Source organism: Monodon monoceros, unplaced genomic scaffold (assembly GCF_005190385.1).
Source record: "Monodon monoceros isolate NGI ecotype Baffin Bay Population unplaced genomic scaffold, NGI_Narwhal_1 Super_Scaffold_9, whole genome shotgun sequence".
In the NCBI taxonomy this organism is placed as follows: Eukaryota; Metazoa; Chordata; class Mammalia; order Artiodactyla; family Monodontidae; genus Monodon; species Monodon monoceros.
This window is the reverse complement of record NW_021703786.1, coordinates 9,296,105-9,367,085: the sequence shown is the minus strand read 5'-3', so window position 1 is coordinate 9,367,085 and position 70,981 is coordinate 9,296,105. Positions and strand designations below refer to the sequence as shown.

Genomic DNA, 70,981 nt, shown 5'->3' with positions numbered 1-70,981 from the left:
AGGAGCTAGATGAAAATAACACGCCAAGGGCGAAGTATAGGAATTTGCCTCCTCTGTGTTGCCCAGCTTGCCTGAGGTGTTTGTTATAGGCACTAAAAACATCTGGGCTCAGTCCCTGACCTACTGAGTCAGAATTGCTGAAAGGGCCTAGGAATCTTTATTTTTAACAAGGGCCCCAGGTAAATCTTCAGATCAGGTAAGTTTAGAGAAAGTGCTTGACTGGATCTCCATTTCAGGCATAGGTGGGAATACCTTACAAAGCTGAATGAGATGACTTTGAACTGGAAGGGAGGGTCACCTGCCCACCCTGTCTCTGGCCAATGAGTCCAAGTTCACCAGCGCCTCCTCTCCCTCCAGTCCCAGACCTCGGCCCGTCTGCCAGAAGTGACCCTCTCTAGCTGACTCAGTCCATCCTGGGAAAAACAAAAAACAGACGCCCCCGCCCTCCCTCAATCCCACCATCTTTCAGAAGGTCAAAGGTTTTATTGAAAGGGTCTGCAACGTGGGCCAAACATATTGGTCCTTTGATGAGACAGTGTTTCTTCTCCTGTGGCCTGAGAACTCAGTGCTAACCTAGGAAGCACATTACCCACGCTGCTGGTGGTAGGAAGATGGATGTGAGGGTGGGGTAAATTCCGTCCTGTGCTCACTCAGGCCACAGGGAGATGAGGTCACCATTGCTGTGAGGTCTGACTATTCTGCAGACAGCCATCCTGCTTTCATGGGCAAAGCCCGCTCACCAGGAGGCTGTGTGGTGGCAGTGTGGACACAACATTCAGAAAGGGTTTGTGTCACAGCCAGAGATGACCCAGGACCTTGGGTCAGCAGCTCCACCCCCTCCCAAATCTGGCCGGGTTCCTCCCCAGGATCTGGACCTTTGGCCAAGGACCAGAGTTCAGGTCTGTCCTCTCTTTGAGAACATGCTACGGAGACCATATTTTAAACCCCCCAAATCAGAACACCATGCTTGATAAAAATTTGTTATTTAACTATGCAAAAAGTTCTTTAAATGTATACAAATCAAGTCACAGTTGGTTACATATTGAAAAAATTATACTTCTGGAAAAAATGCAATCAAGGCCGACACTGTCCTGAAAACCCAGTGGTTGTCTGTTTAGGCCAGTGTTTCTAAACGGGGGTGATTTTTGACCCCCCCCAAGGGATATCTGGCAACGTTTGGAGACGTTTTGGGTCTTCATAACGTGGAGTAGGGATGTGGGTAGAGGCCAGGATGCTGCTGAATGTCCCACAATCACAGGGCAGCCCCTGAAACAAACAATTATTTGGCCCCAAATGTCAATAGTGCCAAGGCTGAGAAACCCTGGTCTAGGTTCTCCGGGGCTGCACCTGGGTGCACCCCAGGATGTCAGCCCTGGCACTTGTGTTTCCTCCTACCTACTTTGATCCTGGCCTTGATGCTGTTGTCAGAGGGGAGAGGCTGGGGACCCCTCCGCTCTCCATTGCATCCTCTTCTGTTGGCAGAAGCAAGGAGACAACTGCCCTTGAAGACACCACACCAAGCACAGGGAGAGACAGGCAGGGTCTCGGGCCAGTATCTCCCATCACAGAAGAGTTTCCAGAGCAGAGACCCCCTGCAGCAAGGGAGTAGGAAGGAGCCCTGGATTTTGAGGGAGACGCTTGGGTTCTAGCTCTGCCTGACTCTGCTTCTGACTGGCTCACTTAACCTCTGTGCCTCGGTTTCCTCAGGCCCTCCTGTGGGCACAGGTTCCTGTGCTTGTCTCCTTCACAGGGTTGTTATGGGAGGGTGTGTGCAGATATAGGGGTGACCCAGGTGGCAGCAGGTGCAGGGAGGGTAACTCTGGGCGGAGAGGATGGAGGGTGTAACCTACGAGGGTGCAAACCACCCACCTGGCCGAGATCACAGGGCCTCCGGGAGGAAGGAGGGGGAGTGGCTGGCATCACGGTGCTGGGCCAGTGGCGCCTTCCTCCGAGGAAGCCCTTCCCTGCAGCTCTCAGACCGAGGGGGCAGGAACCGTACAGGAGTCTGGAAGTGCGTCCAGGCCACATGTGCTGTAGGAGGTTATCCGGGAAAGAGGGGCTGGTAGATGGGCTCCTTGCAGTTGGCCCAAAACAGGCCGATCAGCAGGATGGCCTTGGAAACGAACATATCCAAAGCCAGTGTTTCAAAAGTCGTTGAATTTTCAGTTGCTTGCAAAGTGGTTTTGCAACCTTTAGATGTCTTTAAGCATTTCTGCCCATCTTTTGAAGGCGTTTTAAATCTACTTTTTAATTTCTAATTTTTTATAGCTAAGTATTTCTTCTCTGTGTTGTATATATTAGCAAAAATTTGGAATAACTGAAATGCCCAACAATAAAGTATTTATTTATTGAAACAGAATTAATATATAACCACAAGTATCTGTGGGAACAAACTAGATGTTCACACACACACACACACACACACACACACACACACACAGAGGCATGATAAGGAAACCATAGCAAAGATTATGGATTAAGAGAAATTAGAAAAGTTTTGCAAGCAGGGCAAAATTGGTCCAAACTCCAAAATTTCTTAAAACGTGTGTGCATGTGTGTGTGTGTGTGTGTGTGTGTGTGTGTGTGTGTGTGTTTAGAGGAGACAATGGTGTCTAATGGTCATACGTGGTGTGACTCAACGCTGTAATTCATCTTCTCTCAATTTTATTTTTTCATCTGTGAAAGGTGGATGTTAATGATAGGATATCAAAGGGACACAGGAGCCAGCTGAAAGAGCTCTCAATAGCCAAAACTGCAACAATGTGACAAAATAAATAACACAGTATTGGATTATAACCCAGAGTACAAAATGAATATCCATGACGTTATACTGATATAAATAAATGATTGAAAAAATCAATAAGTTTGAGGAGAATAGATAAATCTACTGTGAAGAACGTCAAATAATTTACGTAAATACTCCTCCCTCCAGGAGGAGAGCAGAACTCCCCATTCCTGAAGTGAGGGCCGCGCTCAGCGACTTCTTCCCGACAACTGCAGTGTGAAAAGAGAGTGGAGAACGTTTAGTCTAGTCGAAACCTGGCAAACACTGTCTCGGCTAAGTGATCAAGGTCAATATCATTAGTGATAAGTCATCTTGATAACACGTCCCTTTGATAGGATGTGATGAGAAGGGCGCTTCACAGCTGCGGCTTTCCTCCCCCAAAGGAAGGAATCCTGAGATTCCTTCAATCCTGAGAAACACATGAAACAAACCCTGATCAAGGGACAGTCTACAAATACCTGACCAGCACTCCTTAAAGCCGTCAAAGTCTTCAAAAACAAGGAAAGTTGGAGAAACCGTCACAGCCAAGAGGAGCCTAGGGAGAGATGATGACTAAATGTAATGTGATATCCTGGATGGGATTCTGGAGCAGAAAAAGGACATTAGGTAAAAACTAAGGAAATCTGAATAAAGTATGGACGGACTTTATTTAGTTAATATTATCGATCAATATTCGTTCATTAGTTGTGACAACTACACGATATTCACGTGACGTGAGATGTTAACAGTAGGCGAGACTGGGTGTGAGCTATCTGGGGAGTTGATGCACATCTTTGCAACTTTTCTATAAATCTATTCTGAAATAAAAAGTTTACTTTAGAAAGTGGATAATAGTGTCTACATTATGTTGTTGCACCCATGAAGGGAATTCATATCAAGCATTTAATGCACTGGCATACGGTAAGGGTTTAAGGTTAGCTATTGTTTATCATTATTGCTCTTATTTCTAGTTTTCTTATGAAAACAGCAATACATACCCATTACAGAAAAATTTACAGATGAGCCAAAGGAAGACATAAGCCACAGAAGAGCAAAACAGAACACCCACAACCCTACCCTCCCTGAGACAACTACTGGTCACACCTTGCCATGGACCCTTGCAGAGATATAACTAATTGTTTTTTGAGAGAAAAATATCTGCTGTAGTAATTTATGTTAAAATTTAGAACATGTGATCATCGGAAGATCCATTCATAGAGGGAAAAAACAACCCCCAGGTTGAAAGAAGCTACTTGCAACACAGATATCTGGTATATACAATACAACAGACTGGTATAAATAATATACAGAAAACTCTTACAGATCAGCAAGAGAAGAGCGGAGAAATAAATAGAAAAATGGACAGAAGAAAATGGATAAAAAGGTAATAAATCTCACCAAAGAGGATAACCGAACGGCAATTAAACATACGAAAAAAGTGTTTAACTTCTCTAGTCTAATTTTTTATAAAACTTGGATCACACCACACATACAGTTTGGTAAGTGGCCATCATTTAAGTAAGTAACATTTCTGTTGTTCGACCTCTTTGCTCTTACAAGTAGTCAAGAGCACAAGTAATGGACTAAATATTAGTTGGGAAGGGAATAAAACCCTGAAAAATTATAAAAACTGGGCAACAGCGCTTAAATATGCACAAAAGGTGCTCAATGGCTCATCAGAATGACTCTCATCTGAAAAGTTAATGACTGACTTTTCTAGGTCTGTTTTATTAAAATTTAATAGATTAAAAAAATTTTTTTAAGTTAAGAAAAAGAGAAGAGAAGGGAATACGGCAAGATGCTGACAGCGGTTATCTGTTTTGCTTCCTCTGCAGCCTGCTGTGACTGCCAGATTCCCTACCAGGAGGACATTACTGTAAAGCTGTGGACAACAAGTGATTGGGTCTAGTCCTTTGCAACCAGCTGCCATCTTGCCTAAATCACTGGGTTCACTGATTTCTTTCAAGTAAATCTATTTACTATGTAGTGTTCTAAATGCTTCCCAAATAGTTAATGACCTGATGATGTAAATGGGTTTTGTTCATTTTATAGATGAGGAAACTGAGGCCCAGAGAGGCTAAGTTGCCCAAGTCTTATGGACCCAGAGGCCAGCTCTTGACCACTGCACCCATGATGCTCCCCAAACACCTCTAGCCAAATTGCATGGAGCCAACAGCCTGCCCGGTGCTGGCAAGGAGGCGACAATTGCACTAACCTTCACGATTCCAGGGCCTGGCTTCTAGAAGCCACTGGACTCCAGAGGTCTGCACAGGCCACTTCCTAGTTGTGTGACCTCGGGAAAGTCCCTTTACTTCCCCCAGCCTCAGTTTCCTTATTTGTAAAAGGGGCGTAACTATACCACTTCCTCCTTTCCTACTCCTCAGCGCTGTTGTGAACACAGGTACGTGAAGATGCTTCGGAAACTGTGAAGTGTGCGTGTAGGCAGGAGATCAAAGGAGAGAAGGGGTGTCGTGTGAACAAAGGTGCAGAAACAGGACTGTGTAGGCCATTTGGAGAGAGCTGTGTTCAGGGAACTTTGGTTTCTGAGAAGCGGGACGGGGGTTGAAGGGGGTTTGGAGTTGGTCTTGGAGGGCTTTAATGTCAGACGATGAGTTGCATGAGTTTGGATGCTAGTGACAGCGGGGTGGAAGGGTGGGCTGTGAAGGAGAGTCCACTGCAGGAACCCAGGGCCACGGCAGGGTTGTCTCCAGCCTCTCAGCTGGGCCCTGGGCTCCTAGGTGACTGAGACAGAGCTCCCCGGGACAGGCCCTCTGGGTGGGTGAGGGCTCCAGTGGGGTGTAGGGATTTGCCAGCATATTTTTGTCAATGCCCGTGAGAGGGGAGGATGGTACAGGAGGCAAGCACTACTGCTCTTTCCAGAAGCCCCGGGAAATCAGAGTGCAAGCTTCTTATTTGGTGGCCCCCTCCCAGTTCACCAAAGCCAGCTCATCTGAGCCTCCAACAGTCTGGGAGGGAGGTAGTCTCTTCTCTCCCCCGTCCTCAGTCTGCTCTTTCTAACGTCCCTAGTGCTCCCCTTGCCAATCATTTACATTCTCCTCCTTGACACTCTTGCCGGTATTTTACACTATACTGACCTCTCCCTTGCTCTGAAAAAGTTCTTTTTCTGCCAGGACTGCACCCCTTCTTGGCCAGCCCTTTAACTGATTCTTCTTGGGTCACTTTGCTGGTTTCCTATCTTCTTTTCCACACCCTCCAGATTCTCTTCTTGGACTCCTTCTTTTCTTTTTTTTTAAATAACTTCTCCCTTAGTGGCCTCATGAGCAACAGTGTGAACCCCACTGTGTACTGATGTGTCCCAAATCTTCAGCCCCTGCATTTCCAACTAAAGTCCTGTCACGACTAAAACTAAACTTATTTCTGCCCACACCCACTGCCTCTTCTCTCACTTAATGTCCTCAGGACCAGATAGGGTTCTGTTGTCAAAGCTGTTGAAATGCACCTGGCTGGCTTAAGCAGAGAGGGGTTTACTGGAAGGATAAAGCAACTCACCAACTTGAAGCGAAGCCTCAAAATCCAGGCTCAGAAATGACGGAGGCCGGAGCAGCTCTGGGGAGCTGAGTGGTGGGTGCAGGTGAATGGCTCCTTCAGGGCATGAAGACTGGAGAATCTAGAATAAGGATGTTACCTACCATATTGCCAAGGGTGAAGGGGTATGGGTGAGGGATGGACTGGGAGTTTGGGATGAACAGATACAAACTATTACATATAGAATGGATAAACAACAAGGTCCTACTGTATAGTACAGGGAACTATATTCAATATCCTGTGATAAGCCATAACGGAAAAGAATTTGAAAAAGAATATATATATGTGTAACTGAATCACTTTGCTGCACAGTGGAAACTAACACAACATTGTAAAACAACTGTACTTCAATAAAATAAATTTTTTAAAAAAGGAATGTTGCTTACCACGCAGTGTTTGTTGAAGCTTAAATCAACTGTATGCGTAAGGAAGCTGAGACCCAAAAAGGATGATTCAACTCCTCTGCCTCCATTCTTTCCGCCCTTACGCTCAAGATTAGAATTCTAGGGAGAAAGCATCTAACATGTTCTTGGCTGGGGATGGGCAGAGCGCCTTCACTGAAACTCTTCCCACCAAACTTAACCAATGGCAATGATTCTTTCCCCTAAAACTAAATTGGGGTTCTGAACCTGAAAACGAGGAGTGGACCCAGGACGTGCAAAATCACAAATGTCTACCATATTCCTGCCCAGAGACATCCTAAACTCCAGCCTCTTTCCTACTCCACTTCTCCCAAATATCCTTTGAATAATTTCCCTGCCTTCACAACTGGTCTCCTTGCTACTCTCCCTCACTCCCAAATCTTCCCACCCTACCAGCAATCATTGTCTAAAACACAAATCTGATCAGTCCAGAACCATTTCCTGCTAAAAACCATTTATGGCTTCCCATTGCCCTTAGATAAAGTTTTTGCTGTTGTTTTTGTTTTGGTTTGGTTTTGGGGGGGGTCTGTGGAGTTTTTTGGGTCTCATTTCAACTTCTATTACCCTCATCATATGCAGGGTGTGTAGACAAAAGCTTTTTATCAGCTAACTATGTTGAAAAGATAAACACTGTAATAGTTCATGTGATCCAAAATGGGCAAAGGCAAAATACAAGCTTCCTCTCAATAAGAAAAGTTTCAGACCTAGGAAAAGGACAATACTGATTTTAAAAAACTGTATTTACTTAGAGGCATTCAGATTGTCAACAAAATTGCTGCAACTTTTTTTTTTTTTTTTTGCAATTACAGAGTGGTATTCGGTTAACAGAATCACAATTACTTCGTATATAAGCTGCATCAGAGACAACTGAAGATGAAGAAACTATCCCTATACATAACTCATTTGTATTGTGTACCAGCAAGAACCTGCTTTAAATTTCCATGCCGTGGGCTTCCCTGGTGGCGCAGTGGTTGAGAGTCCGCCTGCCGATGCAGGGGACACGGGTTCGTGCCCCGGTCCGGGAGGATTCCGCATGCCGCGGAGCGGCTGGGCCCGTGAGCCATGGCCGCTGAGCCTGCGCGTCCGGAGCCTGTGCTCCGCAACGGGAGAGGCCACAACAGTGCGAGGCCCGCGTACCGAAAAAAAAAAAAAATTTTCCGTGCCAATTTACATCCCCACGCTGTATCACGCAAGGTTAGTAGCCATTGAAAATACCACCAGGACGGGGTTATCTAGAGACACATTCAGCAGCGTAACTATACAGAAGAAGACACTGTATGGTTTTAAAACAAATGTTACACAGCCTTACATTTCAATTTTTTTCTTAAAAAGGAGTGAGTTGTGTACAGGGGTGTTAAATGGTTTATAGACAAGACAAGAAAAAAAATTCAGAAAGAACCGACTTATTCATCATCGTCATCTTTCTCCTCCTCCCCCTTTTCATCTTCCTCATCTTCCTTCTTTTTCTTGCTTTTTCAGCCTTGATGACTCTCTTTTTCGCTACTTCAGCTTTCCTTAGCTCAGTAGACAGCAATATCCTTTCTATATTTTCCCTTCAGCCTTCTTTTATAAGGCTGCTCGCTTGGCATCTGCTGCAGTGTTATTCCACATGTCTCCCAGGTTCTTTGCAACACCACCAATGGATAGACCCAGGTGTTCTCCTTTGATTTTTTGAGTGAAACTCAGAACAAAATAAGAAAAAGGCCAAAGGAAGCCTCTTGGGTACATTGGGATCCTGAAACTTCTTTTTTGTTTCCCCTTTATAAGAGATACAGGTTTTCATGTCTCTTACAATGGGCCTTGTCCACCTTCGCCATGTCTTCAAATTTTCCTTTCTCCTTGTAGACATGGTCCATAGAAAACTCCAAGAAGCTGACTGAAGCATTTGGGTGCTTCTTCTTGTGCTTCTCCCAGCAAGTTTGCACGAAGGATGCATATGACGACATTTTGCCTCTCAGTTTCTTAGGCTCTCCTTGCCCGTGTTTAATTACTTTTCCTCAGCGAGGCTCAGAGTTACCTAGTACCTGTTTGGCTCTCACTTGCCCTGGTGCTGTCTCTGTGGAGCTCAGTGTCCTGCAATGGCTGTCTAGATAAAGTTATTAACAGGGTTTACAGGACCCTTTCCAAACTTTACCTTTCTACAAAGCTTCATTTCCACCACTGCAGCCCCGCTGCTCCTCAGATATGCCCTTTGTGCCTTTGTACTTGTGCTTCCCCTCTCCTGGGAGTCCCTTTTCACATCCTCTATCTCTCAGGATCCCATACATATTCATGTAGTCTCATCACACTCAATATGGAAATAGATTATAGCCCTGGGCCTGTTTTATTACTGCATTTGTTTACAAGTCTGTCTATCCCATGAGACTGGGAGGTTAAGTCACACACCTAGAACAAGTAACCAACCTGATGGAAAGGAATTTGGAGGGAGATGTGATAAATCAGATTGTGTTTTTCATAGTCTAGGCAGTGGCTAAAGACTGCCCACCCGCACCAAAGGCAGGTAACCACCTACTTATTCCCTTTGCTCTTTGGGAAAACAGGGCTTGGAGAGATTTAAGTTATAGACGAGGAAGGTCTTCTTGTTCCTGGGTTCTTGTAGACAAAAGAGTGAGGTGACTCAGAATGCATGGATTTGGCCTTTGGAGGCTTTTTAAAACAAGAGAGACTTTATCAGGAGCAAGCTGGAAGTCCTGTTAGAAGTGGACAAATGGCTGAGCAGACACCTGAAGAGGCTGCCTCTTGAGGAGGCCTACAAGGAGCAGAGAAACCAGCCAGAGGTCTCCAGTGTCTCCAACCACGTACCCATGGAGCTCAAGGATGTTTGGGGGAGGAGAGACAGATGAGGGAGCCCTCGCTAATCAAGCCTCTACCCTCCAGCGAATGTGAGGCTGATAAGGCGGCCCCATTCAAGGGCACCTCCACACCAAGCCAGCCGGTCTGCCTGTTTATTGCCCGTATGGAGATCATTAATACCTCCTGACACTGGGGTCACTCCTGGGGTCAATCCCTGAGCCCGTTCTGCAAAACAAGGGGAAATGAACTTCCCAGCACATGTGGCTCAGGCCTGGTGGGGAAGGGGACTCCCGTCACCCCACTCAGCCCTGGGAGAGACAGCACCCCAGGCTGTTGGACCCCCCAACACAATCCCTTCTGCCCAAGCTGGACTCTTGAGAGAGTGGTCCTGGGGAGTGGCGAAGGGGAGGCCCTGGTCTGGGACAACCCCCACTAAGGCTGTCCCAAACGACAGACGGACACTAATCCCTTGGCGACGTGCAGGGGTGGTGTCTGGGAGCTGCAGCCGCAACTTGTGATGGGCCAGACTCGGGCTGCAGATGGCGAGAAGGCACAAGCCTGTGGCCACTTGGGTGCCAGCTGCAGATTCGGCCCCACCCTCCCCGCTTCCCCCGCAGTGATTGGGCCCTCCGGAATCCAAGATGGCGGACAGAGGCGGGGTTCCTGGCCAAGCGAAACTGCGACTGGTGAAGCGCAGGTCTTTTGTGCTGAAAGACGGCCTCAGTAGCCAGTCAGGGAACTCCTTGTGGTGTAGGTGAGCGCTCGGCCGCCTTACCTCACGCTTAAGCAACCAGGGCCTCATCAATCTTGTCCCTCGCAGCCTCGAAGGGCCAAGGTGGGAACGAGGAACCCCCAGATGGTCCTCCAGGCAGGTCCTTACCCGTCTGGGGCCTCTTTCTCGGTAATGACCGGAACTGGGAATCAGCCCCAGCTGGCCCAAGGAGAAGTCGAGAAGGCCCCCAACTAGCTTGGAGAAAATCAATAGGATTATGAGGTTAATGCCAGAGCAGGCTGAGTGACAGTTACCAAATAAATGATATGGCTGAGGTTAAATGAGTCCCAATAAATAAAGGAATGTGTTCAAAGGAGAAACTTCAGAAAATGCAGGGACGTGGGGGTCGGGCCTCTGGACTTCTTCCAGCCTTCCCCTTCTAGGCCTTGTTGAATTCTAGAAGAGCCACAGTCAGGGGCACTACCTCCCAGGAACGCACAGGCTGGGGTCTGTGCCCTGTTCAGTGCCAGTGTTGGCATGGCGCCTGAGCACAGGGCTCCTTGGGCAGCTCCATCCGCCCAGCTTTGGGTGAGGGAATGGCAACTTAGTGTGGAGGTCTGACCAGTTAACAGCGGGGGTACGCCTCTGATTGCTTAGAAGCAGAAAATGGACCAACTGCAGCAAGACGGGTGGAAGCCAGGAAGCACTTTTTTTTTCTCTTTCTCAGGAAGCACTTTTATCTATGTGATATCACTTCATGATTTCTTCTACCCTGTAAGGTGGCTGTTATTATTAAATTCATTTTACAGATGAGGAAACAGAGGCTTAAAGCAGATTTTGCTCTAGGTCCCTCTATAAACAGCCTGTTTAGGACCAGAATTCAGGCTTTTAAACTTCAAATTCCAAGGGCTTTCTAATAGTCCACATATTTTCATTCTTGAATTCTAATTTGTTTCAGCCCCTGGTTCAAAGAAATCCTTGAGGGCCCAAATTAAAAGCCAGTTTTGGATAATCTATGCTTAGGAAGAATGGAAGGGAGAAAGAGGAGGAAAGAAGGGGCAGGGGGGATTGAAACATTAAATAATTTCTCTGACTTAGGATTTTGTTTTTAACCTAACACAACCCTAGCGGATATACCTTCCTCGGACAGATTGTAAAATAAATGTGTATTTCAGAGAAGTCTTACTGGAGGAAATGGAAGGAAGTGGCAATTCAGGAGCATATAGTGTAATGGGGAAGAAAGTGTGATCGTCTACAGTGAATCCACCTACTGATAAGGACTCTGGAACAGAAGGTCTATATCGCTACCTGTGACTGTGCAAAACCCAGATGTGATTATTCATTCCTTATCTCTGTAGTTCCTCAAGTGAGAGTTATAGTAGGGATCCACCTGTGTTATTGGTGAATCACTGCCCCCGTCCCCAGTCCTGAGGAGGGGCTCAGACCAGCTTACCTCACCCAGGTCCAGGATCAGGCCAGCCCAGTCCTCAGTTCCTTCTAACTGGAAGTTTCCTAATTCTCTTTGTGGGAGAAGGCCTGGGAGGCCAGGGTGAGAGGTCAGGTGTGCAGAGCTGCACGTGTGGTAAGAGGGGAAGCACCTGCACCAGTAGCTGCCACCCACTACCCATTCTCCTTATTCAATCCTCCAATTTCCAGAGTGAGCTCAAGCTCCTGCCCCAACTCCAGCTGTCCTGAGTTTGATAATCTCAACGGGATGTGGGCTGGGGAATCTGGAACCAAGATTTGGGGTTACTGGGTAACAATAAAGCCACAGGGGACAGGTAAATTCCCTGCTGCCTCACCCATCTTTCCTCTTTGGGGGACTTACTAAGGATCCCAGGCCTTAGATTATAGCACACATAGAATAACATGGCTGGGAAGGGAGTGTGGAGGGATTTTCTTTCCTGGATTTGAATGAGAATGTATGTGCACGTGCATAAGAACACATATGGACACTAAGATATGTATCTTTCATTATGAAATGCCCAAGGACTCACTCAGCACTGAGCTGGGACCTTTGCATATGCCTCAGGAGTAAGACTGTAAGTAACAGAGACTCAAACTAACAATGATGTAAAGAAATAGGGTTTATTTTTTCTCACATTACAAGAGCAGGTTTACCTGCTCAGTGATGCCATCAGGAACCCAGACTCTTTCTTTTTGCTCCGATATCCTTAGCATATTAGCCTTTATCTTTCTTGCCTCAAGGTCTCTAGAGAGTGAGAACTCCAAGGATCTCATCCACAGGGGAAAAGAAGACTATGTCTTCCCCTTTTTCAAGAAAGCAAAAAATTCTCCACATCCTTTCTCCTCTCCAGTCTTTTGCTTAGGCCTCATTGGCCAACATTGGGTCACATGGCCGCTCCTAGCTACAAGGAAGGGAGTCCATGAGAGCATGGAACAGGATTTCCATGATTGGCACAGAACGGTGGTTCTCAACCTCGGCTCTCTTCTCAGAGATTCTGACTCTGTTGGTCAGGGTTGGGGCTTGACATTGGTATTTATTAAATTCTCCAAAAACCTAGGATTTAAAAAAAAACTGTAATTGCTTTTTACTACAGTATGGCGCCAACTCAAGTAATCATCTTCAACCAAACCCACCCTAGGTTCTGGACAAGCCACCTTATTGTACTGACTGGGATTCTCTAGCTTATCCTGTAGCCCCTGCTCCCTTTGGAACTGATTATATAGGTGATTAATTAGTACATTTGTAGGTCATTTGTTAGTGAATTTGCAGTTAGTAACCGGTTAGCTAATCAGCTGGCTAATAGAATGGTTAGTTGGCCTTTCCTCTTGTTTATGTGTCTGGCACATAGTAAGTACTTGATAAATATTTCTTTGGGTGAATGAATCCATAAAATGGAGATAAAACGGAGTTAATACCGCATCAAATGAGATAGTAGCTATGAACTTTGTAAATGATAAAACACTGTAAAGATATAAGAATAAACATTTACATGAGAAGCTACTTTAAAATTTAGGGCCAGAGTAAAGATTTTCCCCCCATCCTTCACCAAGGAAATAGTGTTTCCACATTTCTGAAATGGAGAACTACCATTTTGCCCTGTTGCTAGTAAGCAGATTTCTCTCTCAATTATAGCAACTTTGTCAACACTTAGCGATAGCATATATTCTTTCTCCTATTTCCTTGACCCTACTTTGTCTTTCTACTTGTATTTTTATTAGATTATTTTGGTTATAAACCACCTCAAGCCTTTTTGGGAAAGAGGTGGGGTAAAATTAATTTTAAAAATACTTGGGAACTAACCTTTATTATCTACCTACCACATGCCAGACATTTACATGTATTGACTTAGCCAAATCTCACAAATAGCTAGTAGGTTGGTGCGATTATCCCCATTTTATGTAGGTGTCAAGGGACTTGCTCAAGGTCATACAGCTGCTAAGATTTCAGAACCAGATTTCAAAACCAAGGCCAGTCTGACACCAAATCTGAGACCTTTCCCCTAAGCAACCCAAGTTGGTGTGATAGATGCTTGGTTACGGTCAACTATTTACTTAGCTAGTTGAGGAGAGTTTTTGTACTTTGAACTCCTCAAATAAGTCTTGGGGGAAAAACTGGTCTTTTTCCTTTCGCCACAGGCCATTTATCAACAAATACTGTACTTCATCAATTGTATGCTATTCTATTATTTTATGTACCACTAAGAAAAAAAAAACCCTGCTACTTAAACTATGATACACCATTGACGTTAAGATGCATCCTAATTTCAGAGATGTCAAAATGCGAAAAATGTGTGTCTTAGAATCAACAAAATAATGTACTCCATTCTACTAATGGAGAATCTGTGTACATAACCTCCCCTCTTTTCTTGCTCAATTGCTCACTGGTTTGCCCCTTCCTTTTCTTATTTATTTATTTATTTTATTTACTTATTTTTGGCTGTGTTGGGTCTTCGTTGCTGCGCGCGGGCTTTCTTTAGTTGCGGCGAGCGGGGGCTACTCTCTGTTGCAGTGCGCGGGCTTCTCATCGCGGTGACTTCTCTCGTTGTGGAGCACAGCCTCTAGGTGCACGGGCTTCAGTAGTTGCGACATGCAGGCTCAGTAGTTGTGGCGCACAGGCTTAGTTGCTCCGCGGCATGTAGGATCTTCCTGGACTAGGGATCGAACCTGTGTCTCCTGCATTGGCAGGTGGATTCTCAACTACTGCACCACCAGGGAAACCCCCCCACCCCTTCCTTTTCATCACCCAAACCTTGCCTGTCTCTTCAATATCGCATTTCTCCACATCATCATGAACTGTCAGTTTTGATTTGGATTATCTCGCGTGAGTCTCCAGAAAGCCTTGCACTCATAGGAGGTTTCCACTCTAGTTTTTTTAAAGAGCTACCTTAGATGATCTTATTATGAACTTCCTCCAGTGGCTGTCATCAAACTCTTTCCAGAGTCTGGCCTAAGTCTAGTTTTCCCATGGTAACTGGTGATTCACTGCCCTCCCTGTTCACCATTCCACACAGTAGTTGGTTGGTCTGTACACTATTTACTTGCAAGGGATTTCCCTCCAGGCTGTTGGAGAGGGCATGGGAGGGGGCTTGGGTGCAGAAGTGGGCATGTCATCCAGTTCTCCCTAACACAGGAAACATGACTCCCCAGGCGTCTCCTGAAACACCAGGGCCTTCCCTTTCTCCACACCAGGAGGAGGCAGGATTGGGGGAGGATTCAGCTTCTCCACCCCTCTTAGACCTTACTTCCCCTTCCTGGTTTGGGACTCCATGAGACAAGTCATGAAGGGAAGATGAGGCAGTGGGATCTGGTACTGCTGGGGGAGATGAAGATTCTTGAGCAGTGGGCCCTTGTGGAGCTGGGTTACAGGCTCCTGACAGCAGCAGCTGGCTTTTCTGAGGTGGTGTTCTGCTTCCCCCTTTGTGTGCAGGGTTCTGGAGAAAGCACTGATTCTGGCTTTCCATTTCCTAGCATTATAAAAGGGACAGAGCCATCCAGGATTTTCCCTGTCCTGTTCCCGTCAATCTGATTTTGAGGTCAGAATCTGGAAAGGAACAGAGGCTGATTGGAGAGATTGGGACACCATGGAGGGAGGGTTGCAGCCCATGCTGAGAAGTGAGGGGCTAATCTGGGAATCCTATTGACAGAGGACTCTGGGGCCTTTGCAGATGGGTGGGCAGGCAGACCTATCCTGGCCCCAGTGTTCTGGGCATGTTACAGGCTGTGAGGCTTGGGCATGGGCTGAGGTCCACATGGGTCTGTGTGCCTGTGCAGCTGCAGGAGCCTGTGGGGAGGTACAGTCAGACACAGAGAAATAGAGATAAGTGAGACAGAGGGAATCAGAGGCCGGACCGGGAGGTCCAGGTGGCTGAGGGGCACTCACTTTCAGAGGCACCTTGGCTGTCTGGCTCAGTGCGAAGCCGCCTGGGCTTCCTAGACTCGAGCAGGCACTGGGCTTCCTCTTCAGCCCTCCGAGATCTCGGGGAGCTGCTGGCAGAGTCCTGGCCCTGGTCCGCAGTTTCCCCAAGAGGCTCTGCCAAGCCTTGGCACCTCGGAGCCTGGGCCTGGGCTCGGATTCAGGCCGGCGCCGCACCTCCCCGCCGCTGCTGCCGCCGACGCAGCCGCCGCCGCCGCCGCCGCCGCCGCCGCCGCCGCCGCCGCCGCTCCAGGCCGGACCGCCGGCCTCCTCCCCGCCCTAGCGCACGCAGGGCCTGCCCTAACCCGTGACCCCCGCGGTCGACTCCAGCGCCCGCTGCCCGCTGGGCCCGGACGAGCGCGGGCCGGTGAGCAGCGGAGTCGGTCCCAGACGAGGCCCGGCCCGGCTGTCGCGAGAGGGCCCGGAACCCGACAGCAGGAGCGAGCGCGGGCCGGCGCGCGGAGGTGTGAGAATGTGAGGCGGGCAAGGTCGGGAGCCGCCGTGCGGGGCGGTGGGGCGCGTGTGCGCTGTGGCCGCCGAGCGGGCTCACGAATAAAGCGGGCACGGCCGGGAGCGGGCTCGGACCGCGGTGCGTGCGGGCAGGCGGGCCCCGCGGCCTGCGGCTCGGCGGAGGGCGGCCGTCTGGAAGTGGGCCCCGGCTCCACGGGCCCGGCGTGCGGCGACCCAGCTTGCGGGCCGCGCCGCCGCCCCTGGCCGGCCGTTCCGGTTGTCGAGCCTCGGGTGGGAGCCGCGCGGCGCCGCCAGGCCGCTCGCCCTCTCTTCCCCCCCCCTCTAATCTAAACCATGCGGGCTCCCACCCCGAGCCGGCCGGCGGGGCCCGAGGGCCGCGGAGAGGGCACCGGGCCGCGCGCTGGTGGAGCGGCAGCCCACTCCGAGCTCGGGGTCCCCGGACCATGGAGCCAGGGGACCCTCGAGCCCCCTCCCCGGGGGGCGGCGGGCGCGGACTGATTGACAGCAGCGACGTCAGCGCGGGGAGGGGGGTGCGGCCCCGGAGGGAGGGAGGGAAGGAGAGGAGGGAGCTGAGGCCCCAAAGTGCAGCCTCGGAGATCAAGGGCCCGCTCCAGAACCGGGATGTGTCCGGCCACGAGGGCGCGGCGGGCAGCGGAACCCTGACCCAGCTGCCCCGAGTCGGAGTCCCGGCTGACCCGGGCTCCTCGGACCCGAGCCTGCAGCGGACCTCGGGCCGCAGGCGCCAACGCATGCGGCAGCGCAGTTAGGGTGAGTGAGGGTCCCGGCGTGGGTGGGGGTGAGTCGGGAGTGCGGGAGAGGGGCAACCCCGAAACCAGGGAGGATGAGCTGGAAAGGGGGAGAGTAACAGGACCTGGGTAAGAACCTCGGGGACAGTCAAGGCGGCAAGAGGGCGGCGAGAAGAGTTTCTAATCCGGCTGCCGCCTCGCCCGACTCCAATCGGTCGGAGCTCGAGCCCTTCTCTCCTAGTAACCGGACGAATTGGGTCTAAGGGCCCAAGAACATAGAAACGACCGCGCCAACGCCAAAGGAACAAGGTTAGGACGAGACAAGTGGAGCGGTGGCCTTGAAATTGGTGTTTGAAGAATAAGAAAGGCCAAGGAGGAGGGCCCAGGTACTTGGCGAATATCGATGTGGAAATGTTCGTGATCAGAACACTGGACTACAGTGCCTTTGATGCAACAGGGTCGTCAAAATTAAAGCAAGGAGCATACTATATAAATAATGATCCATGATCAAGAATTATCAAAATATGAGCAATTACCCAAAAAGCAGGGCTAAGCGGCATAACTAATACAGTACTCGGACTTTAAAACAACAATAAAATAATAGTCACTCTCAAAACCAAGTGAAAATTGTAATCACAAATTTGAGAGAATCATAGACAGTGATGGAACAATGTGATAAGAACTATTGTATTAAAATCAATAGAATAAGAAATAGTAATAGTGTAAAAATGATAAAACTGTAGGGAAAAGGTGAACAATGAAAATACTAGTAAGGGAAATACTAATATTAGTAGTATTGACAGAATACTATCATATAACTTATTATTGATACTATAGTGAATTATTAAAATAAATGTTAACCAAAATCTTAAGAGCAATAGTAATATAAATAAAGACAGCAACAAGAATTACTGGAGTAATATGACAATTTATGACCAAGGTTTTAATAGTCCCAACAACATTATAAATAATGGTAGAGTAATAAGTATTGTACCAATGTGATGAGAAAACAGAGTATTAAGAGCTAAAACAATATTACAAATTATGACAAAGTAACAAGAAGTAATGATGCATTGAAAAATAAGTAGCGAATTAAGATCCATAACATTACAAATAATGACAAAGTAACAAGATATTGTAACGATGTGATGAAGAATACCTGGAGTATTATGAACAATCCTAACAAAACAAATAATGGTAAAATAACGAGAAGTATTATAAGGATGTGAAGGAAATGCATGTGAATATTGAGAACAATAATACTACAAGTTATGGTAAATAAATTACTGAAACTGTGACGAAGTACAAACAGACTGAGGAGGCAGCACGGAAACATTTCAGGGATACAGAGTAAAAATAAAAATAATGAGAGATTAACGTGACCTATTGGAAGACTATATTTAATAATTGCCTAGGTATTAGTAATAGTATTACGAATGTGCCAGGAGGCCCTAGAATGATGGAGCAGTGACAGGAAAGCAATAACAACATATTTGATAATGATGAATTAACAAATCAAACCAGTACTTTAACCATACAGTATTAAAAATAACATGTACTAATAGCTTGTGTGACAGAATAAGTAGTCTTAATGTTATTGAATTGACCAGAATACTACTCTGATAATAGAGATAATTAAAATAGTATAAAAGATTAACAATTCCCCCAGTGCTAGAAAAGTATCACCAGTAATCTAGAAATGAAAAGAAAAATGCTGTTCTTCTTAAAAAAACGAGTCAACTGAAAGTGACGGACCCGAGCGCACAGGGCGCGGAGCCGGCCGGCCGCGTCCGCCGAGGGCTCCAGAAGAAGGGCGAGCGCGGGCCGCGCACCCCGGCTGGTGCGGGACCCGCTCTACTGGCGTCCCAGCGCGCCGGGGCTCGGGGTCCGACGGGACCGGACAGCGGGGATGGCCGTGCCGGGCGGGAAGAAAAAGGAACGAGCGGGGAGCTCCAGCGAAGGCGAATCTTCGCGATGTCGGGATGTGGCTGCGTGTCGGAGAGAAAAGGAAGAGGCGAACCTCGAGTTGGGGAATGAAAGCACAACGCAGCCCTTGTCCCGCGTGGGAGCGGCGGGACTGGCGTCAGTGGACGCCGGCCGCGGATGTGCTCAGCACCGGGCAGGACTGAGAGCGCGCGGCGCAAGTCGCGGGGAGCCGCTGCACAGCTCCGGGTGTGACAAGTGCCCGCAGAGGACCTAGTGGCCAAGACAGCATCGGGCCAGGCGGCCCCTCCTGGCCCCGCGGGCCGCAGCATCCGGACCAGCGGATCGCGGGTGCCCATCCCGGCTGACCCCAGATATACTCGGAACCAGCGCGTTGGGCCAGAGCGCACAACTACCCCCGTTGCACAATGTCCCCTTGCCTGGGGTCTCCTGGGTTTCCAGGCTCGGCCCCGGAACCCGCGTGTGGCCCAAGGCCGGTGCTGGCATTGGCCATGCCCGGCGAGTCTTCTTCCTCAGTGCCTGTGGCTGGAGGACCGACCCGCCTGTCAGCCTTATCTTTATGGGCTTTTCCCAGCCCCAACTGGCCCCGGCCCCTTTTTATCTCCTCGGTTGCACTTGGCTTGTTTACTTTGTGAGGCCCTGGGAGCCCATGTCTAGGCCTGGGATGGGAGGCCAGTGGTGAGGGGCCTGGGCCTTGGAATGCCCAGGGAGAGCCAGGAGAGGACAGAAAGAAGATAGGGGGAGAAAGAGGGAACATTCAGCTGCAAGAAAGGCAGCCAGACATTTAGAAAGCCTCCCCAGAACTTGCCCAGATCCAAATGAAGGGAGAAGAGCTAGGAGGTGGAAAGGAGAAGCAGGGATAATGCAGGGTTGCACCCACGATGAGGCAGGACAGGCAGGTCCTTGCAGGCGGGACTCTCATCCTGATATCCCAGGACCAGCTTCCAGAAGGAAGCAGGCACATGAGCAGGCGTGTGAATAGTCCTAGTCGCTTGGGGAAGGGTAGCTGTGCCCTGGGGCAGGACTAGGCTGTGCCTGTCAACTGGACTCAACTGGCCTGGTCCTTAGCTGGGAAGGGTCTGAGTCCTTTGCCTCAAAGCAGAGCCCTTTGAAGCTAAAATCTAAAATGTGAGTGAGTGAGCCAGCCAGTGTGCATGTGAGGGCAAGGCTGGGGTGGCCCCTGGCTGAGTTCGGGGCCTGAATCAGAGTGGCCCTAGGAAAATGTGGCTACTTGGGTGACTTGTAGGCTATGAGAAGGTGCTGTGTCTGTGTGTGAGGACGTGGGTGCCTGCGTGGGTGCCACACAGGTATCTGAGGGAGTGGGAACGTACAGGAAGGAAAACCTTTGGTTCAGGAAGCCTCTACCTGACTGCTGTCTGAGGGAATGGGTTTGGGCAGATGAGTGACCAGGGGCCTGAGAGGCCGCTCAGCCGAAGGCCCTCTCTGCCACTGTGGAGCCCTGGGAGCCCAGGCCCTGCCCTCCTGGGCTGACTCTCCTCTCCTCCCTACCCAGAAGGTGTCCTGGCTGCCCTGGGCCAAGAGTGAGCCTGGACCCCAGTTATTAGGAAGAGACGAAAAAGACCTAGGCTTCAGGCTCCAGGGTCCACTGGAGCCCAGCAGGAGGAGGCACTGGGGGTGCAGCTGGGGCAATGCTGAGAGGGCGGTCCTTCCCCCAGACCTACTCGTCACACAGCCCCACACCCAGGGCAGGAGGACCTGGAACCGCACACGAACCCTCCCAGGTCCAGACCCAGAGGGAGGAGGCGAGGGTCCTGCCCGCGCTATTCTCCCTCCTCCAGCTCAGGAGGGGGCGGGGTCCACGTGCACCAGGGCGGCCTCCCAGCAGTGCCCGAAGCACCCTCCACCGCCACCCGCGGCTCAGCTCCAGGGCTGCCGGGTCTCAGGCGCGTGTGGACATGGGCATATGACTCGCGTGTGCTGTGCCCACAGGAGATGCTGCAGGATAAGGGCCTGTCGGAGAGCGAGGAGGCCTTCCGGGCCCCGGGCTCGGTGCTCGGCGAGGCCAGCGCCGCCAACGCCGCCAACGCCCCCGAGCCCGCGCTGGCCGCTCCGGGCCTCAGCGGAGCCGCGCTTGGCAGCCCCCCGGGCCCCGGCGCCGACATCGCCACCGCTGCCGCCGCCGAGCAGGTAGGGCCGGGTCGGGCAGGCCGTCGGGTGGAGGTCGGGCGTCGGTTTGTCTGCAGGGCCGCCTGTGTCTGTCAACCGCCCCGCTGCGGGCAGGACTGTCTGCCTGTTCGCGCTCCCCTGGGCAGGGCTCGCCTTCTGCCCTTCGTCCTTCCTCCACCTCGAGCCCTTGAGGCTGCTCTGAGACGGGCCGGGGAGGGGAGCCCGCGGCGGAGCGAGCCCAGGAAAACAGTCCAGCTCCGACGACCCTGAGAGGGCGGGGACAAAAGCCTGGGACCAGGCGGGGTGAATAGCCCCTGGCCGGGTGCTTGCGGGAGCCGCCACCGAGCTCCGAGGCCGAGGGGACACCACCGTGACCATGTGCACGCCCTCTGCCTGTGGATCTGCAGGAGGTGTTTGCGGGTGCGCGCCTCTGGCCGAGGGTGTGTGTGCCCATCCTGTGTTGGTGTGTCCGCCCGCAAGCCTGTGGCTATGTCGGGCCACGTGCAGTGTTTATGTTTGTGTAAGAGTGTGTCATCTACCCTGGCACGGTCGGTTAGTGTGTCCTCTGCGGGCCCGTCTGTAGATGCAGCTCCGAAGAAGGGGATTTCAGCCACTGATTAAATTTTTAAAAATTCACCAATGGTACAGAATAATTTTTTGAAACGACATCTCGAGGCGTGGGCACCTGGGGCTGGCAGTGTCCTGCATGGTCCCTTGGGTCTGTGTTCCCCTTTCTGATGGCTCCGCATGGAGCCGTGGGCAGGGCGACACAAGTCCCCTCTCTCCCATCCCTAGACTATCGAGAACATCAAGGTGGGCCTGCATGAGAAGGAGCTCTGGAAGAAGTTTCACGAGGCGGGCACCGAGATGATCATCACCAAGGCGGGCAGGTCAGCGCTGGTTTTACTTCGGGGGTGGGGATGACGGATGGGGGCAGTGGGGAGCCCCAGGGGCTCCCTCAGCAGTCCTCTCGGTCTTCAGCCCAGGGGGCGACTGGAGTCCCCTTCGCCATTCTGGCCTTAGCTCCAAGTCCCGCCACAGCATCAGAACTGACCTCGGAAGCCCGCAGGGGGCTACATCACAATCGAGAGGCACGGGATGGAGGGAGGGGCGGGGCAGTGATATGCAAATGAAACGCAAACAGGGTCGCGTTGCTGGAGGTCCCCACTCCAGCACTTTTGGCCCCTGGGGGGCTGCTTTGTCCTCCTCCTTTTGGGGAGCTGCTGGGTTTCTCAGGATTGTATTGACTGGGGACCCGGAGATGCCCCTCAACAGACTGAGGAAAGGGTAATGGGACCATGTTTTCCTATTTCCATTGCTTTTCCCGGGGCAGCTCGAACTCCAAGCCTCTCATCCCACGGGTGCCGCTCCGCCAGTTGCCAGCACCCTCCTCGGCCAAGGGGAAGGCACCGTTGGGCCCTGTGTGTGTGTTGTTCGGGGAGTAGCCCTCGGGTGGCTGCCAGAGAGGGATGATTTATAAAGTGGAACCATCTTTAAAATGTGCTGGTGTCTGTGGGAGAGAGCCTGGAGGAGAGGGAAAGAGGAGGAAGATGCAGAACGGGGCATGATGGAGAGATTCGCTGGGGCGGTGCACCCCGGGTGGGGTTGGAATCGCAAGGAGAGCGGTTACCAGGTGAAGGGAGATGGCTGCAGATGGAGAAGCTGGAAGGTTCAGGTTCAGGTTCAGAAACGTTCTCCCCCCTACTCTGCCTCCTCCACAAACTCACACTGGATTTTGGTTCCCGGGGTACAGTTTAGGTGTGAAAATGTCCCTTTATCTGACAGTGGACCCATAGTTGGGTTTTCTGAGGAATAAGATGGTGAAGCTTCAAGGGCCGGGGATGGGGAGTCAGACCTGGTGGGGGGGCAGGCTACCCGTTCCGCTCACCTACTTCCATCTGTGCAACCCTCAGGCCAGGTACTTTAGAGTCTATGCCCTTTCCTCATCTCCATCTGTAAAATAATAGGTTTTTCTTTATACAGTTGCATGTAAAGCCCTTAGCACAGCTCCTGGCACATGTAAGCACACAATAAATGCTAGCGAATACTGTTCATCATAATTAGAGAAATGTCTGGCATTTACTCAGCGTTTTGTTCTACTTTTTAGAGAGCTCTGCTGAGCTGCTTAGGGAATGATGGGTCAGAGGAAACAAAAAGCCGGCAGTTTGCTGGGTCCTTCCAGTCTGCTTACTGAGAGGCCTTGCAAATTTTCCTTTGTTTTGTTGGGGGAGGGGGTCTGGGCACTCGGCTGCCCTCTTGCCTAAGTCAGGGAGGTGGCAGGGCCACCCAGGGCCTCTATCGGGGGAAGGAACAAGGAAATGTCAGGACTGGAGTTTGCTGCATTTTGGGGATGGGGAACCCAGGATGCACTGGGGAACCTGGTGGGGGAACAGTTGTTGAGGACAGTGGGGATCAGGTGTCACAAGGCCTGCCTCTTCCTAGTTGTGTGCACTTGGGCTAGTCCCCAAGCTTCCTGTGGCTCAGAGGTGTCAGGTAAAACAGGATGGTGACTGTAGACCTACCTGCCATCCTTCCTTTTTCAGTTACTCTGAGACTCAAACCAGGGACCTTATGAGCAGTGCTTGGTAAATTGTTGAGTGGATTATAGGTGTGAAGAGGGGATTTATTTCTTGTTACTGCTGGGATGTAGAGAAGAAAAGAAGAGAAGGATCCAGAACTTCCATCTTGAGGCAGCAGAAATAACCTTGTCTCTTGAAAATGAACCAGCGTGTTCTTTGGGCATGCGTGGCCCCTGCCATTTTAAACAAGGCATTTGTGATTCTCCTCAGTGGGGTTTCCTGCACCTGCATGGGTCCTCCTCCCTCCCTTCCCCAACACACATACGCGAGCGCACACATGCGCGCACACACACACACTTCCAGAGGTGACGGGCTTCAAGCAGGTATTTGTGCCTGATCCTAGTGACAGAAGAGGCACATCCCTAGAGGCTTAGAGGCAGGCCTCAGGGAATGATGATAATAATTTTTAAATGACCATGACGATGTTGGCCCATTAGGGACTCATCGCAGTCCTTCCCTGGCAGAAAGTTATCCTTGCACCAGGTCTAGTCCTTAGGAAAATCACTAGCCTTATCCCCTGCCTGCACGGTTCTCACAGACCCTTTTTCCTCCTGCATAGCTGCCCACTGGCTTCAGAGACAACTTTCACCCCTCTGACCCCGTGTCCCCCTCCTCCCCGCTGCCTCCTTCCCATGGCAGCCTTGGAATGCACTGTGCTTTGCTCAGGCTTGTGGCCCTTCAGCGTCCTGTCCAATGCCTCTCCCTGTCCTCTTCTTTGTGTCTCTACCATCAACTTCCTGGGACACTTCTATTTCTCAGCAGATGGCCTGGACATTTCTCCTGAACCTTGAATCACAGATTCCTAGACCGCTTGAGCTGGAGGAGAACCAAGAGAACATAAACCCAGCCCCTGAGAAGGGAAGGCGTTTGGCCCTTGCCCATAGAAGCAGGGTTAGGCAGCTGCCAGGTCTACACAAGCCGAACAATGATGCCCCTCCCCCCAGAACAAACCCCTAACTTTGAGAAATTCCCTTGATTGCTTGTTTATGGGGGCCTGCGCAAGGTGGAGTTGTTGCTCTGCCCTAGAGACCCTGGCTGGTTAGGGGCATGATTGCTCTCTGGTTGGCCCGTGGAGGCGTGGTGGGGGTGGGGTGGGGGGGGCGGGGGCTGGAGAAAAGGAGCCCGAATGTTCTCAAGCCAGTATGAGTCCTTAGTCACAAGCCTCGGCCTTAAGCCCTTGAAGAGCTGAAGGCCAAAGGAAAGAAGGGTCCCCTTCATTGGATAGTGATTTTGAATTCTCAAACAACTTGAGCTGGTGAATAACATGCCGGCCGCAGTTCAAGCCATCAATTTCTGAATGCTCGGGGTCCCCCGATGTCCGGTACATAATGGGGCCACAGCCTTCCCTAGCCAGTCTCTGTCTCGCTTAGGGCCCTGCGCCCAGAGAGTTTATGCCCTTAACTGCAGAGAACAGAGCCCTCTCTGCTTCCTCACATCCCTGCCAAGCTTGATACATGTGAGAAACTGCATTTTCTCCCAAACACAGATAAAAGTGAGCTCTACAAAATTTAAATATAAACCTCCCCAATATGAAAATTTCCTAACCGTCTGACTGCTCTACTCCTAGGTCATGGTTTTGCCACCAGATAAATCTCAGTGCTATCAGCCTTCATGGCCTGTTGAGTTCAATGTTGCTTGTGTTAGTGACAGTGAATTTGTGTTTGAAAAATGAACTACTGATGAGAACTCCTGTTGAACCTGTATTGTTTGTTATTCTGAGGCAAGGATTTGGCCCGGCTTAATCCGGGGCTTCAAAGCCAGTTGCCCTTGCTCTGTATACAGAGCGTCAGAGCCCAGGGGCGTGGGTGATAAGAGAAGTAAGGGTTGAAGACACTGGGAAAGTGGGTTGGGGAGAGAGTGCTTTGATCTCTTTCTAAAGTATTTTCTGAAAGCAAAAGTCTATCAGAAGGAAGTGTCTTCAAAAAAATCTGAGAGAAGCAACTGGCCTTCCAAAACAGCATCCATTCCACACACCCTCTCTCCTGCCCCCCACCTCAGGGAAAGTATTTCTTAAAAATGCTTTGAGTGAAGTAGAAAACCCTGTGTGTGTGTAAAGTGGAAATAAATTACATAGCTCTGTCATTGCTCTCAGAAACCATTTGGCCACAAAAGCTTTGGTCTCAGTATAGACGGCACCCCTACCTCCCACCCCCAAACTTAGCCTTAGTTGCTAGGCCCTGGCCTCTTTCCAACACACCCAGAATTCTTCTTTAAGACCCCAAGACACTAGGGATAGAAAATGGATGGGGTTTTCTGTGGACCCCTACCCTTTCCTGCATCCCTTTCCTTTCAAACTCTGGCCTCCACGGGCCTCTGTATGTGTTTATGTACACATATTTATGATATATACACTCACATATAATTTTTTAATATCAATGTTATTGAAGTGGAACATTTCTGCAGAAAAGTGAACAAATCTTGATTGTACAGCTCTACAGACTTTCACAAAATGAACACACTGGTGTTAGCACCACCCAGATAAAGAAACAGCATGTTACCGGCCCCCAGAATCCCTCTTGTCTGCCCTCCCAGTCACCGCCTCTCCCCACCTCGAATCCCCTCTCCAGACTTCTCACCCCTTCGATTTGGTTTTGCACCTACATTTCAGGGAAGGCACATATAGCCGCTCCTGGGGTTCCGGATCCCCCTGAGGAAGCCGGGGGTGTGGTGGATTTGGGGTTGGGGGGCTCTGCTAACTGGAGAGAATCTGGTGGGTCCCCTCGGTTCGTTCTTTCCTGCCCCCCACCCCCATGGATTGGTGGGGAGTGAATAGGTCAGCACCTTGAATTTGGCCACCGCTTTGGCCCGGGACCGGGCGCCCCGCGGCTCTCTGAGCCCAGTTGAAACTTACTTGGCCTCTCTCTCAGTGCGTCTTTACGGGTTTGTTGCCAAAATCAAAATGCCCCAAACCCTTGCCCGGCGCCCCGCAAGCCTCCAACACCGAGAAACGTCCAAGGAAGCTTATCTTAGCAGTTCATTCTAAAACCATTTCCGAGTATGAAGTAGATAAGGCCCCACGCCCGCACCCTTTCAGAGCCTGTTTCATGATCAGAGGAGAGACCCCCCCGGCTTTCATCTCCTCCCAGGGCCGGCGGGGCCGGCGGCTTGTTTATTCCCTGGCGGAGCAGTTTCCGCGGGGGCCGGGAGCGCCCCAGATGCCTGCGGACTAGGAGTCCGAGGCGGGCGGGGAACCAGAGCCGGGAGAGGGCGCCAGGGCCGCAGAGAGAAGGCACGCAGGGCACGGGGAAGGGGTGCGGAGGGGCGCGCCGAGCAGGGGTCTGGGTGGCTGCCGGGTGTTGAGGACAGGGAGCCAGGGCTTCACGGCCACCAGCGCTGGCCGGTGGCAGGGCTGAGTGGGATACGGGCTGCGCAGTCACTACTTCCCTGCTTGGCCCTCCCTCCCTGTCCCACTGAGGTGTTCACTTCCGCCCCCCCCCCATAGGTGATGGTTTTCAGGTACATTTTCTTTTGGTCCTAAATCACAGAAGCAATTTACAACTCACTCTATGGTTTCATCTGTTTCAATAGAGAAGACCTTTACAGGGCGGGGTGAGCCCAGAGGAAGCCACAGCTCCCAGTTCAGCTTCCTGAGGCCTGCCCTCCTGGTGAACACTCCCATGCCAGGCCTCTCGGCTCCAACCTTGGACCCTCTGGAACCAAGGGCAGATGCCCTCAGCTTGGACAGGAGGCCTGCAAGGCTGGAGGAGTGTGTGCTTCAGCTGCACACGTAGCCTTTCCCGCACACCAGGCAGGACCTTCATCCTCTGGAGCCCGCTAGGTGGGGAAATGATAGTGCCCAGGGTCCCCACTGGGTGTGTTCTCCATGGCCCAGAAGGAGCCACCAAACTGGATGCTAACAGAGACGGAGATACCTGTCTCCATGAAGGCAGCGGTGCTCACCTGGCCAGCTCAGGCCAGCTCAGTCTGGAACAGAGGACTTTTGAGCTCCCCATTCAAACCACAGATCTCATCGTCCCTCCTGATTTCTGAGGGCAGTTGCCCTAGGAAGAGGGAAAGGCAGGGCAGTGGCTAGGAGACACCTTCCTTCCCTGCCCCAACTTCCTTAAAACCTCCTGGAGGCTGTTATCCGTCAGGAATCTGGTCCACGGTCAGCTTCCAGGAGAGGCCAAATCACGGGACACCAGCCCCATGCCTTGGGAGGCCGAGGACAGGCTCCTTGCCAGCCTTCTCAAAAGCACTAGTCATGTCCGCCTGGCCTCCTGAGCTGCTGAGGTGAAGTACAGTAGGGGGTAGAAGGGCAAGGGCAGGACCCCGTACCCCGCTCTCAGCCTAGGTTATGAAGACCGTTGAAGTGGCAGCGAGCAGTTTTCTCCTGGCCCCCTTGGTGGACGCTGGCTGAGGGGAGCGGGGGGAAGCTGTGCCTGCCCTCTGCTGTCGCCACCTGGAGTGATTATAGGAGAAGCAGGCTGAGTGCAGGGCACTGGTACCAGGCCAACCCTAAGCCCAGCCAGGGCTGCCCCACTCTGTGGCTGTTTCTGTGGCAGTTACAAAATGATAGCCTGCAGGGGACGGGGTTCTTGGCCTTCCCCCAGGGAGGCGGCGGGAGCTGAGCTAACTGCTGCCTCCCTCTCCTTCAGCCCGAGGCCACCTGGAGAGAGGCTGGGCCAGGAAGGGGGTGGTGCAGGCTCCAGCTGTGCCCCAGGGCCGGCTGGGCAGGGGGCTGGTAAGCAGGAGGCAGCATTGGGTTCCTGGGGAGGGGGTTGGGTGGACATTTGAAAACGCTTTCAATTGACATCTGAGACAAATTCTTCCACACGGTTTATGAGTCCCTAGACTTGCCGCTAGAACTGCCCTCCTCTCTCCAGGCGCACACGCGCGCACTCCACCGTGTACGCAAGCACATGTGCTCGTGCACACACATGGTCACACAGCTCCCGCACCCCTGGCCCGCCGCAGCACTCATGGGCCTGCCCTCCAGCGAGAGAGGGTGCACGGGCTGGGGCACCCTCCACCTCAGGGTCCTGGCCTGGGCTTGCTGTAGGGTCTGCCACCTTGTGGGGGCCTGGATCCCTCTGGAAGCCCTGCTCTGTCAAGGTAAGCTGGTTCCCTGTCGACAAAATGGGGGACTCCAATCACCTGTTTGAGGTGTTTAGGACAGCTTCTCCTGAGGGTTCCCGTGCTGTCTCTCAGCTTCATGAGAGCCGGAGGACCCCCTGATGGCTTTCCCAGAGCTGCTTGGGCTTCTACCAGCTCAGGGGATTTGGCTCCCAGTGGCCTTAGTGTCTTCAGTTAGGTTTGGCTTCTGCCTCTCTCTTGGGGACATCTTTGGGGGAGATCAGCTAGGAGGGGGTGGGAGCATCTGAGGAGGACTGAGGAAGTTCCCCTCTGAGGAAGTCCGGTGTCAGGGACCTGGTGACCAGGGGAGGGTACCCCACAGGTATGGGTACGTGCTGTTGTATGTTTGGTGTGCTGAGGTCTGAGGAAGCTCTTCTCTAGAATGTTTCCTGAGCCTCAGGGTCCTGGACAGTTTCATCATGGGCTGCAGGACCTGGAAAACTTTCTGCTTTTTTGCTGACTCCATTTTCATAGAGGTAGGTCATACCACTGGTCTGCGGAGGAAGGAGTGCAGTGGGGGTCAGTGGTAAGAGCTGTAAGTGGACTCATTTAATCCACACAGCAACCTATGAGATTGGTAGTCCCATTTTAGAGATGAGGAAACCAAGGCATAGAGAGATCCAAGCAAGCTGGCCAAGGCAGCATGCTGTGTCAGTGATGGGGCCAGGCTGTGGACCATGGCAGGGAGGTTCTAGAATCCGTGCTCTACTCCTCAGGGCTCCTAGACTGACTTTCCCCGACACCCAGTTAGTGCGCACAGGCCCAGGCAAGGCATTCACAGGGATAAACACCTCTGCTAAACACACAGGAGGCATCCAGAGAGCGAGCAGCACTCCTGCTCTGCTACGAGTTGGTTTGAGGCCTGGGGGTTTCCATAGAGACATGACCCAGAGTAGGCATCTCATTGATCATGGAAGCAGCTGACAGGGACTTCCAGGTCTTCTGCTCTGGGCCCCTGTAATGCCCCCTCACCCCCACCCCAGAACTTTCGTTGTGTATGGATGACAGACAGGAGGGAAATTAAGGCAGCCTGGTTGGTGTTGAGATCCTCTCTCACATCCTGACCAGAGTCTCTGTGCTTTAGCTGCTCACAGCCACAGACTGACAACTGCAGGGGCTCAGAGGCAGCAGCTTGTGCAGCCCTTTCCTCGTAGAGGGGAAGGCTGACCACAGAGGGAAGCAACTTACCCAAGGTCACAAAGCTCTGACCAGTGCCGAGACCTCTTGCTAAAGGGGCAGTGCCTCTTAAGGCCTTCTGTCCCCTCGCCCACTCTGTGCCACCTCTCCTGGTGCTCTGTCCACGCCTCTGCGTCATCTCTCGGCTTCCCCCAGGAGGATGTTCCCCAGCTACAAGGTAAAAGTCACAGGCATGAACCCCAAGACCAAGTACATCCTGCTGATCGACATCGTCCCTGCGGATGACCACCGCTACAAGTTCTGTGACAACAAATGGTAAGAACCCGGGACCCTCACATCACCCGCCTTCCCACTCGCACACCCATCCCCATCTGACGTTTGGCCCAGGGACTTACCAGTTAGTCCCAGTGATTGGCCAGATCCGCAGCCTTGGGCGCCGGGCCTGCTGAGGCTACAGGGTCATCAAATGTTCGCACACCTGCTGCTGGTGGGGCAGGGGCTGCGGCTGAAAATGAGCTGCAGTGTTTGGGCTTTTGGTGGATTTCAAGGGTCTGTGCTCTCCCCACAGCTGTGGACGAACAGGGTGGGTGCCTGTGCTTTGGGATGACAGATGAGCCCCAGCACTGGGCAGGTTTAGGCTCTAGCAGTGCTGTGCTCAGGGAGGGGGGCAGAAGATGGAAGCCACTTTCCTTGGGGGCTTTGGTATTCCATAGTTGGGGCCCAGTTACCTGGGCTGTGGCATCTCTCTCCTGTTCCTCCACTCATTTGCTCTTTGGCCGCAGAGCCTTCCCTCTTATGCTGTGCCCCCCATCCAGAGAGAGCAGTCAGGTTGAAGGACGAAACCAAGCTGGGACTGGGTGAAAAAACGCTGGGCTGCTTTTCCTGAGGCCATCCCGTTAGTACCCTGTCTGCCCCCAGAGCCCAGGACAGCGCCCAGGGAGAGAGAGGGATGAATGAATCCACAGTCCGGGACGTGGGCTCAGCGGTGGATGAGTAATAGGGCTGCAGAGCCTGGAGCCGGGAGGCCAGATTCGGTGGTCAGGTCCTGCCAAGGGCTTGTCTCTGCTCTGTCTCTGGGCTGGAACAGCACTCAGAGCAGCTTCTGGCTCAGGGGACAGCTACCAGTTCGTTTCTTATGTTTGTTTTGGGGGCAAGCAATTTGAAAATTGTCTACATCTTCTGAGAAGCTACCTCCAAACTTATAACATTTAAAAATTGTAAATATAACACATACATGGAAGTGCCTAAATCTCCCCACAGCATACTTGTGATTAGCCCCATTCCTTCAAGTAAATCATCACATGTCTCTGTAATCTCACTTTCTCTTTCTTATTGCAGTGAAATACAGGAGGTTCAGAAACGCTCTCCCTCCCCAGCACTCTTTCCTCTGTCCCTCCCTCTTACCCCCAAAGCCCTAAATTGACAGTCTGATAGGACCATCGGTGATTTGTCTCTCAGGTCTCTGGGGATTTGCTCTCAGAGGGGACAGAGAATCTGGGCTCCCCCAGGCTGCAGGGCAATCAACTGCTCTGGCTTCTCCGTGCTCTGTTGGCAGGATGGTGGCAGGGAAGGCTGAGCCGGCCATGCCCGGAAGGCTCTACGTTCACCCGGATTCTCCTGCCACTGGGGCCCACTGGATGCGCCAGCTGGTCTCCTTCCAGAAGCTGAAGCTGACAAACAACCACCTGGACCCCTTCGGCCATGTAAGCATGGGACTGCCTGGCCTTGAGGGCGAGTCCTGGGGCAGTGTTGGGGATGGGCCGGTCCGGGGATCTGGGCTCTGGGCTCTGGAGAACCCATTCTCGGGATCCAGCTCCAGGCCGGTTTGTGGAAGGAGCACAGGGTCTGAGTCCCACAGCAGAACATCCTTCCCCTAGCACTTACTGGCTGGGTAACTTTGGGCAAGTCTCTTAGCCTTTTTGCGCCTTGGTTTCCTTGTCTAGAGCATGGAGATGACCATGTGAGAATTAAATGAGAGATTACGCATGAGGTACTTTGTACCTAAGAGGCTCCAAATAAATGGCAACAACGACGATGATGGACCAAATCTCAGCTTCAGTTTCCCCAAATCTGGCCTTGCTGGAGCCTAAGACAAGTAAACCTTCTTGAGAAAGAGTCACTGATGGGTTCCGAAGCCTGTCTCTGGCGTGTACCGTCTGCCTGGCCCGGCAGCCACCTGCCCTGGAAGGGAAGGCCTCGCTCTGGCTCCTGTGTCAGCGCCTTCCTGGCCTTGCCCGGGACCTGGCTGTCACAAGAGAGGTTCTGGAGCCCCAGGGATCCTGCCGTTGATGCCCCATCCAGGCTGCTGAAGCTCATTCTTTCCCCCGTCTGTCCCTGGCAGGCCCACAAAAGCTTTTTATGTGGAAATTTTTAGCTCAAGTGCGTGGCAAACAGAAGCCTAGGGACCTGGTGTCATCTGCCAGGGAGCAGGCCTTGCCCCTCTAGGCTACCCATGGTTACCCTGGAAATGCAGGGTGTGGTGTGGTGGAGCGGGTGCTGTCGAGGCTCCTAGATGCAGTTGCCCCGGCTGCACCCATAACACTCATACTGTCCATGTGGATGGTGGTGGGGGAAGCAGGGGTGGGCGCTGTGCAGGCGTGTGCCTCTTTTGTGCCTCAGTTCTATTTCTGGGGAGCTGTGTGCAAATCAGAATTCTGTGAATCATAGTTCCTTATGGAAAGTGCCAGTGATGCTTCATTTCTGATTGATTGGTGTGTAACTGGCAAGCAGCTCTCAGTTCTCATTTTCTCAGAGTCTGTTCAGTTCTCTTCTGGGTCACTGGTGATCTATAAACCAGCAATTAGGAGAATGCTTCATTAACATAATAAACTCCTGACTTATCTGTTTTGCGAGCGGCATGGGCTTCCCCGTGCAGCGCAGGCAGATGCCGTTGGGTGTGTGACAGAGACCTGCAGGTGTGCATGGTGACGTGTACTCATGTAGCCCCAGCCTCTCCCAGGGGGCAGAGACAAGCCACCATCCAATGGGAAGGGTCAGCCAAGCCCCCACCTCTCAGAGCACAGGGTCTTTTAACCGAGGGCCAGAGGGGCCTCCCATTCTGGCCAAGACTTTGCTCCTGGTCAGCTCCTACCTGGCCTCCTCTGCTTGGCCAGGCTGTGGGATCAACCTCAAAAGGTTAGCGAGGGCCTCGATGGTGGGAAGTGGGAAGCCACATCTCTGCCCATGATTGCACACACACGCAGACCCCAGGGGACAGACCACTGGGGTGAACACAGAGCTTGGCGGAAGCTGGATCTTTGGGTAAGTGACCAGAAGTACCCAGGGAATCGAAGCTCTGGAGAATTTTGGATGCACAGCTTGCTATCATGGTTCCCAGCTGCAGGGATGCCTCTGAAGACTCCTCCACCTCCCTGGGCCCCTGCAGAATGTGGCAGGGGAGAGAGTCAGGTGGTTGAAAAGCTGGGATTTTTAGGAATCAGGAGACCTGGCCTTCATAGCCCAGCAGTAGGTTTCCCAGCCTGCCTTGTGTCTGGTGGCTCTACTGGAGTCCATAAGAGGTTTGCAATAACCCTGCATGTAGTCTTGAGTCTGGGCCAGTGGGGCTGCTTGTTGGGCTCGTGACATTGGAGGTGCCCCTGGCTACACTCGCCGTGCCTGCCTGGGGCTCTCCTCTCCTCGGCAGGAGGGACGTTCCCCATACTAACTCAGCTTCCTGCCTGGAGGGTTTGGGTGCAGAGCATCTTCCTTCTCCCCATCCCCGAATTTATCCAGCATTTGCAGTCTATTGGTTACAACACCCTTTGTGGGGTGGCAGGGCTCAGGGAGATGAGGTGCTTGTCTCAGGAGCTGGGAGTAAAGAAGCAGAGTGTGGACCCCCGCCTTCTGATGCCTAGTCCCGCGCTCCTTTGGCTTCTCCACCTGTCTTCCCGTACCCAGGGCTTGAGCTGTCAGATCTTCAGCAATTTGGAGCATCACTGGAGAGGGAGCAGCCTTTGACCATGCAGGCAAGGGCTGTGGAGAATGAGCTAACTTCCTCGACATGTCAAGGCAAAGTGGCCCATTTGAACCTTGGCTTTCTGCTCCTTGGTCTGTGCCACCTGGAGTGGTGAGCTCTCCCAGTCACCCTTCTTGGTGCAGGAGCCTGGGAAAGAGCCATCTTCTACTGAGAACTTGCCCCAGGCAAGTCCTTCTGCACAGCTCACCTCCACACTTGCAATTTTTCTTAAAAGCTTCCAGACCTCAGGGAACTTTCTCCAGCCAAATGGACTGTGGACTTTCCCCTTGGGTCTCACAGTATCTCAGAGATTTTAGCAGCTGTCTCCCATTTACAGACTTCCCCCAGGAGAAGGGCCCAGAGTCCAGGAACCCCTCTGGCCACAGGGCCACATGCTCTGAAAAGACAGGGTTGGCTTCTGACTAGAAAACTCCTGTGGGTTTTTGCTGTGAGTCCAGGAAAGCCCTCTGTTCTTGAGGGGTGGGTTCAGGGTGTGACCCCTGGGTTCTGGGTGTAAGCCTAGGGGCAGAGGACGGGCAGGCGGAAGGGGCAGAAAGGATCAGGGGGCTGGGGCCGGGCTGGGCTGCTCCAGTTCAGCTCCACTGCTGTGGCTCCACTGGCTACAGAGGACGCCTGCCATCCTCCCCTCCTACTTGCCAACCCCTCCTACCCCTAGCAGGGTCCTGTGCCAGGTGACCACGTGATGGGAAGAGAAGCTGCTTCGGGAAATTGAAGAGGGCCTCACTGGGGTGGGGCCTGGGTCCTGCAGCGGGACATGGAGGTGGCTGGCACGTGGGTCTTACTTTTCTCCTGATCTGGAGGCAGGGAGGGGATGGCTGCAGTGAGGGGTGTGTGTGTGTGTGTGTGTGTGTGTGTGTGTGTGTGTGTGTGTGTGTGAAGGGGAATGGCCGTCTTCACCACCTCTTGTGTCTCAGGACTCCCAGATTGCCGAGGTAGAAGGTTAGCTTTTTTTTTTTTTTTTTTGCGGTACGCGGGCCTCTCACTGTTGCGACCTCTCCCCTTGCAGAGCCCAGGCTCCGGACGCACAGGCTCAGCGGCCATGGCTCACGGGCCCAGCCGCTCCGCGGCATGTGGGATCTTCCCGGACCGGGGCATGAACCCGTGTCCCCTGCATCGGCAGGCGGACCCCCAACCACTGCGCCACCAGGGAAGCCTGAAGATTAGCTTTTGATTTTGGGCATAGTAGGTCTCACTGTTCCAGAGGCAAAATTAGCCCCGGACTGGGGGTGTGGGCTCCCAGGCCACAAAGTGGCATATGCACCATCCCCTCAGTGTGTTTCCTTCTCCAGCCACAGGCCTCTTAGCCTAGTTCGTTACTGCTGAGCCTTGGAATCCAAGCTCAAATGCCACATCTTCAGGGAGACAGTTCAGGGTCCCCATTATATGCTCTCAGAGCACCATGCACCTTTCTGTCCAAGTACTCACCACAGTTATAATTTTATACTTATTTGTCAAATTTGTTTTTGAATAGGAAATACATTCACATGGTTTAAAAATCAATCAATGAATAAATAAAACACGTCTGCAATGAGACATTTCCGTCCCCTGGTTCCCCATCCACCTAGTTTTTTCCAGCTCTGGCCACAGGTAACCATTGTTACTAATTTCTTCTCAGTGTTTCTTTTTTGCACATGCAGGCAGAATACAGAGTCTCAAATCCCTTCTTTTCCACACAAAAGGTAACATGCTGTAAACACTTTGCACCTTGCTTTGTAAACTTAGTGTATCATGGAGATCATTCCAGTCACGTAGAGCTGCCTCATTCCTTTTCTTACAGCTGTATAGAATTTCATCACATGATCGTTCCATTAATTATGTAGCCAGTCCTTATTGAAGGAATTAGATGTTTTCCTATATTTGCTCTTTTGATTAAGCTTGTACATATGTCGTTTTATACCTATGGCAAGTATTCTTTCTGATAAATTGCCCGTTCAAGGGGTGCTTGGATTTGCAATTTGTAATTCTGCCCTCCACTGGAGTCCCAGTGATGTGTATTCCCACCATCACTGTAGCCTCACGAACATGGTGGGAAAAAGGTTTGGATCTTTGCCAGTTTGATGGGTGAAATATAGATGTCAGTTTTAGTTTCAATTTATATTTCCTTTATTATGAGTGAGATTAAGCATTTGTGTGTGTGTGTGTGTGTGTGGTAAGTGGGCCTCTCACTGCTGTGGCCTCTCCCATTGCGGAGCACAGGCTCCGGACGCGCAGGCTCAGCGGCCATGGCTCACGGGCCCAGCCGCTCCGCGGCATGTGGGATCCTCCCGGACTGGGGCACGAACCCGCGTCCCCTGCATCGGCAGGCGGACTCCCAACCACTGCACCACCAGAGAAGCTCCTAAGCATCTTTTTTATATGTATCTCCTCTTCGGTCCTTATCCTTTGCTCGTTTTTCTCTTAGATTTTTTTTTCAATCACCTATCCATTCTAGGAGCTTTTATAAATTCGGAAGATTTCGCTCCTACTCTGGGATGTCGAATTGCTTATATGTTTTCCCCGTTTGTCACTTGTCTTTTGGTTTGGCCTATAGCGGTATTCCTACACAGAAGTTTTTGATTGAACGTGTTGGTCTTTTCTCTGTGGGTTCTGGGTTTTGAGTAATTGAAAGCCCCTCTCCACTCTTTACTTATAAGGGAGTTTGCTTGTGTTTTCTTCTAGTATTTTACAGAATTATTATTACACTTTAACCATTGATCCTTTTGGAATTTATTCTGACATTCTATATGAGGTGTGAATCCAACTTTTTTTTTTTTTTTCTAGAGAGCTATCCAGTGGTTCCCAACACCAATAACTGACTAGTCCCCTTCCCTCTCTGGTTTAGGATGCCTTATTTCTGTACACTAAATCCCCTTCTGAATCTGTGTCTGTTCGTGTGCCAGTGCCTTAACTGTTGAGACTTCATAATAGGTTTTAGTGTCTGGCAGGCTTGGTCCCCCTGCATTGCTCTTTTTTTTCAGAGTTTTCTTGGCGGGTCTTGTCTATTTTTTTATATGAGCTTTAGAATCAGCTTGTAGTGTTGAGAAAGAAACTTGCTTGTATTTTTATTAGAATCACTTTAAATTATAAATTTACTTAGGGAGGATTGATAGGGATGCCTTTGTCTTTGTTGAAGTCTGATTTTTGTCCTTCAAAGGCGTATTCAAGTTTTCTTCCCGAGGTCCTACACATTTGCTGCGAGCTGTTTCATCTTGTTTGTTACTATTATCAATGCAGTTTGGGGTCCACTGCTTTTTCTCACCACTGATTTTTGCTTGATTTTTGGATTGCCGTGTGACTTCCCCACTGGACGGTAAACCGTGAGGTTTTCCATCACCATTGTGTCCTGGTGCCTGGCAGTGTGAGTGGTGGTGAGCAGTGAGTGAGTGAGCCTGCTGACGGGGGGATTATTTAGACAGAGAAGGCACTTCCTCCGCTGGAGGCTGATGTCCCCCCAAAGCATATGCCAGCCAGCAGGGACCCAGAACCATTGGTCTCCCTCTTTTCCTCCCACGTTTGCTGAGCCCTGACAATGCGCCACGCCTTGCCGGGCGCTCTGGGACATAGACCACCCGTCCGGCTCCAGACTGGGCTTCACCCTCCCCAGCCACATGGGTGCAGGTGCAGGTACGAGCTAAGGCTCAGAGAGTAGTGATGCCGGCTCTGCTTCCCATCGCTGTCTGAGGTTGGGCAGATGCCTTCGCCCGCTTGAGCCTCAGTTCCTTGCCTGTTAAAATGGGGCTAATAATGATACCTCCTTTACAGGGATGTTGTAAAGGTCAGTTGTGTGATGTGTGTAGAATACTCATCGCAGGGCCTGGCACAGAGGCTGTGTTCAGTCAACGCTGGCTGTCATTGCTGTGACTGGGAGAGAAGGTGGGAAGGCTGCTGCCCTGGGCTTGAGGCCTCAGGCCTGTCTGGCCCAGGCCTCTTGAATCGGCTGATGGGTTTTGCGACTCAGTTCTAGTCTAGATATTCTTCGGGCCAATCTTTGGGTCTCTCCGGTCTTAGTTTTGTTGCGTTTTTTTCTTTTTTCTCTAAGTTGCAGATCCTATCTCTTCCCTAAACCTCTTTACAGGGCTGGAGGGGGTAAGAAGGATGATGGAGAAGGTCGTCTTAGAAAGTAAAAATGTGATGCAGGAGAAAATTTGGTTTTAATATTTGACAAACGGACATTAGCCCCACTTGTCGTGTGGCTAGCATCCAGATACGCTGTGCCCTACCATGGGCGACAGGGCCTGGTGAATCCTCATCCCCCGAGGTGTTTGGTTGAAACCTTATCCTTAATTACCGAGCTTGTTGTTGAGAGCAGTGTGTGCTGTCTCAAGGGCCATCTGGAATCTTCCCCGATTCAGTCTCCAGCCAGCTGTGTGTCCTTGGGCAAGTCACGTTCCCACTACCCGCCTCCTGCTCCCCGTCTTTACGATTAGGAGGTGAACTAGAATGATCTCGACGGTCTGTCCCTCCATGCCCTGATGTGCTGGGATTCCAACACAGATAAATCTGGGCCTCATTAGCCAAGCACGCTATGGCGATCTCTTGAGGAGATGGATGTTTGGCGCTATCACAATTGTGAAAATAGAACAGGCCTCTGACTTGTAGCCAGAACATAATGAATCCCATTTCTGTAGAACAGTGATGACGATGGGACCAGCCATGTAGTGGGGTTTTTTTGACGTGGCTGGCCCATTTGACCCAACATCCTCTGCAAGAAATATAGATGTGAGATTCTGGCTAAACAGTTTAACGCGGCGCCTGAGGAACTTCCGAGTAAAGCCAGGCGCGAGTCACTGAGGTAGCTTCCCATTCTCCCAGGCCGTCGGGACCGACGCTGTACTTTGTGTCTGCATTGGTTCAATGGGTGGGACTTTCTTCCACACACCTGTCCAAGTTCCAGACTGTCAGAGGCGGGAGGGGTGTCTGGGACCACTTAGTCGAAGGCCTCACTTTACAGATGGGGGACCCCGATGACTGGAGGGGGAGAGCTTGCTCAGGACTTGCAGCTGGTGGGCAGAGATCCATAGACGCTTCCGGGCCTCGCTTGGCTTCTCTGTGGCTGGGACTGGACTCCCCAGTGGCCCCTACCTGCCCTTGCAAGTCTGGCAGTTACTCTCTTCCCAGATTTCCCTGCCAGCCTGTCTGGTTCCCTCTCCTAGAAGGTGTGTTTGGCAATCTCTCCACCCTTGTCATCCAGGGCCTTGTCTGATAGGCTAAGGATTCGGCCTTTATCCCAGGGGGCAAGAGGGAGCCATCACGGGTGGCATCATGAACTTAAGATATTTACAGAGCCCTAAATACTGGCAGGAGTTTGGGGGCCAGCGGACAAGGGAGGCAAGAGGAAGAAATACAAAGGGCCCTGCTCTCAAGCAATGTACAGTCTTCCTGGATGAGCCAGAAGGTTCTAAGCAAGGGAGTGACCTGATCTGATGTGTAGCAGGTGAAATGGAGAGGAAGTAGATGGAGGCAGGGAGGGGGCTGCCACAGAGCCCAGTGAGAGGCGGCGGGGCCTGAGCCAGGGCTGCGCAGGGGGAATGGAGGAGCCTTTGTTTTACAGGTGGAGTCACAGGCCTTGGTCACTGATTGGACCTGGAGGTGGGTGACAGTGAGGGGGAGGGGACTGATGATGCCCAGGGCTCTGGCTGGACTGTCACAGCCTGTGACTGCCCAGCTGGCAGAGGAACAGGGTGGGTGCTGCCGTTTGTCCCAAGTGTCCTCAAGGGACGGCACAGCCTTACTGCATGGTGACTGCAACCTCTCCTTTGGGTTCTGTCCTCCCGTTGTCTGTGTTCTCCCCTTGGGCGCCCCCCACCCCCTGCCAGGAGAGCTGGACTGATGCAGGGTTAGCCCTGCATGTCAGGGGGCTGGAGCGTGTGAGTGATCATGGAAGGATTGTCTGTGCACATGTTTGATCACTATTTTTGACCTGAAAAGCGCCTTAGAGGTTATCCTGTCTCTAGTGAGCAAAGAAAGACAAGGGAGGAGGGGACAGAGAGTTCGTGGTCATGGCCCAGGTCTTTCTCCTCCCATATCCTGGTCTCGCACTTACTTGTTCCTGTTTTGAAGTAAAGGAGCCTGGAGGTACAAAAGGTATAAAAGATATGGCCCTTTCTCTTGAGGAGTTATAATTTAATTGAAGGGCCAAGAAGAAATGGGAAGCTGCTAGGAAGCAGCACAACAGCCAAGTAGACAATGCATGGAAAGGAAGTTTCATGAATTGGGAGTTCAGAGCAGGCTTTAGTAGTGTGGGAAGGCTTCCTGGAAGAGTTGGGCCTTGAGACGATAGGCCTAGAAGGTGAGGGAGAATGGGAAAGGGAGATCAAGGCAGCAGAGGGAACTGCCTGTGCAAAGGTGCAGAGGCGGGAATCTGGCATCTAGGCTACCTCCCGGGTAGTCAGGTGCTGGGTCTTCTGGGCACTGGGGTCCTTTGTGGGCTCCTGCAGCGTGGGTACAGTGCAGGGTGACAGAGTAACCTAAAGGGTCTGGGAGGTGTTTCCCAACCCCCAGCCCCTCTCCCGAGGGGCCCCTTCCCAGGCTCCTGGAACACGAAGTCCGTTGAGGCCTCCCCGGGCAGGACTTGTGCCCTGAGGTTTGCTTGGTAGGCTCCCAGCTGGGCAGTGGGTCCCCAGCTGCAGGATGGGATTTGGGATTTGGGGAGCTCTGTACTTGCCCCAAGAGGGTCCAGAGGTTTGTCACTGAGGTCTGAGTGAGGAGTGGCCTGTGCAGAAGAGCTCGTTTCTGCTGGACAGAGCTGCCCAGCCAAACCGAGGAGGCCGGGGAACGTCAGAGCCTACAGCCCAGCTCCTGGGCTACCCACGCCCTTGGCTGAGCCTCTCCCTGGGCTGCCTCTGTCCCCAGGGTGTGAGGAGAGCAGAACCTCGCCAGGCGACGGCTTCAGCCCAGGCTTGCCACGGAAGGGCCTGGCTCGGGCCCCTTGCTTGGCACTCTGGTCACTCAGGGGTTAAATGTTTCACCAAGCCTCAGCCCCAGGCGTGGCCCCTGGGAACCTGGAAGGGTAGGAGCCAGCAGAGACAGCCCAAGGGAGGGGCACTCCCTGCGGAGAGAAAGGAGCTCAGAGGGGACCAGCCTCACCCAGCCAGGACAGGAGCCAAAGGGTTAACAAAAGCAGCGGTGCTGATAAAATGCCCCAAACGCCTGGTCCTACCTCCAGTGGGAAGGGCGTCTGGTAAATGTCAACGATAAAAAATACATTTTAATGGCACGTGATGCTGCGCTACCGTGGGGCACAGCCAAATGGAGTGGGTTTGGGGCCACAACTACCGTGTGTTTCTCCCAGGGCTCTGGGCCAAGTCTCCTGGGCTCTTCGCCTTTTGCCCCAGGCATCCTCAAGGGCTGGGGGTGCCTGGGGCCTCTGGGCTTCCTCCTGCCTTGTTACCTTGAACTCTAGTCCCTGATGGCACTCCCCTCCTGGCTGAGAGCTGCCTGGGACAAGTCTGAAGGCACAGTGCCTCTGGGTGTCCCCAGTGTCCCCTCAGCAGGCCTCTGTGAATGAAGGAAGGAGTGCCCCGAGGGAACAGGTCGGAGGGCACCATTTTCCTCAGCATCCCCCCTCCCCCATCTTGCAAACCCTGGGCTGTGAAGCTGCTTTTGTTGCTGACAAATGTGAGAGGAGGGGCTGAGCGCCCACCGCTGACAACTCTCCAGAAAGGCAGGTCCCTAATAAGTGGGGAGGGGTGAGCAGGGGAAGAAGAGCTGGATAGGACAGGGGGAGGCCCGGGGAAGAGTCAGCCTGCCGGGCTGCAACCTGAGGCTCAGAGAAGTCGAGGGACTTGCCTGAGGTCACACAGTGAGTCAGTGGCACCTGGACTTTCGCCTACAACTCAGAATTCCACCAACTGCACTGTGCTGAGTTCACTGGGGGCTTTTAAATGGTTATGTCCCCATTTCCACACTGAAGGGTCTGTAGCATCCGGGAGGTCCTGGGACCAGGAGTTGGTGCTGGAGCAGAGAGTCCAAGTGGGGCCAGGGGCCTGGTTCTTCAACCTTCAAGGGAGGTTTGGACCTTTCTGGGCTCAGCCCCTGTGGTCAGGCCCTGGAGCCCGGGTGTTTAGGACAAGGAAAGCCAGCCCCAGGCCAGCTGAATGAGACCGAAGACAAGAGGGTGGGGACCCGGAGCTCAGAAGAGACCCTTCTCTTCCAGATCATCCTCAACTCCATGCACAAGTACCAGCCGCGGCTACACATCGTGAAGGCTGATGAGAACAATGCTTTTGGCTCCAAAAACACAGCTTTCTGCACCCACGTGTTCCCAGAAACTTCCTTCATCTCTGTGACCTCCTACCAGAATCACAAGGTACAGCACCACCACAGAGGCAGGAAGTGAAGCCCCGATGCAGCAGGGCTGAGGCAGGCAGGGCAGGCGCCTCAGGAACCTGCTAAGCCCTGCAGAGCAGTGAGAAATGGAGTGATGTGCAGGAAAGGAGACCAGATTCCTGAACCCCCAGCACAAAGTAACTGTGGTCTCTGTGCTGGGGATGGACAGAGTTGGCAACTGTAAAGACCGGGAGCGTGGAGCTTGCCCTGTGGCTCAGTGCTGGGCCCTTTCGTTCTACAGTCTTCTTCTCCCGGGTGGGATTCTGCACCTGCAGAGAGAAGGGGATGGAACAGGGAGAGGAGCCCTGGGGCACTGCCAGCTGTGTGGGAGCAGGTGACTGAGCCATCTGGAGGCCCTTCCCAGGCAGCGGTCACAGGGTCCTGGCATGTCCTGGCCCACCTTCCACCCCAGGCCGACCACCCCAAACTGCCTCCCGATCCCCTCCCGGGCCACTCTCCCCTCCCCCCGCCTTTGCCCACGCCATCCTTCTCAGAAGGCTTTCACATCTGCACAGTGGGACTGGCCAGATCAGGGGAAGGATCTTAGGCAGAAAAGTGACAGAGTCAGGTTTGCATTTAGAAGAGTCACGCAGAACCTGATGTGGCATTTGCACTGGAGGGGGATGATGTGCAGGCGAAGCTGCTACAGGCCGCCGGGAGAGGATGATGAGGGGCTGAATCGAGGTAGCACAGCGGGCGGGAGAGCGGGAGACAGAACCAGAGGTTCTGCCGCAAGTGGAAGGGATAGGAGCCGGCCACGTGAAGGGCAAGGCCAAGGAGGCCTCAGCAAGACGCAACTTCCCCAGACACTGCCGGGGGTTCCGAATGTGCCTGGGGTCGGGGAGGAGGGCCAGAGGCCAGCCCAGTCCTCTCCCCGCAGTGACTCTACCGTGTATCCTGTCCTGACAGATCACACAGCTGAAAATTGAGAACAACCCTTTTGCCAAGGGGTTCCGGGGCAGTGACGACAGTGACCTGCGCGTGGCCCGGCTGCAGAGGTGGGGCTGCTCCGGCCTGGGGGTGGGGCGGGTGGACCGGGTGGCCCGGGTTCAAGCACAGGGACTCCGTAACCCTCAAGGTATCTCCACTCCCTTCCCGTGTCCCGCTGACTGTCCTCCCCTCTCCTCCAGCAAAGAATATCCCGTGATCTCCAAAAGCATCATGAGGCAGAGGCTCGTCTCCACCCAGCTGGCATCCAAGCCTGACGTCAGCCCCCTGCATGGGGCTCACCAGGCGCTCCAGCACTACCAGTACGAGAATGGGGCTCACATGCAGTTCGCTGCGGCTGAGCCCCAGGACCTTCCCCTCAACACCTTCCCAGCCCAGAGGGACTCCAGCCTCTTCTATCACTGCCTGAAAAGACGAGGTACCTCTCTCCTGGTCTAGAAGCCCTGGAGGGTCGGGGGGTGACACTCTCCCCACAGACACTCCCCACTGCACATGTGATCATGCATGGGTGCACACACACACACACACACACACACACACACACCTGGTTATTGTGTGGCCTGGGAGAGCGAGCCTGAAGCGTTGGGGACCGTGGCCAGGCTCAGTGCAGGGATACGCTTCTTGCTTTCCACGCAGCCCTCCGAACCCTCACAGGCAGCTTGCGGCCTTGGTGTCCCCAGACACCGGTACCCCTCCCTGGCCCCAGGTGCTGCTTTCAGCGGGGTGGGCAGAGGACACGAGTCAGCCAGGCTCTGTCTCTAGGTGTGGGAGGAGGTGGAAGCGTCACAATCCCGAGGTTTCCACTTAGGGAGGCGACCTCCATCCTAACACAGGGAGTCCCCAGCACAGGCTCCCCACCGCATCACACCAGATCTGCAAAGGCTTCTTGAAAGTGGCAGGGAGCTGTTGTGGATGCAGACCGGGGACCAGGAAGACAGGCAACAGACTTGTCCGTGCTGGCTTCTTTGTGAGGAAGAGGAGCCCTGAGCCGAGAACCAGATGTGCTCTGGTGCCAGGTCTCGATTTTTCCCTCTATAAAATATGAATGATCAGTGTTATTACACCAGAAGTCCTCACAGGGCCACTGAATTGTCTTGGGAATGAGTTTGGGGACTTTTGCTTGCAATCCAGAATGTTCTCTCAGCCCAGCTCCTAGGGACCAGCCAGGCAGGCCCCTGAGTACCCACCACACCGGGTCTAGTAGAACTAGTGACCTAGAGCAGGGGCTGGCAAACTGCGGCCTCTGGACCAAATCTGGCCTGCTGTCTGTTTTCGTTCAGCCTGTGAGTCATACAAAATGGTTTTTACATTTTAAATAGTTGAAAAAAGTCAAGACTCTTTCATGATACATGAACATTATATGAAATTCAAAGTTTGGTATCCATAAATAAAGTCTTATTGGAACACAGCCAAACACATTTATTTACCTACTGTCTGTGGCCTCTTTCCTGCTGAGAATCCCTAGAGAAAACAGAAGGAGGGAGACCAAGACAAGCGACCCGACAAGTGTTCTTGAATTCGTTGAGTGGGCTGTCGCCCAAGTCCTCAGGCCTGGGTCATCCCTGTATCCCAGGGGAGCCCGTGCTCGTCCAGAGACTCAAGCCCTCATGCTCAAGGATGTTGAAAGACACACATCCGTGGTTTGGAGCAGTTAATGTCACGTTTCCTGAGACACAGTATTAGCTTAGCCTTAAAAGTACTAGTCACCTTTTACTTATTAACAGCTCCATTTCTTAATTGTGTAAACGCTGTTATGTTGGAATCTGTGTAATTACAATCTGATGGGACTTCTTTGAACACATGTAGGGTTTACTTCCTCCTCTAAAAGCAATAGGAGCGTGCCTGTGAGTAGCTTTGTCTTGCTAAAGCCTTCCTGGGAGTGGAGGATTGAGGCCGAAGCATCGAGGCTTTACTTTTCTGGCTAATTCAGGCAGATGTAGCCTCCGGGCCCGGTTTGGGCTGGCAGTGGCTTGCACTTTCCTTGGCCAGGGTGGGCCTAGCCTAAGAGCGCCAGTGCACATTGAGGCCTCTTACCATCCCCAAGAGTCAGGGTGGCAAAGGATCAAAGCTATACACTGCCTGGCTAAACACATCACTCAGTGTCCAGTGATGCAGTGTGCCCCATAGCCTTTGAGCATGGTCCATGATCGGACCACTTCTTGGCTGCGGCCGCCTTTGAAAAGCTGTAGCTGATTAAAATGGTTCTGGGAGTGCCGTGGTAGCGTGGGGCAGTGGGGGCCCTGAATGACAAGGATGGGCTGTCCTAGCGTCCAGCGGGGGTATTCGGGGCCCTGGGCTGGCGGAAATGGCTCTTCCTGAGGTTTCTTTGTCTTCCGGCAGACAGCGCCCGCCACCTGGACTTACCCTGCAAAAGATCTTATCTGGAAGCTCCCACTGCAGTGGGGGAGGATCATTATTTCCGGTCTCCGCCTCCCTACGACCAACAGATGCTGAGCCCCTCCTACTGCAGTGAGGTGACCCCACGAGAAGCCTGCATGTACTCAGGTTCAGGGACCGAGATCGCCGGTGTGTCCGGGGTGGACGACTTGCCCCCGCCCCCACTGAGCTGTAACATGTGGACGTCAGTGTCGCCGTACACGAGCTACAGCGTTCAGACCGTGGAGACTGTGCCTTACCAGTCCTTCCCCACGCACTTCACCGCCACCACTATGATGCCCCGGCTGCCCGCCATCTCGGCTCCGAGCTCCCAGCCGCCCGGAAGTGCCCACTTCAGCGTCTACAATCAGCTCTCACAGTCTCAGGTCCGAGAGCGAGAGCGGGGGCCCGGCGCCTCCTTCCCGAGGGAGCGCGGCTTCCCTGGCACCGGCACCGCGTGCGAGCGGAAGCCGCCCTCGCCGCACCTGAATGCTGCCAACGAGTTTCTCTACTCGCAGAGCTTCTCCTTATCCCGGGAAGCCTCCTTACAGTATCATTCAGGAATGGGGACTGTCGAGAACTGGACTGACGGATGACTCTCAGGGCCCGCCCACAGCCCCAGTACCGGGTTGACCCAGCATTAACCTCTGAGGGTGGCGTGCACTACCAAGAAACACAGGAAGGTATCATAAAGGGTGGGGTGTGAGTGCGCGTGAGCGTTTCTTTGGAGGGCATCTATCTTCTGACATAAGACTGAGGCCATGACAAAGGAAAAAACACACTATCTCGGAAGTGATTTTGGCTGCAGGACCTGGATGCACTGTTATCTGATATCTCTTGACATGCCCATGGGTGGGATGGGAGTGGAGAGTTCAGGTGGTGAGGTCTCTCCCGCAGGGGAAGTCGGGGTGGGAGGGGTCTCTGCACATCTTAAGAGCCCTGGCCTTGCAAGGGAGCTGAGAATCTTGTTTTGGGAGCAGGAGGCCCATTCCTTTGGCTTCCGGAGATTCTGTGAGACCACGTGACAGGTGGGCTCAGCTAAGCCACGAAGCCCTTCTGGGAGAGGAGCGCTGATTGCTCAGTTAGTGGCCCGGAAATTGATCCCCGGAGCTCTGAGGTCTGAGGGACAATTTTTAGAGAGTCATGGGCTAAGTGCCACCTGATGGGTATTAAAACATTGCTTTTTCCTTCAAGAGGGAAAACACAACCAGTAGCATCTCTGGCATCATTCAGGTTTTCTTATAACGTACAAAGCCCTTCCCCCTCCGTCCCCAGTATACAGCCCCTCACCCTCTCTGGTGCACAAGACTCACCTCTCAGGCCCCATCTGCGTCCTACGACTGGCCAGTAGGAAGCACACTTGACCTGGCAGTGTCCCCAGGAGACCACACTGGAGCTGCTGCCCAGCAGCTCTAGAGCCCGTTCTGCTCCCAGAAAATCCTCGCCTCTGGAGCAAGAAAGCCCAACAGAAATAAAAATGAGAATTCAGAAGACATTCATTTCTTCCAGTGAATTCAGCCAGTGAGCTCAGAGGAGCAAGGATAATTCTTCTCCAGGGAGGTGGATCTCGTCCTCAGCTCAGCTCTTTAGCATCGAAAGTCACCAGACCGTCCCTGTGGCTGGTGTGAACTCTGTAATCAAATTTGGGAAATCACTAAACTCTTTGCATGCTGAATAGCTATTTATATATTATATAAATAAATAAATAAAATAAAATATATAAATATATATATCTCACAAATGCAGGCCACATGTCCAATTCAGCTTTGCTTTTTTACAAATGAATAAACTTAATAAAATGAACGTTGGAGAGGGTGTTTGGAAAGACATCTATTTAAATCTTTATTACACATTTGATGTTAAAAACAAAGAATGGTTTAGATAAAACATACAAATAAATAATTATATATAAACACACACACACTACAGATTACACTTTATTAGAAGACACATTAGCTAACGGGATATGGAACTTCAAGTGTTTTGTTATATAGCATGGACATTTTATTTTACATATCAGAACATAAAGCCATTTTACAACTGTGAAGTGTGTGGATGCTCTTTACTCCTGACTTGTCATTTCCTGGCTCAGCAATGGCCTCTGCTTCCCCTTTGCTCATATATTTTCTCAAGGGCCAGGTGGAGCCCTTAGTGCCTCTGCGCATTTGTTCCATGGAGCCTCTGAGCTCAGAGTGAAGTCATTTAGGACCAACGGAGCAACTGTACCTTTGATCTCATGCTACTCCCCAGACGATGGACCTGGATTCCAGGGCCCACAAAGACCCCAGACGGGCAGGGCAGACAGTACGCAAGAATCTGTCACCTTTTAGTAGTGGACATGCAACCTGGTGGTTTGGGGGAGATGGGCTCCCAGGTGGGGAGTTCTTGGTGGGATTTGTGCAGCTGCCTCAGAGAAGGAACTGAAGAGCAGGTTGGAGTCAGAGCCCAGGGCTTCCTGGAGCAAGCAGTCAGCTATGTGAGCCCATCAACCACCTGCACCCCCAGGGGAGGAATCCAGGCCTGGCAGAGACCTCCGCCTGTCTACCCCTCTGCCAGATCCCTGACGCTGGCCTCAAGATGGGGGTGGGATAAAAGGAGACAAAGTCCAGTCCAGGTTCACCCTCCTAGATGAGAAGAGAAGCTGGTGTCGGAAGGCATGTTGGGTCTCCCTCCTCACAACCCCTTGCCTCTTGCCCCCTCCCCTCATGGCTCCTTTTCCAAAGCTGCTCCCTGTCACCCACCATCTCCAGGAGCGAGCCATGAGAAGAGAAGGCAAGGGTAAGGGATGCCCTTTCAATCTGGTCCTCACCAGGATTAAGATGGGATTTCCTGCTGGGTAAAAAGTCAACCTTGTCTCCTGTTTCCCCAGGGTCCTGCCCTTGTGGCCCTGGGTTGCTCTCTGGCTGGACTCCTCCCTGCAGAAGGAGGCCAAGCTCCTTTTTTCCCTTTGCTGTCGGCTCCCACCTTGGGCTTGTTGGTCACAGAGAAAAACTTAACTTGGCTCAGGAGATAGGGAAGAGGGGGGTTCTTCCTAACCCACACCTGTACTGCTCTTTTCTTTCTGGGTGAAGACAGCATTCTGGGATACTCTATACCTTCTACAACCACGTGTAGGGGGCTGGGAGCTAGATGTATGTTCCCAGGCTCTCTCCAGACACACAGTTGCCTGACTTGGAGGTAAAGAAAGCCGCTTCTTAAGAGAGATGTTGTCTTTAGGCAGCCCGCTGCTTCCTACCAACTTTCTGGGAAGCATGAGGTCCGTGGGCTTCCCCAGCTGGACATGGCTAGAACAGGGCCTGCAGTGGGATTTGTGGAACTTTCCTGCCCCTCTGAATCAACAAGTCAATAAAAAGGGGGCACATGGGATACCCTGGAACAAAGGGCACCATTCAGTAGCGCCAACAGGTCATACATCATGGGGCCAGAAACCTGCCACATGAAAAGTGTCTGCTGCTGCTGTGCCCTGCCTGGGAAGGGAAATAAGAAACGATGAACGTTCAACTGTGAGCCATAGGCAGGCCGCCCCCAGGGCTCTGCCCTCAGCCCAGGGCCAGGCCCCTGGAGTAAGCTGGCCTAGGCTCCCAGCCGCAGCTCAGCCACCCAGCTGCCCCTCCAGTGACAGAAGAGCCTGGAATAACCAAAGGGAGAATGAAAAGAGAAGCTGGGTCAGACTGACAAATTGTTAAAAAACCAAACCAACTTCCAGCCTCCACTGGGCCTCAGGGGGTCAAGAGGCCTCGCCTCTCCCCACTAATGGAGCCTGCTGGAGGAGTAGCAGTCCCAGCCCTGCAGTGTCTTATCTTACAACATAAAATTAAAACCCACTTAAAAGGCCGGAGGGCATGTTAACATTCCCCCTGCTGTCTAATTGAAGTAGTTCCCAGCGCAAAGGATTTCACTTGAAAGATGTCTCCCTCCAAGCCCGGGTTCTCCTGCTTGGCGGCCCGGGGAAGGGGGTGGGGAGAGACAGGGCATCATTTCAAAAACCAGCAGGAACTTAGGCGGGAAAAGCGCGGGTCCTGTTGGCCGCCCGCACCCTACAGGCGGCAGGTGGTGACGGCAAAGGTTAGGACAGGCTGGATTGTTTTGTATTTTTTAAAAATCTGCAAATTCATTAGCAGCTATGTCAGCAGAGGCCAGACTCCTGACAAGAAGGCCTGGTAATGATTCAAATGCGGTGAGCCCCACAGCAAAACCTGGCAGTTCCCGAGGCCAAGAGATTTCTATTCGGTCCCCCAACGATGCCCTCCTCCCTCCTATGCAAATATATTACAGGTCTCCAAGGCATACGGAATCAATCAGGGACATCCTGTAAAGGTGATGAACTTGCACTGGCCATCCTGAGTAATGGGAACCAGTCAGCCTGAAGCCCGCTGCGACTGAAAGCCAAGGTGACAGCTATTAAGCAATTGTGTGCAGAACAAAATGGCAAAGGGGCCGGGTAATCAATTCAATTTCGATGGGCAACCCAAGCAACTGCCGCGTCTGTCACAGCTGATTAGAGAGGGCCCTGCTCGAGCTTTCAGTGCGAGCCCATCACAGATCAGAAACAGGCCCGGATGAAAAGGGAAAGAACCGTCATCCTGAGGAGCAGGCGATGAAGGACTCTGTTTTATGTGACGGTGTTCTTCCTTCCCTCCTTGAAGAGTCGAAAAAAAGCCAGCAGTTTGGAGATTAGATAGTTTTCTTTTCAGCCATTTATCATTATGAAGGAAAGTAGACAGGGCAGGGGCAGAAAAATCTCCAGTGGGATTTCTGCGAAGTCTCACTAAGAAGGACCAGGTTTACACTTTGCCGCTCAAACAGCCCCTGCTTATTACCACAGCCTGACGGGGTCTGCAGAGCGTCCTGAGTCCCTCTTCTCTAACAAGAGCAAACAGGCCCCAGTGCTCTCAGGAGCACAGAAATTCTCCTGCAGAAACCCCAAACCGCCAAATTGTATCGTTTGTGAAAATTAAAGCCTGAGTTGGAATCATGGGGAGAGGAGGAAAATGGGAAAGGGAAAGATGAGACAGGGTCATGCAAAGTCCCAGCTGGTTATGCCCGGCCGGGGCCCTCCAGTTACCTGGACCCAGCGCAGGGCAGGAAGGACCCTGCCGCGCGTGTCCGCGGTCCGCGTGGACCCCAGGCCGATGGTGAACCCTGGCAGCCTGCTCGAGAATTCTAGGCTCGTGCTTGGTTCTCGGGAGCTGGGGTTTGGGGAAGATAGAGAAGGGGTACCCACAGGCACAGAAGCCGGGAGAGACCAGCTAGCGGACTGTGGAGGGGACAGGAGAGACTTGTGAGCAGATGGGAAGCGATGCAGAACCAGGAGGGGCAGGGTGCTCTTGGAGCCCAGGGCGAGGAGTAAACATCCGGGGCAGGGGGGTGAGGAAGGAGGAAGGACTGACGTGGAAAATGAGAGCCATGGTGAGCAGATCATTCTTAAGAGAAGGATGGCAAATGGATAATTAACCTGAACAAGACTAACATCACTAATAACCGAAAATGCAAAGGAAAGTGATAAAATACCACTTTTTTTTTTTTTTTTTTTTTTGCGGTACACGAGCCTCTCACTGTTGTGGCCTCTCCCGCTTTGGAGCACAGGCTCCGGATGCGCAGGCTCAGTGGCCATGGCTCACGGGCCCAGCCGCTCCGCGGCACGTGGGATCTTCCCGAACCGGGGCACGAACCCGTGTCCCCTGCATCGGCAGTCGGACTCTCAACCACTGCGCCATCAGGGAAGCCCAAAATACCACTTGTGTCTAACAAATTAATCAACATTTAAGAAAAGATGTGGGCAGCTTCTTTTAGTCTTTGCTGGTGGGAGCACAGATTGTTATTTCTGGAAAAAGCAATTTGGTAGTGTGGACAAAAACTCTAAAAATGTTCATATCCTAAAGAAAATATCCAGAAATGTGGACATAGCTTAATGCTCCATAATGTTCATTGTGGTATTATTTTTAATAGCCCCAAATTGGCAGAAAGTAACTTATGATATGCCCATATTCTGGAATATGATGTAGTCACTGACACTGTGTTTACAAAGTGTGTTTAATGACATGGGGAATTGATTTAAAGCTAAGTGAAAAAAGAGGATCGTAATATAGAGTATGATCTCAAGAATATTGGAAAATGAAAAAAAGAATTGGCATAGCCAAACTATAGATCATTAAATAGCAATCAACAAGAGAATGAAATATATAAATATATATTTCTATGATATATTATGTGAAAAATAGTTTCTGAGTAATATGTATGGTTTCCCAATTGTGTGAAATATAAAACAAAAAACACCTCTGTGTGTGTTTGCACATATGGGTGTGCAGTATATATGCATGATGTGTGAGTATGTATGAAGGTGTGTGATGTGTGAGCCTGTGACGTGTATCTCTGTGTGTGTGTGTGTGTGCACGTGCGTTCACGCGCAGTAGGGGCACAGAGGATTTAGGAGGAACTGTTTCTAATAGTTCCCTCATACATCTCTGTTTTGTTTGACTTGTTACAATGAGCATGTATTACTTCTGAAATGAAAAGTTTTAATTAAAGGAAAAAGAAAAATAAGGTAAGATTATAGAAGTGCCTGAAATAAAAGAAGAAAGAGTGAAAGAAACTGGGCCCAAACGCTGTAGAGGTAACTCTGGGAGGCGGATATGGCTGCCAGTGAGGTGGCCCGAGACTGATGCCTGGGCCCCCTCTCTCTGCTTGTTTGCCTCCTGACTCTGGGGTCTCCCTCTTAGACACCCCTTCTTCTGCCTAGGCCTTTAGTGTTGGTCTTGTTCAAGGTCTGGGGCTTTAGCCTTCTTCATTATTTATTTATTTTTTATTGAAGTACAGTTGATTTACAGTGTGTTAGTTTCAGGTGTACAGCAAAATGATTCAGTTATAGGTATATGTATCTATCTGTATATATATACACATATATCTATATCTATTCTTTTTCAGATTCTTTTCCATTATAGTTTAGTACAAGATATTGAGTGCAGTTCCCTGTGCTGTACAGTAAGTAAATCCTTACTGTTTATCGATTTTAACTAGCTTCTCTCCCTTGGTGATGCCGCCTGTTCCCGACAGCTTCTTTCACCGACAAATGCCAATGCATCTCAAGTCTAATTTCACTTCCCTCTCCTGAGTCTGTCTCCTGGACCGTTCTACTTAAGAAATGTCAGGATCTCCAACTCCCCCTGTTCAAACTTGAACCCGTCCTCCCCCTCCAAACCTCCCCTTGCCTTCTACTTTTGGGTAAATGGAGCCACCAGCCAACGTCCCGTTGCTCGACTCAGAAACCTGGGCTTCAGTGCTGACTGCCCACCTGCCCACCCCAAATGCTTGCTGAATTATGCAGATTCTACTTCGTAAAGAGCGCTCACATCTGCGCAACTTTCCTCTCTTCCATCAGGCCCGGCATATCTGCCTAGCAGCAAAGCCTTGGGTCTGGGCTGCCCGCCCTCTAGCGCCAGCCGCGTGAGGCTGCAGAGTTTTGGGCTGTTGTGAAGTGTCCATCATGGGGTGACGGCTGTTCGGACACATGAGTCAGGGAACTGCCCAAGCAGGAGACAGGATAGGAATGCTGCCTCCACCAGGGACTCAGTTTGCAGCTTGGTGTGGCCTGCGTCCTCTGCTCTGGCTGCTGTCATGGGTGTGATGAGGAAGCAGTGCACTCCTGCAGCTCAGCTTCAGGGTCACAGACCAGCTCCCGGGGTCCTGAGCTATCTGAGTACCTCCTGCCCTGATAGGCCTGCACCCAGAGTGTGATGCTCTCACTGACAGCTCTCTGTCGTCTTATCCAGTTGCTTCCTAGGGGCAAATAAGCCCCAGCGGTACTAGATTGGGGCTGTTTCCAGCAACTGCCTTCGATGTCCCTACATCTCTTTCTCCTCTGGGGATTCCAAACTATCCCCTCCCCCACCCCCTTCTGTGAGACCACTCAGCCTATTCCAAGAAAGGACTGGCCTTGTCTCTCTCTTAAGAAGAGAGGACCAAACCAAACCAAGGCAAGAAGCCCCCAAACATGGCTCCCTGTGTAAGCCTCTGGGAAGAGTGCACGCTTGGGAAATGACGGTGCTCCTCAGTCCTGCGTCCCCTCACACCTCGACCTCTCTCCTGAGCAGGTGCCTGTATGAACTGTGGGACAGCAGCCGTTGAGACGCTCACCATCTTACCTGAGCTCAAGCTGTGGTGCTAGATGGGCTCCTCCGTGTGCTCTAATGTGACACTTCTTCAGGCTTGGCTCTAAGGAATTCGGAGGCCCCTCTAAACATAATTCAGTGAATAACTTGTGGCATTAGGAATGATAGAAACTATGTGAGCTGATTTTTTTTTTTTTTTTTTTTTTTTGCGGTACGCGGGCCTCTCACTGTTGTGGCCTCTCCCATTGCGGAGCACAGGCTCCGGACGCTCAGGCTCAGCGGCCATGGCTCACGGGCCCAGCCGCTCCACGGCATGTGGGATCTTCCCGGACCGGGGCACGAACCCGTGTCCCCTGCATCAGCAGGCGGACTCTCAACCACTGTGCCACCAGGGAAGCCCTGTGAGCTGCTTTTAATAGCATCAAATACAGCATAGCACAATCTTCCTTCTCCTTAGAGCGCATGCGCTGATGACCTGGCGCATGTGCTCTGCGGCCCGGACTGAAAAGCCCGGGGCTGCCTTTTTAGGGCAGTCGATGGACCTGAATTTACTCCAGACACAGAGCTGAAGGGTTAGGCATTGTGCTTAGGCTCTGGCCTGTTGTGCTGGAGACCCCGGTGCATTTTCTAGCCCAAGAAAACGAACTTTCGGCTTCTATCTACATCAGTGTAGAGAAGTGAAAAGGGCTTGGGATTGGGTGTGAGGAGATGTGGACCCTACCGCCAGTTCTGTCACATGCTGGCTGTGTGACTTGCCCTCTCTCTGAGTCTCCTCATATCCTTTGCAGCACTGAATTCCGTGAATAACGTCTGCAATCGTGAATTCCCTACTTATATTCCACAATCTGTCTAAATCTATAGCAGGACTCTCCAAAGGAGAGTAACAGAAGGAAATACTAGAACTTCTTTTTCTATTTATTTTAATCTCATCCTTTTCCAAGTATCTAATGTCTACGTTAGTAAGTCGTACATCTATATATATAATAAATAAGGTTATAAATAATAAATAATATAAATATATTGGGAGTATGTGCTTTAAGACTTTTTGCTAAACGGAGGTGAGATCAAAAAGGTATGGAGGGCTTCCCTGGTGGCGCAGCGGTTAAGAATCCACCTGCCAATGCAGGGGATACAGGTTCAAGCCCTGGTCCGGGAAGATCCCACATGTGGCGGAGCAACTAACCCGTGCGCCACAACTACTGAGCCTGCGCTCTAGAGCCTGCGAGCCACAAATACTGAGCCCATGAGCCACAACTACTGAAGCCCGCGTGCCTAGAGCCCGTGCTCCGCAACAAGAGAACCCACCGCAATTAGAAGCCTGCGCACTGCAACGAGGAGGAGCCCCCACTCACCACAGCTAGAGAAAGCCGTGCGCAGCAAAAAAGACACAACACAGCCAAAAAGAAAAAAGAAAAAAGAAAAAGTATGGCGACTACAGGATGATAGAGGAATTGCCATAAGGCTCTGATCTGCATGACCTTCCAGAGATGGTTTACCAGAGCTTTGGATGGAGAGGCACAGGGAGGTAGTGGAGAGAGAGTGAGCCTGGAGCTCCGCCACTTATTAGATGTTTGCCACATCTCCCCATGTGTTAATTAGGAGAAATGAAGTGCTACCTATCTTCCAAGGTTATAGAAAAGATTAAATAAGATAATAGAGATAAAAGTGTGATCCCCTCCCCCCACATGGAATGCCAGTTTACGCAGATTTTATTTTTGATGCTTAAAAGATGTGAGACTAGGGCTTCCCTGGTGGCGTAGTGGTTGAGAGTCCGTCTGCCGATTCAGGGGACGCAGGTTTGTGCCCCGGTCCGGGAGGATCCCACATGGCGCGGAGCGGCTGGGCCCGTGAGCCATGGCCGCTGAGCCTGCGTGTCCGGAACCTGTGCTCCGCAACGGGAGAGGCCACAACAGTGAGAGGCCCGCGTACCGCAAAAAGAAGAAAAAAAAAAAAGATGTGAGACTTTTTTTTTTCTAGGAAATTCCTTTTATTGCTTTTCAGGACTTTATTGCTTCTCCTGTCTCACAGTTAAGCCTCCTTTAACAGATGCCAAAGCCTAGATCTATGTGCAGTTAGGTATACAATGCTAGGGGGGGTGGGAGGGTAATGCCGGGAAGAATCCTGCTCGGTCTTCCCAGCCCTCTGAGCACCTCACAACCCCAAGGGTTTGGGGCTCATCCAGCAGTAAGGACGACATTCAAGAACAGTTAGGAAAGGGTGTCCCTGCAAAGGAGAAGCCGGCCATCTTTACCAGTGCCTCCAGGAAGGGACGGGTTGCGTTTTCTGCCCCTTCATTCAGAACCCATAGCCAAACTCAGTGACACTGGGAACTAATCTATTCCTAAAAGAAAGTCCCAACTCTGCCACTATATTTTTGGAGGCCTTGGACAAGTCTCTCAGTCTCTCTTGGCTTCAAGGTCCCCATTTACAAAAAGATATGGGTAATACCTGTGCCACCAACCTCCTAGGTTCGGTTCATGGGCCAAATGAGATGCTCTGCATAGAAATACTTAGTAAGAAATGGATGGGATTGCAATTATTAAGCTTCCTGTTGGTCTAGTTGAGTACCGATCCATGCTCATTTTTCCATTTTCATTAAAAAAACAAACATTGCTTTTTTTATAGAATAAGGAAGGAGAATGGTTGGTGAGGTATTGCGCAATCTCATCAGCTCTGAGACGTGGATGATTTCGCATCATCACCTGCCTTATCACGATCCTTGCCTCGCCTGCATGCTCAGCTTTTGACGAGGTCGATTGCCGGCTGATGCGGGAAAGCCTGCGGCTGTGATCAGGAACAATCGGCCACAGCGCTCCTCGCTCCTCTCGTGCTGTTGATCCTTTCATTTCCTCCAGCCGACCCCTGCTGGGGACTAAGTTCTGAGCTTTTCACTACTCTTTTGGGCTCATCCTTTACAACAGCCCTAGGCAGCCAGCCCCTCTCTCACGTCTGCTGTCCAGCTACCCCTCTGGATGGCAAGATTGCTAACCGGGACACGATCCCAGCCAAACGGCAAGAAAGACTCAAGAAGCTGGTTCACTGGACCTTAAATATCCTGCCCACAACTTTACAGCTCAGGCAGCCATGGAGGAAACATGAGTCATGAGGTGAGGCTGCTGCCTAGGGAAGGCCTCTGCAGTGACATTTTTCACACTTTTAATAAACCGCTATATTATTAGAACTCACCAAAGCTTAATTTAATGAAAGTGTTAGGCCCTAAGCCCTGAATTTTTCTTTTGTATTGCAAAATGAAACCAACTGGTCCATTCAAATCAACCCCAGCGAATGCATAGACTTTGTTTCTTTCATTCTTTTTCCTTTCTCTCTTTCTTTTTCTCTCCCTTTCTCCACGCTCTCATTTTCAAATTTTGCTGGTGATTACAATCTATTGGAAGAAAAGGAACGTACAACAGGAAGAAGAAATAAAATATGAGAAACATTCAGATAGTCACGAGTTTCTCTACAGGATTCTTTAAGGAAAGTTACTGGTCAGTGACACAAATGCATGTGAGAGTAAATACAAGGTCCCCTCAACTTGTATCACAGACATAATCTGATTTAAAATTCAATTTTAGGAAAGCTCCTTCAATTAGACCTGCTAAGCATCATTTCATAACAGGCAGTTCTGTACACAACACTGGGTGCCTCCCAATAAACAATCACTCCAGAAATAATGACAAATCCTTTATTTCAAATTTCTGGGGCTGAGCCCTTGGGGACTACCTTGAGGGAGGTGGGTAATGAAACATGCAGCTATGCACCTGGCCTTCAACTATTCAGAAGCTTGGGTGGCAGGAAATAGGTCTGTGGCAGCTTCCGTATTTGCAGGAGCTGGTGAAAAGATACCTTTTTTCCCCTCACAGCTACGTTCACAAACAAATGTTCACTCTCCAACCCCTACCCCAGTTGGAGCATATTTATCCAAGAGAGTGGCCTTAAAACGCCTCCTTGACTTTACAGAGCAGGTGGCACAAGCGCCCATGCTCCCAGCTTCGCGGCCTCTTTAGGGAATACGCTGTTGGCCCTTCCTGAAGACAGGCCAGCAGTCTACCAGGGCCCGGACTCCCCACTTGAGTCACTGGACTGCAAAGTCACCCAAGATGTCGGCGAGGGAAACAATTTCAAACGCACTGCCTGCAGCATCAAGGGGCAGGCGGTAGAGGGGGACTGGGAAAAACCTGGGTGCAGAGCTGCCTTTGTCTTGGCCAGTTCGTCCTTTTGGGGATCAGGCTTAGCTCCAATTCCTGCAGGGAAGTTTCTGCTTGGCATCAAGGCGGGCCTCAGGCATAAGATCCTAATTATTTGAATGGTATTTGTTTTCATAGCTTTCTCTCTCTCTCTCTCTTTTTTTTTAAAATGTATCCAGGTCGATGGCATTTTAATGCCTTATTAAATGGGGGTTTTACAGCAGTCTGTCTGTTCAGTCTCTGGGCCCATGCCTGTACTTTGTGTGCAGGGATTTTATCTTTCCTGCTGGCAGAAAATATTTTCCGAATTCCCTATAAAAGTTTTCGAGATTTCCTAAGACAAATAGAGCTCCACGAGCTCTAAAATGACCTTGATGCAGTCGGAATTACGTTCAGACACATGCTCTCTCCCTTGTTTATACAAAGAACTGAACTTCATTAACTGAACTTAATGAACTTCATTAACTGAACTTCATTAACTGCCCTTATGAGTGCACCAAATTTGCTTCCCAAGTGTGCTGGTGCATAAAAACACAACTCTACCTGGGATGGCTCCCCAGAATACCATCTTTTACTGGTTTCTTTCGTCCTCTCAGATGGCCGCCTTGCCTTTGAAGGCGGCATCAGTAAAGCCTGTCCTGGACGAGGGGTTTACATAAGAGCAGGCAGCAACGCACAGCTGAGGGGGACAGCCAGCCCTGCAACAGAACATGGCTGTTGTGAAGACCACGGAGCCGCCTGGGAGAAAATCAGCGCAGCCCTTTTGTTTCCTTGTCAGTGCTGGAGATTTCATGAAAATGCATTGTTCAGAAGGAAGTTGAATGTAGAAAGTATTGAAATAAGCCACGAGTTAGGCAACTTAGTGTCATGGAAAGAACCTAGAACAGACATGGGTTCAAATCTCATCGCCGGCCCAATTTAGCATATGATCTTGGGCAAATAAAATGGGGGAAATTTTCTATATCTCTATCGATTTTCTGTTTTCTATATCTCTATCTCTGTTACTATCCCAGGGTTATTGTGAGGACTGAAATGAAAGGATGTATATAAAACATCGAGGGCCACGGCAGACTCGAATGTTTGTAAATAGTCATCACTGCTACCTTGTGAGGGTCCTTAGCACTCAGATAGGCAAAAGCACCATCATCGTGCGTACAGTACTCAGGCTTTTGTTAAGGGTTCTGGAAGTGGGAGGGGAAAGGAGGCCTTAGGGATTGGATGCCCAACTCTGGACCAAAAACCAGAATTTAAATCCAGATCTGACTCCAAAGCCTGGTTCCACTGTCCAGCTTGGGGAAATTAAATATGGAGAATTATGTCAGCTGCCTGCAACACAATCCAAGCCTGAATCAGCCAGATGGGACTTATTTTGCTTATGTGGCATTAAAAACCCCCTCCAACGCTAACTACTTAGTCACCAGGAAATCGTCCTCTGAATTTCTATTTCTCTGGGTCATTTTTGAGCATGACCTTCTTGGTGGTGTTTCACTACAAATGCCACTTTTAACATTTAAGACAAATACCCTGAAGATGAATTGGGATGCCCAGCCCATTCCGAACATTTCCTGCTTATTCCATGTCTTCTGGTATTAATCATGTCACAACCAAAGATGAAAGGTTGCTTGATGCCTGCAGTTGGAAAGGACAATAATCAGGGGTCATGTTAATGCTTCTATGATTAAAACCTGTCATTTATTTAACTAAGACTTTCCACTTTCATGGAAGCAATGAATACTCTCAATTTTAAGGAGTATATGTTTCATTCCTTGAAATTCTATTTGATTCTTCTCCAAGTCAGTTTAGTCTTTTTTTTAAAAACAATATTGCCTTTTCTGTTTGTGCTCTCTTCTTTTTATGTATTTAATTATCTTAAACATGCTTTAAAATCATCTCTAGATAATAATTCTGCTATCTGAGGTCCTTGGGGAGGAGGAGCTAATTCTGCTATTTATTGGGTCTACTGATGTTTCACAACAAGAACAGTTTTGGTTTTGCTTTTGAAGATTCCTTTTTTTTTTTTTTTTGTGGTACACGGGCCTCTCACTGTTGTGGCCTCTCCCGTTGCGGAGCACAGGTTCCGGACACGCAGGCTCAGCGGCCATGGCTCACGGGCCCAGCCGCTCCGCGGCATGTGGGATCTTCCTGGACCGGGGCACGAACCCGCATCCCCTGCATCAGCAGGCGGACTCTCAACCACTGCGCCACCAGGGAAGCCCTGAAGATTACCTTTTATGTTGACTTTTCAGCTTGGGTTCTTAGACTATGCAGGAAGAATAAATTCAGACACTGAAACCCAAAGGAGGAAAAAATTTGTCTTGTGCTGGCTGGAAGTTTTTAGGGTTTTAGCTATTCCTGAGTCTCAGTATCAACTTCTCTACTTTCCTATCATTATATGTCAGTTAAAAGCTCAAGTCCCTTACATTGAAGAAGAATAAAACTGGAGGACTTCTACTATAAGGTAAGGAGAACTGTCATAAAACTAGAACAATTAAAGCAGTATGATACTGGTGCAAAGACAGATTTCATAGACCAGTGGAACAGAACAGAGAGTCCAGAAACAGACCCACACATATATAATACCTGAATTATGAAAAACATGGCATTGCAGTGGAAAATGATGGCGCTGTGTTGATTGGTTATCCATGTGGAACGAAATGGTATTTGACCCCTGACTCACACCATACAGAAAAGTAAATTCCAGATGGATTGTGATCGAAATATGAAATATGAAACAATAAAATGTTTAAAAGAAAACATAGAAGAATATCTCCATGACTTTGAGCTAAGCAAAGATTTCTTAAAAAGAACACAAAAAGCACTAACCATAATGGAAGAAACTGATAGACTGGTCTATATTGAACTGTAAACTTACCTTTTTTAAAAAAAGCTGTAATAAGTGTCAATTTTAATAAGTGTCAGTTTCCATGATAACAGTTTTTTTTGTTATGGGATCCTAGTTCCCTGACCAGGGATGGAACCTGAGCCCCGTGCATCAGAAGCACAGAGTCTTCACCACTGGACTGCCAGGGAAGTCCCTAAACTTATCTTTATCAAAAGACTTCACTAAGAAAATGAAAATCTAAGTACAGAATAGAAGATATTAAAGATATTTTTTGGTTTTGTTTTTGTTTTTTGTGGTACGCAGGCCTCTCACTGTTGTGGCCTCTCCCGTTGCGGAGCACAGGCTCCGGACGCGCAGGCTCAGCGGCCATGGCTCACGGGCCCAGCCGCTCCGCGGCATGTGGGATCTTCCCGGACCGGGGCACGAACCCGTGTCCCCTGCATCAGCAGGTGGACTCTCAACCACTGCGCCACCAGGGAAGCCCTAAAGATATTTTTTGTATATATTTATGGACTCAACTCCAGAATAAAGAACTCCCATAAATCAATAAGAGAAAGGCAGACATACCAATAGATAAATGGGCAAAAGACTTGTACAGGCTCTTTGCAAAAAACGATATCCAAATTTCCAGGAAATGTATGAAAAGGTGCTCAACTTCAATAGTGATCAGGAAAATGCAGATTATGACCATAATGCAATACTACTGTACTCCCATCAGAATGGCTAAAATGAAAAAGACAAGGGAATTCCCTGGCAGTCCAGTGGTTAGGACTGGGCACTTTCACTGCGGTGACCTGAGTTCAATCCCTGGTGGAGGAACTGAGATCCTGCAAGCCTCGAGGCGGGGTCAAAAAAAAAAAGAAAAAAAAAAAACCAGAGCGTTGGTGGAACTTTCAAATACAGCTGGTGAGAATATAAATTGGCATAACTGCTTTGGAAAAATATTTGGCAGTATCTACTAAACTGTTTGTCAGTATCCTACAATTATGTTTAGTAGGAACATGGGAACATACCAGATGGCTAAGCAATTCCCCTTTTAGGTACATACAGAAAAGAAATGCATGTGTGTGCTGACAAAAAGGTCAGTACAGAATCTTAACAGTCGCACTATTCATTAAACTCAAAAGTGAGAACAACACCATCTCATCTGCAATAGGAAGAATAAACAAATTGTGGTATATTCATACACTGGACTATTACACAGCAATGAGAATGAATGAATGACAACTTAATGCAAAATTGTAGATATATCTTACAAAGATAACGTTAAACAAAATAGCCAGACTTAGATGAGTACATACCATGTGTTTTCATTATACAAAGTCCAGACAGGCAAAAATAATTTGATGCTGTTAGAAGTTAGAATAGAGGTTTCCCTTGGAGAGGTGGGTAGTGATTGGCTGGGGTACAAGGGAGGCTTCTGAAGTGCCAGGAAAAAAATGTGTTTCTTGGTGTGGGTACTAGTTTACATGGGTGTGTTCACTCGTTACAATGCACCAAACTGTACAATTATGATTTGTGCATATTTCTGTTATGCATGTTACACTTCAAAAAAGTTTACTGAAAAAGTTTATTAAAAAACACAATCCTTAACCAATTAAAAAGAGAAAAACTCAAGCCCCTGGGTTAGTAAGATAGGTTCTTTAACCCCAGGTAGTCCCAGCATCAGCTTAAATTTACAACTGACTGTTTCTAGTTCCTCTTACATTTTTCATTTTTGAGGGGTTTTCTTACTTTTTTAAAAACTCAGCTATATATTTAAGTGAAAATTGCTATGTATTTTTCTATTGAGATATAATTGACATTGTATTAGTTTTAGGTGTACAAATTAATTATTTGATATATGCATGATTGCAAAATGATCATCACAATAAAGTTTAGTTAACGTCCAACACACATGTAGTTACACATTTTTTTTTTTCCTTGATGAGAACTTTTAAGATCCACTCTCTTAGCAGAAAGTTGCTACGTTTTATCCATCTTTCGAGAGGTTTTTGGGCTGAAGCATTTTCAGGTTATCTAAGTCACAATATTGTCAACATCAAAAGTCTTCTATGAAAAGGTGCTCAACTTCAATAGTCATCAGGGAAATGCAGATTATAACCACAGTACAATACTATGATACCCCATTTGTTTGAATTCCTTAAGCATTTTTACTTCTCAAGTGACTCTGTTCTAACGAAGCAGGGATCTAGGCTCAGTCAACCATGAGGTTAAAGACCAGTGATTTAGAATAGTCTTAAATGATTCTTCATATATCACCCTGGATTCACCTGGATCCCACCCCCCACCCCAGTTTTATTGAGCGAGAATTGACACACATCACTGTGTAAGTTGAAGGTGTACAGCATGATGGTTTGATTTACATATATTGTGAAGTAATTACCACAATAGGTTCAGCTAACATTCATCTTCTCATATGGATGCAATTAAAAAGAAAAGAAAGAAAAAAAGAAGAAAGGAAAAACTTTCCTCCCTGTGATGAGAACTCTTAGCAACTGTGCAGCAGTGTTAGCTTTAGTCAACATGTTCTACAGTACATCCTCGTACTTATAACTGGAAATTTGTAACTTTTGACCACTTTCATCTAGTTCTCCCTCCCCCCACATATGCCTCTGATAACCACAAGTCTGGTGGTCTCTTTTTCTATTAGTTTGTTTTTTTGGGAAGTTGTTGTTTTTTAGATTCCACGTATAGGTGAGATCAGACAGTATTTGTCTTTCTATGTCTGATTACATGTACTAATTACCTTCCTTGTTGCTCCAGGTAATCTATCTGCCAGCAAGAAGGTGAGGAGAGAGAAGTGACAGGAGAGAGGAGACTCTGGTTTGAAAGAGTTTGCTTTCTCTTTCCCTTGACCCTAGTCTGCTTGAGAAGGCTGTCTTATGGCTATTCCAGCAGATTCATTTTTAAAAGGTCTTTTTATAAAACGTACTTAGTTGAAGCAAAGAAAGTGAACAGGAATGTGGCCACTAAATCTTGTCGTGTGGAACTGTTAGTTTTCAAGTTGGAGGAAAGGAGTTAGATGAATGATTTTGATATAGTGGTATTTTTTCATTAGTTCACAAAGTGGTTATTTCCTTCTGTTAAGTCTCTACTTGAAGTTTATGTCAAACTGAGAAAAATGCACAAAAACAGGATGAATAAGGTAGTTTCAGCCCTTTTCCTCTGTGCTTAGCTTTCTAGTAGATTTCAGATGAGAAACAGAAGGAAGGACAGGTCCTGTGGTCCAAAAGCTTGTGGTTTAACTGGGGACTCAGAGCTAGCACACGTGCAGCAACAGCAAAAAAGTGAAGCGTAATCTCCACCTGTAACAGGGACCATAAGAAAGGAGTTCCTTTAACTTTCTTCTTCTGCATCTCCAAATGTAGCTCTTTCTTTATTTTCATTTTCATTGTACATGGTATTTATTACTTTTCCATTAGATTTTCTAAGTGGTTGTTTCTGAAAAAGAGTAGGAAAACAGTTTTTATTTCGTAAATAGATACTATTACTCCCTTGGTTCTAGCAGTAATTATTTGCTTCTCTTGGATTTTCTAGTTAGATAATCTTATCATTTGCAAATGTTGATCATCTTCCCACCTCTCCTCCCACAACCCTTCCTTCTTTTCTATTTTTTTGTTGGATAGAATTAACTTTAACAACAATGATAAATAAGCGTAGGGATAGCGGCCCTTCTTGTCCTGACCCTGACTTCTACAGAAATCCTCCTAGTGTTTTATCCTTATGTTTTTTATTATATATTTGATTATTGCATCTGTTCCCATTTGTTCTATTCTTTCCAGGAGCAACATTTATCCACTGAGTTCTATATCTGTCATGGTCTCTCTCAATGTAGTTTTTCTCTTTTTCTTGGCATTCTGCATGACTTCTCTTATAGCTTAACCAGTGTCCCATACACCGATGATTCCCAAGTCAAGAGAAAATGGGCTTCCCTGGTGGTGCAGTGGTTAAGAATCTGCCTGCCAATGCAGGGGACACGGGTTTGAACCCTGGCCCAGGAAGATCCCACATGCTGTGGAGCAACTAAGCCTGTGCGCCACAACTACTGAAGCCCGTGCAGCTAGAGCCTGCGTTCCACAACAAGAGAAGCCACCGCGATGAGAAGCCTGCACACCGCAACAAAGAGTAGCCCCTGCTCGCTGCAACTAGAGAAAGCCCGCGCACAGCAGCGAAGACCCAACACAGCCAAAAATAAAATAAATAAATTTTTAAAAAAGAGAGAGACAAATTACTTCTCTCTTGAGGACCAACATCTGCATTCCTATTGCTGTTTGGCAATATTATCTGATACCTGAATATTTATCTGCATTGTTATCTGATATCTGATCGTATGTATACCTGAAGCTTGACATGCTTAAAACTGAACTCTTTTCCCCACAAAAAAAGTTCCTCCTCCTGTGTGTCCTAAGCAAAGGCTGATGATTTACCAATCACTTGGTCACCTAAGCTGGAAAACTTGGAGTGAAAGTCATCTCCTTTCTTATCTTACCTCTCCTTTTCGCATACAGTTGAAATGCAGCTGGTTTTGTTAAATAAGGCCAAAAGAGTGAAACAGCAAGATCAGAGCCTCTCATATGCATGATTGTATGATGTGTGAAAGATATGGTCCTCATGTTTGTAGTGATGCGAAATGACGCTATTAAAAAAAAAACAAAACACCTGACTGCAGCCACTTCTACTATAGGGAAGTTGCCAAACTGATTTTCAGGGTACATAACATTATTGTTTAGGAAAACTCTTTGGCTGAACTTTTTGGCTGAGAAAGCATCAGCCTAGATGTGCTAGACACAGGGAGAACTGAAGTTCTTTGTGGAAGAAAGAGAGAAGGTCTGAAATTCTGTAAAGCATCATTGTGAAAGAGATGGGGTGGGACCACAAGGTAGAGATGTCTGGAGAGATGAGGAGGGACTAGGGAGAAAAGAGGGTCTAAGAAGATGACAAGAAGCAGGAACCGAAGGAAAGAAAGTTCCTTTCTCTCTGGGAAAAATTCTCTGTAATGGGGATGGCCTGGGGACTTTGGGACAGGGATGTTCACTTCTAAGTTGTTTGCTGTACTGCGTTGTTAACCTATCTGTGTCCCACATAAAGATATGCTATCCATAACAGCCTGGCATAAGTGATGTTGCAGGGAACCAAGCGTGAGGGCAATAAAAGAAATGAAGTCTACTCCACATCACCCCCCTTGAGGCAGCGTGGCTGGTAGCAGCAGTGTGTGGAGGACAATTCAAGATTGTGCCCTTGAAACGAAACCCTCTTTCCTCAGGATATCAGAAGAAAGTGATCTTTAAAAGGGGGCAGCCAGGGAATTCCCTGGTGGTCCAGTGGTTAGGACTCCGCGCTTCACTGCTGAGAGCCCAGGTTCAATCCCTGGTCGGAGAACTAAGATCCCACAAGCCGCATGGTGTGGCCAAAAAAAAAAAAAGAATGGGGGGGGCACCAGGCAGACATTTAAGTTGCACTTACAATCTAGAAGGGGAGATAACACAAGTAAAATCATAACTATGATACAAAGCATTGTAAAATACACCCTATAAGAGTGGTATATACAAAGAACAGAATAGGAAAACAGAAACACTGAAAATCACCATATCAAGGGAGGGGTTTGATATTAATGAAAGTAGAATGAGATAGAATTATCTGAATGTATATGTAATAAAAGCACTGTGCATATCAACAACAGATAAATGTGCTATGAGTTACTTTAAACTGTAGCAATGATTTCTGCAATAGTAAATTTAAGAGCACGTTTCTTAAAGTAAAACATAACACCCAACACATGTTGATTAAATGAAGAATGAATGAATGTAGAATTTGTTAAAGTAATTCAAAATGGGAAAGTGATAAATGAACCAGTGCAACTGATCAAGCAGGAAAGATTATAAAATAAAAGAATGAATGGCTTACAAAAGGTATCTGATCCTGAACTGGTACATTTACTAAAAATTAAATTTGACTAAAGAAAGACTGAGCCGCATATATGCTAGGTCATCTCGTTACCAAGATCAAAATTGCTGGTACTAGCCAGGGCAGGGTCAATTGACGAAAAGATTGATCAAGGAGAAAGGCCTTACAAAGCTTCTTAAATTCTGTGATAAAAGGTAGTAAAGATGGAATTGGAAGCTTTTAACCAGAACACCACTGCAACTGCTCCTGAGTCGTTCTGATCATAGCTGGAGACAGAGAGAGACAGACAGGCAGAGAGAATATGAATGAAAGTCTATGTGGCATTTGTGAGTGGACTTTGTGCTGACAAAATGAAAATCAGAATGTCCAATTGTACTTTGTTGTAAGTGTTCCTCCCTAAGATTATGTGCTTATAAAAATAAAACTGGCTTTTCATTTGACAAATATATGGAACATGGTGACAGAGTTGAGTTGGAATGATTAAGCACATGGTGCTGATATTTCTGAGTATTTAAAAACATAAGAGAAGGGGACTGGGCTTCCCTGGTGGCGCAGTGGTTGAGAGTCCGCCTGCCGATGCAGGGGACACGGGTTCGTGCCCCGGTCCGGGAAGATCCCACATGCTGCAGAGCGGCTGGGCCCGTGAGCCATGGCCGCTGAGCCTGCGCGTCCGGAACCTGTGCTCCGCAACGGGAGAGGCCACAACAGTGAGAGGCCCGCGTAAAGCACAGAAAAAAAAAAGAGAAGGGGACTTCCCTGATGGCGCAGTGGTTAAGAATCCGCCTGCCAATGCAGGGGACATGGGTTTGAGCCCTGGTCCGGGAAGATCCCACATGCTGCAGAGCAACTAAGCCCGTCCACCACAACTACTGAGCCCCCGTGCCACAACTACTGAAAGCCACACACCTAGAGCCCGTGCTCTGCAACAAACAGAAGCCACCTCAACGAGAAGCCCGGGCACCGCAATGAAGAGTAGCCTCCACTTGCCGCAGCTAGAGATAAGCCCGCCCGCAGCAACAAAGGCCCAACGCAGCCAAAAAGAAAAGAAAGAAATTAAGTTTTTAAAAATAGATAAATAAAAATAAGAGAAAAATATCAGAAGCCCCAGACAACAATTATTTGTCTACTCTAGTCTTCACGTAAGCCAAATGTGAGGTGCAGGTTTGGCGAGATTAGTGGAGGAAAGGTTTTTGGCCAAAGATCACAGACGCGCTGAACAGGTGGACTGCTGTCAAAGGACTATGCTTCCTAAGGTGAAGGGGACATACATTTTTGAGAGCTGTGTGTCATGTAGGCACTTGATGTGTATCATCTCATTGGGTCTCACAGGGGAGGAAGGCAAGTGTAATTGTCTTCATGTACAGACAAAACTGAGGCTCTGAGAGCTTACATAGTGGATAAGGATTGGAACAGGGTTTAGATGCCAGGTTTGGTGGCTCCATATCGCCACACCACCACGAACCCTAAGTAAGGATAAGGATTCCTTTTTCCAATTTCTTACTGATTCTTAGGAACAGAAGAATCTTTCTGAGACTCTGATGGCTCTTTGACACTAAGCAGAATTCCCCCCAAACAGGTGAAAGTTATCAACAAAAGCCTGTACTTTCTGAGAGCCTCTAGAGACATGCTCCTGCTTTGGAAAAAAAACTGTGTAAAATAAACCGAATCAACTCCAGATCCATCCCAACCAATACTACCCAAGAGGGACTAGGCGAGCCATTCACTAAGGGTGAACTAAATTCCAGCTTATATTTCCTCCTGTGAGAAGCAACCATGTAAGAAAGGAACAAAGATAGTAAAAACAAACTGTGTTAAAACTTCTGCCTATCAAATGTCAGCATAAATAAGTGAAAATATATTTGCAACACATCAAGTGACAAGGATAAAGCACATAGAAAGAATTTCTAGCAATTACTAAAAGACAAACAATCCCATAGAAAACCTGGATCACAAAAGAACAAATACAGTTGACTGATAAATATATGAAAAGATGCTTAACCTCACTGGAAATCAGTGAAATGCAAATTAAAATCGCAAAGGGATAACATTTCACATACATTAGATTGCCAATACTTAAAATGTCAAACAAAACCAAGAATTTAAAAGGATATGGAGCAAGTGGAACAAATACACAGTGCTGGTGGTTGTGTGTAAACATTTGGAAAATAATTTGGCATTTTTTGGCATGTTGAAGATGCGCAAACTCTATGACCTGGCAGAAATAAATTTCTAGAGAAACTCTCGTCATGTTCCCCAAGGGATAGGTACAGTGAGCTTCAAAGCAGAACTGTTTGTGATAGCAAAACATTGGAATCAACCCAGACATCTAAGAGGACAATGGTTGGATACATTTTAGTATGGTCAAACAATGGAATATTACACAGCAGTGAAAATGAATTTAGCCATGTAGATCAACATGGGTGAATATTGCAAGCACGTTGAATGAATGAAGTAAATTGTGGAAGAATACAGTATGACACCATTTTTATGAAGCTCAAAAGAAAAAGCTGAGCAGTATAGTTTAGAGATATGTACTCACATAGCTGAGCTACATGCTAGAGAAGTCAAGGAGTAATAAACATGACAACCAGGATAGGGTAACCTCCAGGGAAGAGGGAGCAGAATTTGAAATGGGGGAGGAGCTCACAGGAGTATTTGGGGATATGGATGGCGTTCGTTTCATAGCCTGTGTTTTGGGTATACCAGCATTTATCTTATTCTTCTGCCTAATGTATACTTTATATGCATTCTTTTGAATGCATAATTTAAAAATATAAAGAAAGAAAGAGTATGAAGGGCTTAGAAACACATTAGTTTTAATAGAAACTTCACTAACTTCCCCTCCCTAATCAGTTAGTATTCACCAAACACTTTTACTTTGCCTTGATGACTCCCTTCGGAATGGAATTTGCAGTGGATAAAAGGATTAGACAGCAGTAGGTAAAATTGTTAACTGTTCGTAGATCTGCAGTTTGCTTTTGACATTTAAAAAGTAAAAGTTAAACTTCAGGTTTGACTGACCCCTAAATGTTCCATGGACATTTCAGTAGTGCCTCCGTTAATGAAGAAGATGTTTCTGAAAAATCCCTTTGTTGATAGAAAACTTGTTTCCAGAGATGGAAATCACGTTGGCAGCTTGGGATTGGGGCTCAGAGCCAGGGATTCCTCTCCTGGCTCCCAAACCAGGCCCCACAGCCAGACATGCCCTCTCTCTCCCCTGAGGTTAGCACTGACTCCCCAAGTCTCTCAGCGTGTTTGGGAAGCAGGGCAACGTCCTGCCCAGGAATGGGTGGTCCATATGGTGGCTGCCCTGCTCCTGCCCTGCCCTCTCTCCAGCTGAGGCATCTGCCTCAGTGACTGTCATTGCTCCTATTCTTAGCTGCCAAAGTCCCAGCACTTGAGAAGACCAGCCTCTTCTAACTTCCCTCCAATCAGGCTGACTGTTACAAGGAGCCAAAGTGCCCAAGCATTACTTACAGAGCTAAGTTATCTGATTCGAGCTCTCACAAGTCTTGGAGACCCCTGCCATACCTGTAGACTTATTAACTCCTAGTCACTTGTCTGATTTTTCAAAGATTGAGGTTTATAACGTCACTCTTGGGAGCTTTCTCTTGGGAATTTATTTTTCAATTTACCTAATATTTTGAATGTCTTTATAGCTTCAGGGGCCAGTGAGAGGTATTAGGGGAAGAGCAGAATGGGTGGAAATCTTAAAATGAAGAGGTTAGAGGACTTTTCACTCATGACTACCATATACTCATGTCCCTGAGTTACCAATAAGTTGCTACCGATAAAGGTCAGTCTATTATATGTCAGGCTGTGTTGACATATATTATCTTTTCTGTCTGTACCTAAACCTGCAAGGAAAGTCTAATTGAGGTGTAAATATGTCAAGACCCAATAACTTGTAAAAACTGGAATCCATCACTGACTTCAACCCTCTACCAAACTGTCTCCAGTTGGAAATCCAAATGTCTTTTAGGGAGAGGACAGCTTCAGCCCCTGGTGGTGAGTGGCAGTGAAGGTCACGTGTCACATGACATCTTACTCTAAATATGCAATAACATTATATTCCACTTACTTCCACTGCCCTAGTTCAGTGTGTAGGGAATCGATATTTCTACTGGGACAATATTACTATTTCAAAACAGATTTTCTGCATATTTACAGAGTCAGACTTTCGCTGCATATAGGCCGACAGCTTAGAAACCCATTTTTATCAAATGAAGTTTTGGGGGTGTTTATAGAAGTCCCCCAAATGTATGAAACTGGAAACGTCTCTGTTTTTGAGCACACAAGAACAACTAAGAGACTGGATGCCAAACTTCAGCCCAGAGTGAATTTTTATGACTTGAGCTGTAAGCCTATGAAATTAAGGGTTTAAAATGGAAACGCTGACACAATCTTTGCACGTCGTAGAACGTTGCGTGCTGGTGGGGGTAGTGCTATTCTCTTGCTGCTGCTGGCCTCTGCTGTGCTAGGAAACTTCCTGTCCAGCTTTCTTTGGGGCCTCTTGTTCTCCTCTCAGATCTCCCAAGCCTCCCTCTGGCCCAGCTAAGAAAGCAGCTCAGATGCAGGCCCATCTGGAGATGTTCAGTGTGAAGCCTGGCTGGCTGCAGAGCCCAGCCTGTGG

General features: G+C 49.7%; 1 protein-coding gene across 1 annotated transcript; it reads left to right on the top strand.

Annotated features, from left to right (window-relative positions):
* Nucleotides 1-20,731: 20,731 nt before the first annotated feature.
* TBX4 (T-box 4) lies at nucleotides 20,732-45,900 on the top strand. Its single transcript, XM_029212414.1, has 8 exons — nucleotides 20,732-20,926; nucleotides 21,701-21,795; nucleotides 29,893-30,012; nucleotides 31,253-31,400; nucleotides 41,808-41,960; nucleotides 42,890-42,978; nucleotides 43,111-43,346; nucleotides 45,269-45,900. The coding sequence occupies exons 1-8, from the start codon at nucleotides 20,732-20,734 to the stop codon at nucleotides 45,898-45,900; spliced, it is 1,668 nt and encodes a 555-aa protein (XP_029068247.1).
* Nucleotides 45,901-70,981: the final 25,081 nt, after the last annotated feature.

What these genes read in the sequence shown, in the direction of transcription:
- TBX4 (XM_029212414.1), top strand. Translation starts at nt 20,732, where the DNA reads ATGCTGCAGGATAAGGGCCTGTCGGAGAGCGAGGAGGCCTTCCGGGCC. An exon ending in AAGTTCTGTGACAACAAATG is followed by an intron (nt 30,013 to 31,252) that starts GTAAGAACCCGG and finishes CTCTGTTGGCAG; the next exon opens with GATGGTGGCAGGGAAGGCTG. An exon ending in CCTCCTACCAGAATCACAAG is followed by an intron (nt 41,961 to 42,889) that starts GTACAGCACCAC and finishes CTGTCCTGACAG; the next exon opens with ATCACACAGCTGAAAATTGA.